Source organism: Lepidochelys kempii, chromosome 3 (genome assembly GCF_965140285.1).
Source record: "Lepidochelys kempii isolate rLepKem1 chromosome 3, rLepKem1.hap1, whole genome shotgun sequence".
Classification (NCBI taxonomy): domain Eukaryota; kingdom Metazoa; phylum Chordata; order Testudines; family Cheloniidae; genus Lepidochelys; species Lepidochelys kempii.
In genome coordinates, this window is record NC_136382.1 from 33,576,091 (window position 1) to 33,648,179 (window position 72,089).

Below are 72,089 nucleotides of genomic sequence, written 5' to 3' on the forward strand. Positions count from 1 at the left end.
AGATAGAGCAGTAAAACAGGAAACTTGATGGAATCTATTTGTAATTAAAATGTGTATAAAGCGGAAGTAAAATATCAGTGATAGAGCTTTGGGCAAAATATTGTAAACTCCAATGACAGGGTTTATCTCATAGGCAGTTCCGTTAGGAAAGAAAGGGGTTGTATTCATAGTCTTTCAGTTTGTGATATAGTGAAGAAGTAAGGCTGTTTGCAATCAAGCATACTTATGCTTTTGAGTTAGTGAAATCCACCTGTGCTGAAAGAGGCAGTCAATAAAAATAACTGAAACTAAACAGTGTGCTTATAAGGACACTTCACCACAGAGTGGAATTGGCAGAAAGATAACTGTTTGATTAAAAATGCACAGCCGTACATACCAAGTTCCTACCATTGTTGTTAAAACAAGGAGAACAGAAATGGAAGACTTATTCAACTGCCCTGGCCTGCTGCAGAACAGCAGTTCTTTAAATGGACTGTTAAAACAGGTTTAAAGAGCATCAAAGAGTATGGAGGGAATTTTCAGAAATTATATGAACTTCAAACCTGACTTTTCAGCAGCTAGCAGAGTGATGGAGAAACTGCAAATTGAACAAGTATCACTGCAAAGGTGGCCAAGGGGTGTGCTGCATGGGGCCCACAGAAAGACTTGAGGAGGTAAGTTACTGACTGGAGCAAACAAGTTGGCGTTCAAGGTATGTCCTATGATGGCTATACCAACGGTTATGGCATAACTTGACACTTCAAATCTTTGGAAGAGGTATGGGTCACCATCTGATTGGTCCATGCCAGCACCTCTAAGAAGAGGAACCAAACTGGACTAGCCAGCAGAAATAGGATAAAACAACCTGTATCCTTCAGCACATCACTTCCTGAAAGCCTAAGACACCTGGAAGGGAGAAGACAGAGGTCCTGGTCTGGCATCCTGAGTCCTCCTGGTGAAATAAAGGTGCCTGCCCAAGATAGGTACTGGAACTGTCTTTCTATTTTCCAGCAATTTGGATTCCCTGCTAAGGCACCAGGAATAAACTTTAGTCGTGTGTGTCCTTTGCTCCACCTGTGTTTTGTAGAATCAACTCCTACTGTGAACAATAACTGAGCTGAAAGGTGATGGCGAAGCAAAGTTCTGGTGATAAGTAGCACTTGGGTGACCACTCCAAATCAGTCAATTGACTCTTTCTGAAACTGGGTACTTAATTAGTAAGAGTCTACATGCTTTTGTATGTACTCTAAAGACTGTCACAGAGTTACTGTGTGTTACTGTTTTGTAACAGGTTCCAATAAAGATTGTTGGTCAGTTTCAAATCTACTTCAGTTACCATTGTTAACTAAGATTGTAGAACACTGTACATGGGCTTTCCATAGTTAGTGGCTTCATATTGCCTTGCAAGTTGTAGGTGTAAACAGATATAAATGAGTTTGCAAGCTTCTTGAATTGCACTCAATCTGTCGTCTGTCATAAATGTAGCAGTTTACCTTTATGTAGTTAGGAATGTTAATCAGATCCTAGGGATAATATAACTGATTGGAAAATAGGTAAAAAGGTTTGACTACTATGAAGACATTGGTGAATTGTCATTTAAATATTTGCCCAAATTGTCTTGTGTTAGCAACATGGAGCTGATAAGCAATTAACATGTGAGACCCTATTCTGAGGGACTCAGTCAAAAAATATAATCAAAATGATGTTCCCAGCACAGTGATTGAGTACAAGTGGTGTTTTCTATTGTAGTTGTGTGATGGTAAATATAAACCATTCAGGTGTTCAGAATACAAATTTTTCTAATTTATGTAGCCAAATCATAATTAATTAATACCATTTTGCCTTCTTCTATCCTATAGCCAGGGTATTGTTTAGCTATTGTTAAGGGTATTTAACTCTCTAAAACTAAATTCAACTCTCAAGTTCTTTTTCTTTAGTTCAGCCATCAAAATGAAAAGAACCCTAAGAAAAGTGGTTAGTTAAGCAACTGCTTAATTAAGGTTTGTTTTATATCCTATATTTCTTTCATAAGTCTTGTGGTGTTTCTGTTTCCCTGATAGGATAACTGAAATTTTAATTAACAGAAGGCAGGAAAGTCAACAGACATCAAAATGGCAGTGTGAAAATCACCAGTGTGAACCCTACCACGAACACATTTACACATGTACTTTCAGAAAGCAAAAGTTTTACAAGTGTTTTGGAGAAACACAGCTATGAATATTAGCAGCAAAGTCATTAATGCCCTTCATATACTGTCTTAACAAATGCAGCACTTTTGTAACTTTCATGTATAATCCAGAGTTTGATGAAAGTATTGTTGATTTTTATTACTGGCTTGATCATCATTCCAGATTCCTTTGAGTTACTTAGAAATAGATATATAGGGCAGTGTGGTATCCCTTATACCTTCATTCCTGTGGGGTCAGAGGCCTGTGGATGGCTGGCTGATAAGCCCTGCCCAGAGCATTTGAAAAGAGCTGGAATTTAATTAGGTGACTTATAACAGGGCAACAGGAAAGGGGAAGGAATAGACTGTAACACCCACTAGAAAGCTTGGGTCATGCTCCCAATGGACTGCTGCTGGAGCTACTGCAGACAGGAATTGCTCCAGAAACCAAATGGACAGAAGAGAGACTGTGTGAAGCCCTTTTATTGCAGAGGCTCTGAGGTAAGAGCCAGGAAGTTTCAGGTTGCTGAAGTTACTGCTGTGAGGGTCAGAGTTGGGGAAGGGACTACTTGGCCTGTACACTTTTGAAGGAAGAGTCTGCGAGGTTTTGATTTGTTAAGAAGGCTTAAAATAAAACAACTGACCCAGCTTGGACCTGCTTCCCTGGATTCCTTGAGAGACCTCGGACTGAATTGCCCCAGGGAGTGAGCTGGCTCATCAAGAGCAAAACCTCGTCCAGCAAGAGGTGAGTGCTATAAAATAAGCCCCAGTCCTTTACTAACAGAATTCTTCATTGCTGTGAGGCTGCTTTTCACTGCACTGTCAGCATGGACTAACCCTGAAGCTGGTTGAAAATATTTTTCTGGTGGTTAGAGCTGTCAGAGGGCTCTTTGTCTCCTCCCCCCTGTTGCCAGAACAACATGCGGGGTGGGGGGGGAGTGCGTCTGGGGGAGCAGGTGGTGTCTGGGACCCCACTACATTGCATTGATCAGTGGCTGTGATTTCAGTACACTGTGACTATCACAGCTCAAAATAAATTACAGCAGCCCTTAGACTTTTCTAAGCCAAAAAAGTGAGTGGCTCTGCATAGAGCTGCAGCAGGATCAAGGTGTGCCGCTATAGTGTCAGGGTCCGTCAATGAGATTTAGGCTCTTGCAAGTCAGATTTTAAAGAGATTGAAGCGCTTAAAGAGTTGGTGGGGGTATTTAAGCAGATAAGCATCTAGTGAAGATTTTCTAAAGCCTCTCTCTGCGTCTTCAAGTGCTTAAATACCTTTTAAAAATCTGGCCCCAAGTCACTTCTGAAAATGGGATTTAAAAGCCTAAGTCATTTAGGCACTTTTGAGGTCCCTTCTACCTCTATATTTCAATGACTTCTGTATATCTTCCCTAATTGTGGTCAGACTTATTTGTTGTATTTTGTATAGCCATTTAATCAGGGGTGAAAGTAATTTAAAAGACTTACCGGTACTCTGGCGTCCTTAGGAGGGGGCGGGGCCTCAACCGGAAGGGGCGTGGTCTCTACCAGAAGAGGCGGGGCCTTTACATCCCTGGGCTGGGACTGTGGTATCAGCAGCTGGGAGCCCTGGACCCTCAAAATCACCCCGGAGCTACCAGTTGCAGAGGCTTGGGGGTGATTTAAAGGGCCCAGGGCTCCAACTGCTACCACCACAGCAGAGCCCCAGGCCTTTTAAATAACCATCGGCGCCCCGGGGGCTCTGGCGGAGCTTTAAAGGGGCTCCACTGCAGTAGCGGCAGCCAGGAGTCCCTGGCCCTTTAAATCGCCACCTGAGCCCCGCTGCCGCTACCCCAGGGCTCCAGCAGCGGGGCTCAGGTGGCGATTTAAAGGGCTCCAGAGGGTAGCGGCAGTGGGAGCCCCGGGCCCTTTAAATCTCCACCTGAGACCTGCTGCCAGAGCCTCGGGGTAGCAGTGGCAGCCGGAGGCTCCGGGGGCCATTTAAAGGGCCAGGGGCTCCCAGCCGCCACTACCGTAGCGGAGCCCCGGGCCCTTTAAATTGCTGCCAGGGCTCCAGCAGCCAATCTTCCCCGGTACGGCACACGGGCTCTTGCCGGTATGCCATACCAGGCAAAGACATTGAGCTCTCAGTCTTAGGGTCTCACGAGCATTGCAGTGGTTTCTCACCTCCGGCATTAAAGTTGATTTTGGATCTAAGAAAACCAAAAATAAGAGAGATGTCTTTGTGGAGAAATGTCTTTATTACACTGTAAGTACAGAAGTGAGGAAATGGGGGAGAGAAAAAAAAATCTTTCTGCTGCTTTGGCCGTCTATGGCAATTCATTCATGATCTCTCATGGTTGGATGTCTTCAGTACTGTAAGCAGTAGTGGCTAAACAGCAGCATTTCCATGTCCCAAGTCGTCTTTTTCTTCTTTGATTCAAGTCTGTCAGTTTAACAGCAAAATGGAGTCAAATGAAGTCTTTCCACCACTTTGCCTTGTACTAGCTTCTTGACGTGTCAAGCTTCTTGTTCTGTGTCATTCTTCACCATATCTATCCAATGCATCCTTGATCTTTCTCTATTTCTAGTACCTTGCATGCTGGTATGTATCGCCATGTGTGGTGGTGTTTCCAGATCCATTCTTGACACTTGTCCAAATCATTGCAGTGGTCTTTCTTGAATCTTCTGTAGCAGCTATTTTCTTATCACTCCATTTTTTAAAAATGTTCTGCAGTCTTGAAACTCTCCGTATTCCCCCTCAACAGAAATGAACTATCTTGCTTTCCTCATCCTCCAACATTGCAACCCGTACACCAGTATTGACGTGACAATTATCTTGTATGCACTGACTTTCATTTTTTCATAATGTCTTTAGCCTTCCAGATCTTGCAGAGACAGTCTGAGTCTTCTTTTATATTACCTTCAGAATTCTTTTTTTTTGTTTTTTGCTTTTTTTGTTCTTTCTCTGACTTTCATCTTCCAATTGTCATTTTCTTTTGTCTTCTCTGTGCCAATCTCCAGTCCAAATGTGCTGATTTCCTGGTGTATCTTAGTTATTGTCTGTCTCTTTCTTCAGTGCTATGAAGTCAATATCATCTGCTGATGTAAGGTTATTCAATGTCCTTCCACAATACATGACTACTCTCATTTAATCTCTCAGTGCTATAGTCATTACTGCTTCCAGTACTAAACTGAACAAATCTGGCAATAACATAGATCCTTGTCTCACTCCTATTCTCACTTTGAACCATTCTGATATCTGATACTTTCTGATATCTGTCTTTGTCCTGGTCTAAATCTGGGTTGTTCCTCTGCAAGTGCTGCTTCCATCTACCTATTTGTTCCACTCTGCAGTGTCTTAGTGAATGGTTATCCTGGCACATTCAATAAGCTGATTCCTTTGTAGTTCTTGAACTCACTCTTATCTGCTTTTTACGGATTGATAGTATTACTGCTTCCCTCCCTCCCCGTTCAATTGCCATTTGCTCTTGCTTGTGGATTTTTGTTGAATAGCTTGTGCATTACCTTTACTGTGTGTTCCTCAGTTGCCAGCTACAGCTCTGCAGATATGTTGTCTCTTCCTTTTTCAAAATTTCTGTCAAGATCTTTACTTCTAGGAATTCTGGCATCTGCTTTCCTTTGTTTTGCTTCTTTACATTGTTCACTTACCCAGTTGTTCATTTTTTGCTTTGTTTGATCTCTCTGGTCAACCCATTATACTCAGCTCTTAGACTTGTCTCTTTCTTGTTGTTCTCCCTCAGCTTCCTGTGCTTGTCACTCAACTGTAGAACTTCATCCATTATCACCCTTGGTTTCTTTGTTTTGGCCTTGGTAGCCCAACACCCCTTCAGTGATGCTCATTGTTTCTCCCTTTTTTAAAATAAATACTATTATTATTGTAGTCAAACTTACTTTTTTCTTTAATCAAAACTAATCCAGTGTTTGGAATTGTTCAGTAACTCCAGTGAAAGTAGCAAACTGTTGCCCCTGGAACAGATCAATGTACCTAAAATATCTAGACTGTCCAAGAGAGGGCTGGACAGTGGGGAAAACACATGGCTTTTTTGGGGGGGAAACTTTGGGAGTGGGGTGGGGTCATTCTGCAAGTGGTAACCAAGGCTGGTGGAAACCAGAGTGTGACTGGAGGGTGGCTGGCAGGCTGCAGCTGTACACAGACACTCAAGGTGCTAACTGCATGCTGGAGGGCTGTTTGTGAGTGGCCCAGGTGGGAGCTACAGCACCACAGTATTGTGAGGTACCCAAGGTTGAAGGGCAGGTGGTGACACAATCCCTCGCTGGGTGGGATTGCACCATGGAATGTCAATGTCTATGGTTCTCTGTAGATGGTTACAACATTTTTAAACTTTATTTTTTGAGCACTGCTGAGGGTGGCACATATTTTTTTTGCTATTGTGACTGCACCTGATTTTGATGCTGAATATCTCCTTCAGCATACAATGATACCGGGTTAAATGCTGTAAAAACCTGGCTTTAGCACCAATATGACTCCATCCTGGTGTCTACCTCCTCTTTCCAGTGTTAATGTCCTGTATTCATCATGGTAGAATTCTCCTTTGCCTTCCCATCTCATTTGGCATAAACCCATTTCACACTTATATCTTCTCAACTCGTGCATCATCACCACAAGTGGTCCAACCTGCTATAATGTTCATCTATTCAATGCTCTGATAAATGTCTTTATCCTTTTGAGTTTATAATTGTCTCTTCTGCATGTGGTTTTGTGTTTATGAGCACATTGTTTTCATCCCTGACTCAGCTTTTGAGTGGTGAGTGCAGTTCTTATTTGTCTGGGCAATGACCTAGAAGGCATACTTCTGTCCCCTTTTTCCATTCTTCTTTCTGTTTCTATAGTCCAGTATTTGCAACGTGTTTGACCATGACTCCTTCGCTGTGTGTGTAATATACTATACTGTGTGTCTATATAAATAATATTAAAAACACAGAGATACAGCACATTAGACCAGGAGGCAAATCGTTCTGTACATTTCTCCAAGCCTCAGACACTAGAACTCAGCGGAGTTCTAAGCGTTTTCAGCTAGCAAGAGATTTAACAAACAAACAAAAAAGGCCATTTCCTTGGTTACCTTTAAAATACAATCACTCATCATTTGCTCCCTAAAATCGGTTCCTTCAGCACAGTCGTCAGCTTGAGCACTTAAGGTTACAGCTGGGGTAACACAAAGATGCAGATATGAGCTTGTTGAGTTGTTGCACTGACCTAAATGCTTTTTTTTTTTCTTACTCTTCTGTGTCCAGCCACCTGCAACATAAAAAGGTCCGACCATGATGGAAGTTAATTTACCCATTTCAGGTATGCCACTGTACCACACTCCTGATGATTTCTGAAAGGTCAATGTAAATACTGGTAAATCTAAACTAAGTCCTGGAACAAGAATAATGGGTCTTAATTTTTTTATAAATTAGGGAAATCTTTAAACAACCATGATGAAGTGGAAACAATGAGGCTAACACACAACGAAGGAACACAAATGTCTTGTTTCAAATTTAATAAATTATTAGCAACTGCTGTGGTTAATATTTACTCTGAATTGGGGCCTGCACAGCTGGGATTCTCCGTACTGTTTGATCTGCCCTTTCAAGCTCTGCTGATCCTACTAAATAGCATTTAATGCACATAGGGCTGTAGTGCAGAAAATGAAAAGAGCTTGTTATAAAACAATACAGACAATTTAACCCACATGTACACCTGTTCTTTGTAGTTTATGGAGGACATTGTCCTGAAAAGGGGGCGGGCGGTGTTTTATGAAGTACTCCACTGACCTTGTTTGCTTGAGGTTCAGAAACACTGCTGCCATTTTCAGAATCTGGTTAATACTAACTTCAGTAAATGCTGAGTGTTGTGGGTCATTTGTACTTGACTAGTCTCATTAGAACAGAACACTTCATTGATATGGAGCAAACTGGTTAGGGTTGTTATTAGTCAGATATATTTGAGTTACATTGATTTTTTTCTCCCCTCCCCACCCTCTCACATATACAGGCTATTGAGGGACTAATTAACTCCAATAACTTTACAGAAATATCCACTTTTTGTTTTCTGAGGCTTTTGAAATTTAGCCCCAGTTGAAAAATGGGGATTTTGTAATGATGACATTCTTTAGAGTTTTCTGGGAAGCTGGTCAGAAAATGGGCAGGGGATTGAAAGAACGTATCTTTGTTTCACTAGAAACTTTTGAAATCTAAAATTGTTTGTTTTTGCTCTAATTTCCTATTTTCATATGGGCATGAGGAAGGATTCCCCCTCTTCCTAATTTTCTGATATTCTTTACACGCTGTTGATCTGAGATCAATCAGTTTTACATACCTATTAATGTAATCCACTATAATCAGTCTGTTTCAGGAAGCTTGCTTAGAGCCACATGTAGGGCAGGATCCCCTTATGTCTTGTTAGCAAAAATGACTCCAGGCAGATCAGCATAGACCAAAGATCCACATACTGGTCTAGGGACCTGAAAATAGAAAATTAGTGCAAAAGAAAAGTTATCCCATACAATGGAGTCTGATGCTATCTGCCCAGGAAATGGGTGATATCCAAGAATCTTCTACTTTTTATACATATTTTGGGTAAACGTTTGTTAAAGTTGCTGTGTTGACATCTATTGCGGATGATACTAAACTGGGAGGTTGCGGATGATACTAAACTGGGAGGAGTGGTAGATACGCTGGAGGGGAGGGATAGGATACAGAAGGACCTAGACAAATTGGAGGATTGGGCCAAAAGAAATCTGATGAGGTTCAATAAGGATAAGTGCAGGGTCCTGCACTTAGGACGGAAGAACCCAATGCACCGCTACAGACTAGGGACCGAATGGCTAGGCAGCAGTTCTGTGGAAAAGGACCTAGGGGTGACAGTGGACGAGAAGCTGGATATGAGTCAGCAGTGTGCCCTTGTTGCCAAGAAGGCCAATGGCATTTTGGGATGTATAAGTAGGGGCATAGCGAGCAGATCGAGGGACGTGATCGTTCCCCTCTATTCGACATTGGTGAGGCCTCATCTGGAGTACTGTGTCCAGTTTTGGGCCCCACACTACAAGAAGGATGTGGATAAATTGGAGAGAGTCCAGCGAAGGGCAACAAAAATGATTAGGGGTCTGGAACACATGAGTTATGAGGAGAGGCTGAGGGAGCTGGGATTGTTTAGCCTGCAGAAGAGAAGAATGAGGGGGGATTTGATAGCTGCTTTCAACTACCTGAAAGGGGGTTCCAAAGAGGATGGCTCTAGACTGTTCTCAATGGTAGCAGATGACAGAACGAGGAGTAATAGTCTCAAGTTGCAGTGGGGGAGGTTTAGATTGGATATTAGGAAAAACTTTTTCACTAAGAGGGTGGTGAAACACTGGAATGAGTTACCTAGGGAGGTGGTAGAATCTCCTTCCTTAGAGGTTTTTAAGGTCAGGCTTGACAAAGCCCTGGCTGGGATGATTTAACTGGGAATTGGTCCTGCTTCGAGCAGGGGGTTGGACTAGATGACCTTCTGGGGTCCCTTCCAACCCTGATATTCTATGATTCTATGGAGACTGGTGTCCTCTAGTTACAGAAAACATACAAGTTGGGCAATAGCAGCAGAAGCTTCCTTTTACTGCTCTGCTAAACAGTCTCCACCCTGACCTTGGATAACCATCTCTAGGGGAAAGAATAATTCTGGGGATACTTTTTGTGAAGTTGTACTTGTCCACTGCACATCCACTTCATGATGGAAGAGTGAGTGTGTGTGTGTGTGTGTGTGTGTGTGTGTGAGAGAGAGAGGGTTAGGCTGAAAGAAATGGCTTCAAAGGACTTTTTTTTTCTTACCTTACTGTCATAGGGCTGAGAAGATGGCAAGTGTCCTGGGATTTGGAGGCACTGACAATTCTGCAAGAGTCAGTAGTGGGAGAAAGAGAGCATCTTCAATAACTATACTAGCAGCCTGGGTTATAGGGCAAGCTCTTATTGCTTAGCAAAAGGTTGAGCTCATTCTGGAAGGACCACAATAGCAGGACTGGTATAGAATCTCAGATTTTTAAGTCTGGAAGGTACCACTGGGGTAGTCTAGCCTGTCCTCCGACATAACATAAACCATAGGACTTACTGGAATTAATTTCTCCTGTAAGTTCAATTGCTATGTTTGAACTAAAACATAAAATAGCAGTTAAACAACCTCTCTTTTTGCCTCTGAAACATACTGTTCAGAATTTTGCATAGTGGGCTATAATCTATGAGACTTGCCCTTTTTGGCTAATCTTGAAATGGGTCTTCCAAATGTTTTTATCCTCCCAAACAAGGAGAAAATTAGGAAGAGAAAGTGAGAATAGTCCATTCCTTAAATAGAGCCCACTGAATAGATGGAAAGATGAAAAATAAGAAGTAATGCTATCAAGCTTTGATTCACGTACCCTTACAACTCACATGGGAGTAGCCACAAGGTCTTTTTGCCTGTCATGTAAGGAAACAGCACTTTGCCTGAAAAGGTAGAACATATCTTCTTGGGAAATTGATAGGCAACAGAGAAAATAGAAAAGTAGAATTGTTGAGAAAGGGCAATTAGCTCAGCTCCTGCAGGGAGGTAATTTAATTAGATCATTCAGGGAAAAGTAATTTAGCTTTAAAAAAAATCCATGAATTAACCTTGGACTAGCAAGGAAGAACAAGAGCTAAGATTGCCAAGGGGAGGTAAGTATGGAACTCTAAGGAAGGTGTGGCGTGTGTGAGTGAGGAACCTGTCTGACGCTGGTTTTGGAGCAGATTGAAATCAGCAAAGCTGTCCTCACTAGAATGAGGCAACTGGTTTAAAATAGAAATGGGCCTTAGCCTGATCTTGGACGTTCTGATCTGGATTGTGTTCTTGCCTGCCCATTCAGGTGCCAGGGGTTTATGGAGCTTGGCTTTTGGTATGGTATATTATAAAGGAGGTGCAGCTTTGAAATCTGGATCTAGACACAAGTTCCAATTCCAACCACTCCTGAATTGGAGTTGGATGTGAGGAAGTGGAGATAGAGCATTGATTTGGGTCCCACATTAGCTTAAAGAGTTCCCCCCCACCCATAGTGACAGCCTATCTAATTTGCTCAAATATTTGACTTTTAAGGACATTCAGGGTATGTCTACACTGCAATTAAACAACTGTGGCTGCTCCATGCCAGCTGACTGGGGCTCTGGCTGCAGGGCTGTGTAATTGCAGTGTAGATATTCTAGCTCCCACCTCACAGGGTCCTAGAGCCCAGGCTCCAGTCGAGCCTGGATGTCTACGCTGCCGTTAAACAGCCTGAGTCAGCTGGCATGGGCCAGCCATAGGTTTTTAACTGCAGTGTAGATATAACCGTGGTATCTGAGGGTAAGGGCACATTAAAATGCCCTAGATATTTACTTTCAGCCCATGGAGTGGTTTAACCTCCCCAGCTGAGATAGTTATAAAAAGGAGGGCTGAGATTTGCATACCACATATATTGTGGTTTTAGGAGCAAAAGGTGCTTCCAAGGGGAGGAGTGGCAGGGGGTAGGTACTGAGGAGAGCAGACAGGAGTGACACCTTCACGTTCTTTTTGGAGGTGCAGCATGTGCTGTCCTTAGTGCCGGCCTCTGAGCTCCAGCTGTCATGAGAGGGGGCTAGGGCGATATGTCTGTACCCCTGCCAGACTCCATTTGTGTTTTCTAGCACTGCCCCTGCACACTGTGTAAACATGAGGCTTCCGGCTCCTGCTGCTGGGCTCCATGTGAATACTTCACACTCTTGTATATCCAGTACTGCACGAACCAACTATAGATTTTTTTTCATGTGAAAAGACAAAGGAACTGAACACTTTTTGAGCTCTGCGAAGGTTCCTAGCCAGAGGTTCTGGTCTGCCATGCTGGAAAAGAGACTTGGTGAGAAACACGTCTTTGAACAAGAGTCTAGTTTTTTAAATCAGGTTTTAGTTTTAGAAGCATATTTTTACTTTTGTGTGTAACCCTTTCTATATTTATTCCTTTTATCTGGTATCATTTAATCCTATGTCCTTTTTTGTTAAACTTGTTTTATTTTTCATGTAAACCAACACAGCATTGTGATTGAAAGATGGGTGTTTGTCAAATCCCAGATAAATTAGTGAGCTATGTCTTAAAAGAAGAAGTGAACTTAGATGTTAAGTGTTCCAGGAGAGGGCTGGACACTGCAGGGCAGACATTATTTGGGAAATTCATGAGCGGGAGGATGTTTGCTCACCCTGTAAAGAGGAACTGGGGGTGGGGGGTGGAAGCTAAGTGTAACCTGCCTGTTTGTATGCGGTCTCTTGATGTCAGCATAGAACTGAAAGCAATCAGAGTTGCAGGGCAGGTGGTGACACAACCAGTTATTGGCTTGTGCTGAACCCCCAAGCATCACAAGAGGTAATACCACAGAGGTGAATTATATGAAATGGGCTTTTTGCTGTTTAGACCTGTTCTGCACTTCCTACCCAGCGGTTGCTTTCCTTGAGTGAGGAGTGCAGACATGAGCTCGGGGGGGGGGGGGGGGGGTTTGCGCACATGCGCCTGGGCAGTGTTCTGGCAGTGCTTACAGAGCAGCAGTACATTTGGAGGGCTGGCTTTGCAATGGATCGAGCTAGAAACATGTAACAAACACTTGGATTTTGCAGTAAATAGGTAAAACTGCAGAATCGCAGGATTTGCATTTCTTTCATTCTTGCAGAGTCACACTGAGCAGCTCATGTGATACTAGTTTGTTGTTCTAGGCTCTTTATATAATGTTAATAGTGCAGCTGTTAGCAAATGACTATTTTAATACTCTTTCCAATTCCTATAAAAGGAATAGGATTATACTATTGTAATAGGGATCAATACAAATACCTATAACCTTGCATAAACAAGTAGTCTGATTATAACTATTCAATGTTAACTACAGATATTAAAAAGAAAGAAAGCAACAGAATTAATCTGGATACACAAGGCCAGGTACTTTTAAATATCTTCCGTGAAAGAAGCGGTGTGGTCTGCTTGTTAAAGGACAGGACAATCTGGGTTCAGTTCACAGCTCTGCATAGATTTACTGTCTGACCTGAGCAAGTCACTTAGGTTAAAATTTTCAAACATGGAGGAAGCATGTTCATCCATATTTGTAAATGAAAGGTTTAATTTTCAGAAATTCTGAGCCCCTACTGACTTTGACTTTGATTCTTGCGGCTATATTTACCCTTACCAAGTGAACCCAAATGACTTCAGTGGAGTTGCTTGGGTTGAACAAGCAGAGCTTTGTTCTTGACCTCGGCCCTTGATCTTGGGATTTTTAGATGAGCCAATCCCAGTGAAATCAATAGGATTTTGGTGACTTGCTCCTTTGAAATTTTCAGAGTAAGGTTGCTTCTGCCCGCCCCCTTCCCCCACTTAAATTCACCAAAGACATTCTTGCTACCTTGGATGAATTTAGCTAGCTAGTTTCTTACTCAGAGCCCATAACTCTAGTGTCTAAATGTAGATCACAGTGTAAATAATAACACTGTAGTGGTGATACCATAGCTTTGATGTAACTTACTCTTAATTAAAACAAGCATAACAGTTCTTGAGCAGGGTGGAAAATGTGATCTAAAATACATTCCTCTTCAGAGCCTAAATACAGAAGCCCCTCTTATGCCAGTGCAGCTCCATTGAGTAATGGGAGGACAATCTTATGCTTCTTTTCTGAAGGAAGTAAATATGCATATTACTTTTTAAAAAAGTGTAACTAACGTTGCTATCTAATTTATCTGTAATAACTACAGTTAATCTAACTCTGGATCAAGAACTTAAAGCCTATCCAGTTCCTTGGTGGAAAGAGCTAATTTATATTTTCTTCAGATTATATTTTTAGCTTTCTTTGCAAAAGTTTTGTTTGCTGTGTTTGCATCTATCGCAGGCATTCTTACAGACCTGGAAGTACTTTAACAATACACCAGCAGTCATCTTCCTTTCAGCTCTGTCCATTTCTAGAGGAAAAGAAAGTAAGCTGGCATGCAGTGGGGCTTGAATGCAGTATGTTGCCTGTTGTCATACTGTTCCAGCACTCAGCCTCAAAGGATCACATGCTCTTCCCCCCCCCCCCATCAGAGGGCTGTTAAACGTTTTACATTTGAAGTTCTCAGGTAACTGTCTTGTCACCACGCTGCCGCACAAACAACTTGATTTATCACAGCAAACAGATCTGGCTCAGAAATGTCCATGAGTCAATGAACATTTAGGGCTTGAACTGAAGTAGCAGGCAACAAAGAGTGGAAAAATTTAATAGAAACTTCAGGCTTTAATTAGTCACTGTTTGCAAAAAGTGCTAGCCTATGGATCTGCACATGGCAGATGGAGTTGTGCACCCTTAATGAGTAAAGGGGCACATCTTTAAAACTGCTTTCTTTCAAGATGTTTACTTTCCATTCTAATGTATCTGCTGAATGGTTGTGTAAGCTGGCGGGAGGGGAAAGGGGCTAAAGCACTGTAAGAGGAGCGTTTTGGTGCAATTGAGGAGGCAGGACGTTCCGCCCATGCGGTGACACTTGAAGTTGAGAGCTGGAGCAGGCATGTGTGTGCACGCGTGCAAGCAATGGCAACAGGCGCACAGAGCAGCAATGTTTTAAGAAGCAACGACCCTTGTGCTCAGATGCTACTGGAGGGAGGCAAACTGGTAAATTTTACACACTAAAGACCCAAAATTTGGGAAAGCCCAAGCTGCTGCCTCCTAGCAATCCAGGATGCAAATCATCCTAGCAGGGCAGGTCCCTAGTGCTACCCACCTCTATAGTCAACCTGTGGAACTGGCTGGATGCACAGTGGGGTGCCATGCTATACCAGCTACAGGAGGGCTTCTGACTTTTTGTAGCATGATCCCCCTCAGAGTTCGTCCTGTGACAATACAGCTTTGAACCACCTCAGCATCGGGCAGTGAATGGCACAGCCTGGCCCAGTATGACTAGAAATACAGGCCCAATACTGCAGTCAGATCAGTACAGGTGGACACTGGCATAAAGGAGAGGGGGCAAGGCTTTGTCTGAATGGATCCAGTTAGAAGATTAGGGTTGGGGAGACCTCAGGAGGTCATCTAGTCCAATCCCCTGCTCAAAGCAGAACCAACCCCAATTAAATCATCCCAGCCAGGGGTTTGTCAAGCCAAGCCTTAAAAACCTCTAAGGGTGGAGATTCCACCACCTCCCTAGGTAACCCATTCCAGTGCTTCACCACCCTCCTAGTGAAATAGTGTTTTCCTAATATCCAACCAAGACCTCCCCCAATGCAACCTGAGACCATTGCTTCTTGTTCTGTCATCTGCCACCACTGAGAACAGCCGAGCTCCATCCTCTTTGGACCTCCAGGAAGGAATTTTCTGTAGTATCTGGCTGATGAATCTTGCCCATATGCTCAGGGTTTAGCTGATGGCCATATTTGGGGTCAGGAAGGAATTTTCCTCCAGGGCAGACTGGAAGAGGCCCTGGAGCTTTTTCGCCTTCCTCTGTAGCATGGGGCACGGGTCACTTGCTGGAGGATTCTCTGCTCCTTGAAGTCTTTAAACCACAATTTGAGGACTTCAATAGCTCAGACATAGGTGAGGTTTTTCGCAGGAGTGGGTGGGTGAGATTCTGTGGCCTGCATTGTGCAGGAGGTCAGACTAGATCATAGGTCAGACTAGACTAGATCATAATAGTCCCTTCTGACCTAAATATCTATGAATCTCCCCTTTTCGGTAGTTGAAGACTGCTATCAAATCCCCCCTCACTCTTCTGCAGACTAAACAAGCCCTCTCCTCGTAAGTCATGTGTCCATCCCCCTCATCATATTTGTTGCCCTCCACTGGACTCTCTCCAATTTTGTCTTCATCCTTTCTGTAGGGGGGAGCCCAAAACTGGACGCAATGCTCCAGATGTGGCCTTACCAGTGCCGAATAGAGGGGAATAATCACTTCCCTTGATCTGCTGTCAATGCTCCTACGAATGCAGCCCAATATGCCATTAGCCTTCTTGGCAACAAGGGCACACTTAGCCTCTTAGAGATGGTATGGCAACTTCTACCTTTTCATGTTCTCTGTATGTATATATATCTTCTTACTATAAGTTCCATTCTATGCATCTGATGAAGTGGGCTGTAGCCCGTGAAAGTTTATGCTCAAATAAATTAGTCTCTAAGGTGCCACAAGTACTCCTGTTCTTTTAAGGGCGCACTACTGACTCATATCCAGCATCTCATGCACTGTAATCCCCAGGTCCTTTTCTGCAGAACTGCTGCTTAGCCAGTCGGTCCCCAATCAGTGCATGGGATTCTTCCATCCTAAGTGCAGGACTATGCACTTGTCCTTGTTGCAGGATTGGGGCTCCTAGTCAAGATTTTTTTCATTTTTAAAGCAGTTTTGTGGTGTGGTGGTTTGGTTTCCCCCCCCCCCACTCACTTTAAATTTTAAAGTTTCCCTGGTTGAACTGGAAAAATTACTTCACTATTCTTCTAGCATCGTAGAAAATAAAACTTCTGGTTTCCAGTGGTCAAGTTAAAGAACAAACTAACCCCAGGCAATGTAAATGCTGAAAACATAGGGAAAGATAAATGACTCTTACACTGATGGTGGCTCTTTAAATGCAGTAGGTGAACTGCAAGGCCTAGTTTAAATCTAAAACTAGGACTGTTAAACTGAAGAATTAAAATCTTGTAATCAAACTCACAGTATAACATCCACTCTCCACACACATATGAAGGCAAAAATTAGTTAGCTATCCATAAATTGGATAGGAGGTATATTTAAACATGATAAGCACATGTACAATGGTTTGATAAGTGACAACTCCACTTGTCCACTCCAATTGCATGACAGCTGGCTGTAGTCAGAAACACACTTAGGTATAGATAGATACATTCTCACGGCTAGACCCTGCAGACAGCCGCATTCTTACAGTCTTGGGCTATAGTCAGCTCACTTTCAACAGCTTATATTGTAATCAACTACATTCTTATATTAATATGTTATAGTCTCTGTCCTCCCAGGATCATATGTTTCACTGCCACGGTCACTTGCTATAGTCAATCAGGCAGACATGTTCTGAGAGGTGTATGCAGCCGACAGAAATCTTTACTCCACGGTGTAATAAGCACACATGCTGCAATCCGCTGTAACATCATAACCCCATGCTATTGCTATTCACATCCTTAAAAGTATAATATGTAGTCAGATGCCATAACCATATGCTCTCCTCCATAGGCTTTCACTGAAGTCATTATACTATCAAGGGGTATGTTGTCAGACAATTCCCAGAGGCCTCCTCTACATCCAGTAGGCCAGAATGTCAGACTTGATTTGCTGCTTGTCCCTAAGGTACATCTCTCCAACTCACCTATGTACCGTTTGCAGTATAGATATTGCCTAATGAGCGGCTGAGGCCTCTTAAAGCGTCACAAAGCTTTTACATTAACCCCCTCCCCCCGCCGCCATCTCCACCCCATAACTCCCTCCAGCCAAATTTTAATTACAGGCATTGTCACTGAGAGGAGAAAATGGACAACTGCTTTTCCCCTGTAGAGGTGCACCATTCTGGCCAAACTTCACTCGCTTTAATAAACCTTATTAGTATGTGCAAGTGCCTGACCTCTAAATCTGCACCATGCTGACTAGTGAGTGTCATTAATTAGGCACCTCAGACATTATTGCTTTCCTGGCTTTGTGCAGCAAGACATTACTTATGAAAGCAACTATTCAATGGGTATTTTTAAAAATAACTTGGATGAGTTTCTTATAAGGTACGATAAACATATGGCAAATATTCTTTTAGACTGTAAGCACTTGAACAAGGGTTCTGGCTTCCTGAATGTTGGTCTGACCCTTTCAAGAAAAACCCTAAAAATTACTCAGTTACAGATCTAAAAGACTCAATTATTCAACAAAAAAATTCAAAAACAGACTCCAACAAGAAACTACAGAACTGGAATTAATTTGCAAACTGGACACCATTAAATTAGGCTTGAATAAAGACTTGGAGTGGATGACTCATTACACAAACTAAAAACTATTTCCCCATGTTAACTTTCCCCCTACTGTTACTCACACCTTCTTGTCAACTGTTGGAAATGGGCCATCCTGATTATCTCTACAAAAGGTTTTTTTTCTTCTGCTGATAATAGCCCACCTTAATTGATTACTCTTGTTAGAGTTGGTATGGCAACCTCAATTTTTTTCATGTTCTCTGTGTTTGTACGTATATATATCTTCCTACTGTATTTTCCACTGCATGCATCTGATGAAGTGGGCCTTAGCCCACAAAAGCTTATGCTCAGATAAATTTGTTAGTCTCTAAGGTGCCACAAATACTCCTCGTTCTTTTTCCTAAAAAGCCAGACATCTACCAGGGACTGTGACTGTGCTCTCAAGCCATCCCATGTGGTGGTGCTGCTGTCTTGCCAGCTGTCGCCAATTAAGAATATTTGGAGGGGATATCTGTTAGAGAGTCAAGAAGATGCTGAAGCAATAGTGGTTCATTTGTCTAGTTCTTCTAGACCTTTCATTCTACATGAACTGATCTAATTCTGGTGTATCAAGTCACCACCCCACTTCATTCACATCCTTCCTAGACTCTCAATTTCTTTCTTCCTACAAGAAGCCAGCAATAATAACTAATATCATGGCCACTTCCTCCTCTGGTCTTCACAGTCCATGTCTACTCTTACTCTGTCATTTCTTAGGCATACTGAGACTGTCTGTCTGGTTTTTATGCCTTGTTTAGCATAATGTTTAGGCACATTATCAGTGCTTAAGAAATAAATAATAATCACAACTAATCGGTGACTCAATAGGTGGGACTCTTCTCTTGGAGTCAGTAATGAACCAATGGCTCATGCTGGAGAAATTGTCTTGTGGATTAGGTAACAAGATGAGGCCCTGATCAATTAGAGTCCTACAATATTTTTCCACAAGAGTAAAGGTATAGCTCCTGTGTTCTGGCCAAATTCCAATGCAGGTAATTACTGTCATCTTCCCTAAATTCTTCCTGCAGTTTCAATTAGATATTTTATTCCTCACATCCTTTTTAGAAGCAATTCTAAAACTGCAGTTCAACAGTAAATGCATTTCAGAGGTGGATAAAGTGAAACACTGAATAGTATATTAAGATTGCAGAGCACTTTAAGATCCTTCGGAGTGAAGGGTATCTAGCCAAATAGAAGATACAAGGCTCCATGCTAGGTGACATTTAAGAGCCTGTGGTTCACAGGAGTTGAGATTCTATCTAATTGTCCCTTCTGAACTTAAACTCTGTGAATTAAATCAAATTTGACCTAATTTAAACACAATGCAGCACCGCTACATTTACTATAACTGCATGCGGTGCAAATCTGGGCAGAATTTGGTCCATTAATTCTAAATCTGTTCTGGCCGGACAAACAGCTGGTGTGCCCAGACACAATTGTCTTTAAAAAGTGCTTTACATATTTTCAGAGTGTCATTAAGACACTTACTTGGGCTGCAGTGTAGGAACAACTGAGAACACGGCCCCAGTTACATTGCAGCTGTTGCTCTTGAACATTAAAAGGATGGTCTTTCCTTTCATTGTAGTCCTTTAAAAAACAATAGTCATGTGGCTATACTAAAAGCCTGATGCAAAGTCTAAGGCAGTCTTTCTGTCGGTTGTCAGTTTACTTGGATCAGGCCCTGTAGGAGCTCACTGCTTAAATTTTGAGTGCTTCATTGATGCCATTCGCTATCCTGACTTATTTTGGTCGGAATCCTAATTAGTTAACATCTGTGTCAATATCACCTTCCTCAGCACCTGTGGTTTTTCTGGAGGTTTTCCATGCAAGTATTGATCAAACCCAATGCTGCTTAGCTGCTGAAATCTGATATAAGCATTATCCATGATGGGATGGCTCTGATTCCACCAAAATCCAGGAAAAGATACTTGATAGTGTGTCTTTACATTAACGTTATTGATTAAAGTATAGCATAGCCTGGCTGCATCCCTAAATGTTCAAGGATTTAGTCAGGATTTAGACCACACGTTTATTACTGAACTTACATACAGACATATATATGAATGAAGACTGTTGAACTGCATGGTAAAAGAAGGATATTCTAACACTAGGATTTAAGAATTGTACATAGAGCTAGATAACTTTTTTTGTGAAAAATGGAGATTTGGTGACCCCAAATTTTTCAAAATATCCTGTGTTTTAACAACTTGTTTGTCAAAAAACAAGGTTAATTTTAAAGGCACTGTGGTCCAAATGATAAAGTAATGAACTGTGAGCCAAGACACTTGGCTCTGCTCTGACCTTCTGTATAACCTTGGGCAACTCACTTCACCTCTTATGTTTTTCCAGCAGTATTTACCTTCTTTTACAAAAAAAAAAAAAATCCCCCCCAGCTTCTGTAGGCTGGTTTCTGAGTAAGTCCCCTGCCTCCACTGTCCATGAACCGCACTCCTCGAGGGCATATTAGAGGCAGATCCAGGATTCCACTCATCAGACTACTCTTTGGTCTTTATCATTCCCCGAGTTCTCCAGGTAGGGAATCTACCTTTAAGAATTCAGTCTCTGACTCCAGCCACTTGAGCACCCATTTCTCTCTAGCCCAGTACCTATGAGGCTGATGGTTGCTCAGATATCCAGGGCACTGTCAGACCTAACCACTGCAAAGTTTTGGGCTCAGAGATCATCAGTACTGTCAGTGGAGTAGGTGGAAAGAAGATCTCTACCTCTTCTCAGTACCGAAGAAGCCCTCTTTGGCTCTGTGTGGACTCTCCTCAAGATTCAAGGTACTATAACTTCCTCTGCTACTATCCCTTCAATGCAGGCCATTGATGCAGTACCAGTTTACACACTTGGTATCAAAGGAGTTTCACTTTCCCCAGGACCTTGCTGTGTCTGAGATGTCCCACTCACCATTGTTTGGCACTGATATACTCTTGGAACGGAGGACCTCCAGATCTCTGGGCATTCATCTGGTACTGTGGTTTCACCTCAGGGTTCTTCGTGTGCTCCAGTGTTTAGAAAGTGAATTGGGAAAGGAGGATTCTGATGAAGATATTGCCTCACTTTCCCAAATATCTGTGTGGGGCTCTCATCTCCATCCCTGCAGAGGTCTTTTTTTCCAGAAGTCTCTGAAGAGATTGATCTCACTTGTGAGAGATGACCTCAACTACCATCTCACTTGTATGAACACCCATAGATACCTCCATCCATGTCATATGCATCCCCTCCTTGGTCATACTAGGACCCTTGGGCAGCTTATCACCAGCAATTTTCTAGGGTCCTGAGAACCACCAGTCACAGAGATGGTCAGCCTTCATTACACTCTCTAGGAGACTGTAACCTTAGGAAGAAACTTATGAGGAACAGGAAGCTAGAGCTGATGAAGACATCTCTCCACTAGGCAACATTCTTCTTCATTCCCAGGTGAAACAGTTACACCACCTCCTTCATCCCAAACAGATGATTGCAAACAGTTGCAGGAACTGTTTAAAGAGAGTGGTGGATTCTTTGCAGATCCCTCTAGAGGAGGTTAAAGAACCACATCATAAGCTGTATCTGCCAACATTGCCTTGCTAGTTAACCATTGCAGGGTCCAGAAGGGCCTTGTTATCTGGCACACCCCGACCACTATTCATGCCAGAGTGCAGATAAGAAATATTTTATGTCCCATCTAAAGACTCAGAATTTTTATTCTCTCATCCCTCTCCTAATTCTTTGGTGGTTGATGCAATGAACATGGAAGGCAGCACCATGTTAAATCTTCACCCTATGACAAGAATCAGAAGTGTCTAGATCTGTTTGTTAGAAAATCATATATGTCAGCTACTTTGCAATTAAGAATTGCCAACTACCAGGTGTTAATGACAAAATACAATCATACAAATTATACCTTGCTGAACTCTTTTATTGAGCATTGTGCAAGGCCAGCTGTTTGCCAGAACATCACTGCAGGTCTTCCTCAATGCTGCTGACACTGCCATCCATTTGATCTGTACAGTGGTAGTTATGAGGAGGGTCTCCTGGCTACAGCTTTCAGGATTTCCAAAGAAGGTCCAAAAGTTGAGGACCTCCCCTTTGATAATATTGAACTGTTCCCTAGCATGGACGAATCTGTATGAGCGTTAAAGGACTCCTGGGTTACTTTTTGTTTTTTTCGGGATCTGTACAACTGCCCACAAGATTTTAGTAAGTCACAGATGGTGCAGAGATCCCATTCAACCCAATTCTAGAGCTTCCGGAGATCACACAACCCTTAACACAAGCATCAGAGGTTCCAGAGAAGAAAACCATTCACTTCTCAACCTTCAGCTTTGCAGCCTTTCCACTCCAAACACCAGTTTTGATGAGGGCCTGAGTTATCACCATTCTTACCAGCTGCATTGCTTCACCTGCCTTCCTCCCTTCAGTGACTACCTTTATCACGTCTAGTGGGCTTGGGAGTCCATCACTATGGACAAGTGGGTTTTGGAGATCATCTCCCCAGGGTATTCCATCCAGTTTACCTCTCTTCCACCTGCCAGCCTCCCTTCTCCACCCCACTTCAGGTACCCCTTTCACGAGAATCTGCTTTGACAAACAATAGACTCTCTTACTCTTGGGTGCTATAGAATTGGTTCCACTGAAGCAAAGGAGGAGGGAGTTTTATTCTAGGTATTTCCCAGTGCCAAGAAGAGCGATGGTTGAAGACCCATCCCAGATTTAAGGCTATTCAACATTTAATGTGAAGGTTCAAACATTCAAAATGGGGACACTTGCAGCAATAATTCTATTTCAGCCCTCAACCTTCGGGATACTTTTCCATATAGCCATCTATCCATCTCGCAAACAATTCCTACATTTTACTGTCAGTAAGGACCATTTTCAGTACAGAGTACTCTCTTTCAGCTTATCTACCCCCAGGGTCTTTTTGATAGTTGTCAGTAGTAGCAGACCACCTCCATAGAAAAGGAATTATAGTGTTCGCTTACCTAGATTATTGGCTTCTGAAAGGTCACTCCCTGGAAATAATCTAATGGGCAACTTGCAAAGCTATAGATCTCTTCCTCAAATTGGGCCTACAAGTGAACATTCAAATATCCACTTTTGACCCCTGTGCAAAAGTTAGAATTCATAGGAGCTCATCTCAGTTCAGCAGTGGCAAGAGCTTACCTCTCAATGCATAGATTCAGGGCCTTCTCCAACATAATCAACACAATCAGATCAGCCTTTAAACCCGGGTCAAGAACTGCCTTCAGCTGTTTGGGCACATGGCAGCAAGTACTTTTCTTTACAGACCATGCAAGATTCTGAATGCATTGCCTTTAAGGGTGGCTCAGGACTATTTATTCACTGAACAGACACAGTCCAACTACACTACTTTCCATACTCACCTTCATGAAGAAATCTCTCATTTGGTGGAAATACCCTCACAAGGTTTGTGCAGGAATCCCTTTTGCCTGCCCTTCCCCAATGGTTGTCATAACGGATGCATCCCTGGTTGGGTGGGATGCACATCTGGACACTCACACAACCCAGGGTGGGTAGACACCTCAAAAGACCCATACTGCACATCAACCTCCTGGAACTCAGGGCGGTCAGATACACCTGTCTCCAGTTCCCACCACTAATCAGGGGCAAACACATAAGTCATGATAGACAATGTCATGCATGTTCTATATCAATTAACCAGGTGGGGCAAGATCCCACTCTGTGCTGAGGCTGTCAAACTTTGGAATTGGTGCATGTGCAATCGGACTGTCTTCACAAAAAGAAAAGGAGTACTTGTGGCACCCTCGAGACTAACAAATTTATTTGAGCATAAGCTTTCGTGGGCTAAAACCCACTTCATTGGATGCATGCAGTGGAAAATACAGTAGGAAGATATATAAATACACAGAGAACATAGAAAAAAATTGAGGTTGCCATACCAACTCTAACGAGAGTACTCAATTAAGGTGGGCTATTATCAGTAGAAGAAGAAAAACCTTTTGTAGTGATAATCAGGATGGCCCATTTCCAACAGTTCACAAGAAGGTGTGAGTAACAGTAGGGGGAAAATTAACATGGGGAAATAGTTTTTAGTTTGTGTAATGACTCATCCATTCCCAGTCTTTATTCAAGCCTAACTTAACGGTGTCCAGTTTGCAAATTAATTCCAATTCAGCAGTTTCTCATTGGAATCTGTTTTTGAAGTTTTTTTGTTGTAGTATTGCGACTTTTAAATCCGTAATCGAGTGACCAGGGAGATGAAGTATTCTCTGACTTTGTTTTTTGAATGCTATAATTCTTGATGTCTGAATTGTGTCCACTTATTCTTTTACGTAGAGACTGTCAGGTTTGGCCAGTGTGCATGGCAGGGGGGCATTGCTGGCACATGATGGCATATATCACATTGGTAGATACAATCTCACTCCCTCTCTGACAACAAGAGGGGAAGGACACTGCAAACTCTGAGTGAAGCTAAACCCATCCTCAGGTGAGGGTATGCTGCCCACTAGGCCACCTGGCCCTTCAAGGACTATTGCACTCACTTTTGAGTGGTGTTCCACATAAGCCACCAATATTCCTCTTTTTTTTGTTTTCCTTCTTATGGATAATATTTTCTGTGCATAGTCAGAGATCTGGTGAGAGAGCATACAACTCATTTGTACTACATTTCAAGGGATGCCACTCACTTTAGTTGCATAATTTTCCCTGTGTTCCACAACTTTGATATTCTTTCACTTTCATTGTTAAATTGTTTCCATCAAAAATGAAGAAACATGAAACTGAGGTTATAAAAAGAGCTATTTACACCAAAGGAAGGAGACCAGCAGCAGTTTGTTTCTTACATGAATAACTGTCTCTCTCATTCTGGATCTCTATAATGTGCTGCCATTCACATTTGGGCCTTGGCAGGCTGAGAGGTAGGGGAGAGACAGCTGAATTGTAAGTGAATAATTGTTTCTCTTCAGTTACCCCTGTTTGGTTGCTACTTTGGAAGAAAAAGGTGGTTCGTGCTACATCTATGGGTCTATTTAATCTCCAACTGAGAATCAAAAAGAAAAGGAGTACTTGTGGCACCTTAGAGACTAACCAATTTATTTGACCATAAACTTTCGTGAGCTACAGCTCACTTCATCGAGCTGTAGCTCACGAAAGCTTATGCTCAAATAAATTGGTTAGTCTCTAAGGTGCCACTAGTACTCCTTTTCTTTTTGCGAATACAGACTAACACGGCTGTTACTCTGAAAACTGAGAATCAGTTGTTCTGTGGACAATAAAAGGCTTTCCTCCATTGCCGGAAATGATTTCAATGTACAAATACTAGCTTACTGAAACCACACCCAGATGGTGGTATGTATCTATGGATGCCTTTCAGTTTTCATCTTAATTTGAAACCAAATTCTGCTACCTTACATCAATGTAACCAGTGGTGAGCTGGAGCCAGTTCGCACCGGTTTGCTAGAACCAGTTGTTAAATTTAGAAGCCCTTTTAGAACCGGTTGTTCCGTGAGGGACAACTGGTTCTAAAAGGGCTTCTAAATTTAACCGGCCAAAAGCGGCGCCTTAGCGACTTCATGGGTGCTCCAGCCCTGAACGCGCCGCCTCGCTCTGCTTCTCTACCCCCACCCCCAGCTTCCTGCGAATCAGCTGTTTGCGCTGGAAGCTGGGGCAGGCTAAGAAGCAAGTGGCGGCTTCACACTCAGGTCCAGGGAGGTGGATGTGAGCTGGGGCGTGAGGAGGGCTGCCCGCGCCACAGCAGGTAACCCGGGGGGAGAGGCGGTGGCACAGGGGAACCGCTCCCCCCTCCCCCGCAGCTCACCTCCGCCACCCTCGGCCTGAGCGGGAAGCCACCGCCTGCTTCTCAGCCCTCCCCGGCTTCCCGCCTAACAGCTGATTCGCGGGAACGGGGGTGTGTGTGGAGAAGCGGGGCGGGGCGTTCAGGGGAGGAGGCGGAGGCAGAGCGGAGGTGAGCTGGGGCCGGGCATGGGGCGGGGAGCTGCCGGGGGGGTGCTCTGCACCCATCAAATTTTCCCCATGGGTGCTCCAGCCCTGGAGCACCCACGGAGTCGGTGCCTAAGGTGCCACTTTTGATGTGATCAGTGGGGGAAGCGACTGCTCCCCCCGCCCCACCCCTAGCTACGCTCCCCCACCCCTAGGAACCAGAGGGGCCTGCTGGATGCTTCCTGGGAGCTGCCCCAGGTAAGCACCGCCAGGACTCCCCACTTCGCCCCTCCAGCAGGCCTCTCTGGCTCTTAGGGGTGGGGTGGGCACCCACTACAATGGCCCATGAGACCCTCCTGGCCAGTTCTGGGGGCAGTCAGGGGACGGGGAGGGGGGTGGATGGGGCAGGGGTCCTGGGGGGGGCATCAAGGAACGTGGGGGGGTAGGATGGGGCAGGAGTCCCGGGGAGTGGGGGTGGGCAACGACCCCCTTGTGGGGTGAGCAGGGAACCATTTGTTAAGATTTTGGCAGCTTGTCACTGAATGTAACCCCACCGTCTGTCTCCAGTGGAGTTTCACTGGTGCAAATCACAGCAGAATTTGGCCCTTGCACAGGAAAGATCTACCCCCAAACCATGCAGTTTCTGGGTAAGTATGTTTTGTGACACATCCTTGCTCTCTTCTGAGTAGTGGTTTGTATATTTCCTATGGAGACACAGGAAAGGTTACCAGTGCTACAGATGAACTTTAATCTAAATTGCTGCCATGGTACATTTACAAACAACTGGATTTCTTCTACCCATTTCTCCACAGACAATGATTGTGTATAAATAACCCGAATCTTTCATAGAGGAAATGGGTGGCAGAATGAGTGAAAGCTCAGGAAGAGGCCGAGAGAGATGCATTGGTCAAATAGGATAAAGTTCATCCACCATAACACCTGTGTGTATGCACACATTGGCTGTAAATTATCCTACACTGACAAGATGTAGCTGCAATGGAACATCTGAGTTCGACGTGTAAGTTGTGGAACTCCCCGTAACCTCTCATCTCACGCTTGTGTTCCTTGCTTTGTTATTAGAAACTATTTTCTGAAATGTCATATTCTGTGCAGCTTTTTGGATCAAAAAGGTTGTGACCTAGATTCTAAGCTGCACTTTGTTTTCTGAACATCTGTACAATCTAGTCTGACTGGTGTCTTGTTCTGGTGATTTACATAAGTAGAGTTTATTTTGTGTATGAAGCTCAGAAGTGTGCCAGCACCTTTTATCCCCGGAGCAACCATTGCAGCGGATGAGGAATTCCTTAAAATTCCTATGTAGAAGATCCTCCTAATCAGGAAATGACTCTTCTTTTTTGGTGGTGGGGAGGGTGGGCAAGAGTTGTCCCTCTATTGTTTACTCTTACACTGTACACGTCATGCAAAATATGCAGAAACACTGCTAATTAGTGACTCATGTTTGTTAGGAAAAGTTCACAAATATACAAGTGGTTTGCCAATCAAGTTCCGCTGTCAGTTTCTTGCAGCTTCTTTTTTCAGAGACAAAATTGTCCTATTTGAAAGAGGAGCTGACTTGTAGTAGTAATCCCTATTCTTGCCAACCACACTTCCTGTGTGAATTTTAAATGTAAGGAAAGAGGGAGGATATTATTTTTTATATTACTGCTGATTTAAACTTAGGAAGCCTCATTAGAATACCTTACATGTTGCTTGCAGTAGAAAGTACAGTATGTGCAGTGCACTGAAGTGAGTGTATTACACACACACACTAGATAAGATATGGAAATAGTCCATTAAATACACATGAAGACTGAGCTCATTGTCTCCTTTATATTACTTGTTTTACTTTGTGAGCAGTTATTTGGAACATAGGAGGCAAAACAACTAATTAAGATTTTTGAGAAATACCTCCAAAAACAGTTCAGCATTTTATACAGTTGTATAAGGTAGGTAGGAGTGTGTGTGTGCATGTAAGTAAAATACTAAAACGATTCCATATATAAATTTCTATGTTTTTAGGTACATTATACATGTAGAATTCCATATGAGACACTGACCCCCCTACTCATGCTGCTTGGGCATTGCATCGCATTTGTTTTAAAGGGAGGTGTGAGGGCCGTCAGCACCTGGCACATGCTCTGCTCCTAGACAATCGGGTCTGCAGCACTGCCTCTGGAATGTTTACTTTGGGCCCTGGAGCAGCTGCCCCCTCATGAATCATTAATGTAGAAGGGTAGTGGTGGTGATGATGATGATGATGATGATTTATCAGCCGTGAATGGTGCATTACATTAGGAGAAAGTAAATGGTGTTTCACTGTTTTTATTTTCATGTTTTTCTGAGATTGGACAGTGTCTCAATGGTTGAATCACTGCTGTGAAGGGGAAGCCTAAGTCCCAGCCACCAATGCCTGATGAGCACATGAGAATTCTTGATCATCTTCCAAGAGCAGAAACTGAAATATTAGGAATGGTAACATTTTAAGACATTGGGTACATATTGTAGAAATAGAAATTTTAATTTTCCCTGTGCCAGATTTTGAGAAATCCATGAAAAATTAAATGAGTGAATATTTTCTGGGTATCTGGGCAGTGCCAGGTCAGATGGTTTGCTGACTGGATGCCCTATATAGCTCATCAACATATGGTTTTGAAATTAACATCTAGAGATTCTCTTTTTTTTTATGATAAATATGAACTCTTCACAAGGAATTACACTAGGAAAGTTCCAAAGGCTTGAATATTCATGGAAAGCAAATGAATACAGGGTGAGAACCTGATGATGATGGAATTTAATTTTACACTTGAATGAATGGTCAAGAATTTCACCCCAACCCCACTATCCACTAAGTTGTACTCAGCACTGTGCGTATGTGTTAGAAACGTGTGACCTTAAATGATAAATGCTCTGTAATACCCAGGTACTTTGGCACAGATTCAGAATGTAGTTAGTCTCCTGGTTCTTTCCTGTTTAAATGTCAGTTTATATATATCCAATAGTTTTCCAGTACACTGACCAGCTGTTCATCTTTAAAAGCACTTGTTGGCACCTCAAACACAATCCGCATGGGGATGTCTTATGTCTGGTATTGTCCTCAGATACTCTAGAGGCAGGCAGGATGTTAATGTGGTTAAGGCACTGAACTGGGATTTGGGAGGACTGAATTCATTTTCTAACTTTGCTGCAGATTTCCTATGGACCTTGGGAAGGATTCCCTATTGATATCAGTGGTATTTGGATTAAGCCCATCAGACCCAGAACAGTAAAGCAATATATGCTTAATTTTGAGCATGTGACTAATCCCATGGAGTTTACTGCATTGAGATTTTGATCTTTCTGCCTCAGCTCCCCATCTGTATTTCACTACTTCAGAGGCATGGCCAGTTGTTATGGTGATGGGGAGCTCTTTAAGTAGCTAGATACTGGGACTGCAAATTGTAATTTCTACTCTTAATTTCTAAAAATATTGGCAGTCCTTTGATTTTTATTACCATCCAGAACAGGCCTCCTTGCAACTTCACCATTGTTAGAGAGCCTTCTCCTCTGAACCTCCTGCCAACTAGAAAAATACCACAGGATTCATCCTTTATTGCTCTGTCCTATTGGCTCACCATAGTATTTCAACTCTTGTTGAAAGCATCTCTTCTATCTTGCTTGTACCACAATTCTTTCTGCTTTAGCTATGTAATTAACTCCACAAATCACTGTGGTGCAGTTCATATGCAAAAATGCTATAAGAATCAAGTTGTCATGTATTGTATGGTGAGGTCTGTTAAGTTGTATTCAATCCTAAAAGGACATTCCTGCAAAATTTCTCAATTCCAGTGAGAGTAATTAAAATTCCAGGCTGCCTCACATTCTCCAATGCTGTCCTTCACCCATCCTCCCTCCACCTTTTGAAAATGATAAATCAAGGTCCTTATTGATAAATAAGTACAAGTCAGATAATTATAAACTGATATAATGGATTAAATGTTGTTGTCTGGCTTTGATTGAATATAAGAGACTTGTGCCAATCAAGACTGCTCTTAAACCCAGTAGTGGAACACATACTGAAATTAAGTTGAATAACCTAATTTCTACCTTCTGGTAGATCTCTCCTTGCACACTGTGAAAAGGGCAAAACGGAGGCAAAAGGAAAAAAAAAAAAGATTAAAAGGAGCAGTGCCAGCTGTTTGGAGAAGTCCTTGTTTGCCTGAGTTTAGAAAGAAAGGGGCACCATTTGGCAGTATGGGGTGCCACTGTGTTGGTTCCAGCTAATGACCCTTGTGTGAATTGAGCTGTAAGGAGAGCTGTCCATTGACCAGCACTGATTGCTTCCACCGACAGGTGCTAATGTGCAGAGGGCAGGACACAGCTGCTTGAACAGGGTTCCCATTATCCTTTGCTGGGGATTGATTTGCCCTGTGGGATGTTTGCTTTCTAGCTGTGCTAATTTTCTGAGTGCACATTTGCATGGCTCTGTGCTGAGACCGATATACAGAGGTACTTTGGCTAAATATGTGGTTTGCTCCCTCCCCCCCCTCACTCTGGAAAAACTGTCTGTTAGGATGCAAGTTTTCTCTAATTATAGTGCATATTAAGGGACAGGTTCTGTGAGGAATCTCATTACCACTCATATAATGGCTTCAGGTGCAACCACAATTTAATCACATCACAAAATGGGTTTTTCAGAGGCCTTTCTTAGCCTATAAATATAGCTGTCTGCTTTTAGAACTCATACCATTGTGATGTAGAAGAATTAGAAAGGTAGTTGTCTGGGGCCAGGAACTGTGGTTCCCATTCACTGTTGCCTTGGGCAGTCAATTATACTAGTGCAAGGTGGGTGTAAAATGCGGTCAAATCAGAATGGTAGCTTTTTACTGTGCTGGTGTAATGGACTACAACAAGCTCAAGGTAAAGATAAATCTGGCTTTTTGTCTTAATGTGTGTTTGCACAGCACCTAGCACAATGGTTCCCACCTCAATAGAAGTATGAAAGGATAGGGTTCACTGGTCAATTTCAGTGATTCAAAGCACTGATTGGCTGTAGGGTTTACAGCAGTTTTATCTTGATAGAGCGACGCAAAGAAACCAGGTGAATCTGGGCCCATGTAATAAGAATATTCAACTGCTGCAGCTTTTATTTAGGGTCACCATTTATGAATAAAATAGTACATATGTTGCCTCCTCATAAGAGAAGACAGATCATTTATAAACTTTGCATGGATCTATTCATTTAGATTTATTTATCAAAATTTAACTTTACAGAAGCAATCTGTTTCCAGTATGTAACCTTCCCTGCAGGGAGCTGTATTTTGCAGAAGGGAGTCTGAGTGAGAAAATAGCCCTGCTAGCACCACCCCATCAAACCTAGCACTCAACCCTGAATCAATGGAACATGTGAGCATTTTTCCCCACCTCCATTTCCCCCTTCTGGCTGGCATTTGCACATGTTCCTTGCTCTGTACTCACATCCAGCTCCTACGTGGAGCTGCAGCTCCCATTGGCTGTGGGAGTGGTGCTTGGGGTGGAGGCAGTGTGTGGAGACTCCTGGCTGCCCCTACGCATAGGAGCCGGAGGGAGGACATGCAGCTGCTTGTGGGAGCCATGTGGAATAGGGTAAGGCCCCAACCCCACTCCCTGGTTGGAGCTCGAGGGCAGGATTAGAACATCTGGGGGGCTGGATGCGGCTCCCGGGCCACAGTTTGCTCACCCATGAGCCGCTTATTAAGACAAACAAGTTTGTTTACATTTACAGGAGATGATGCTGCCTGTTTCTTATTTACGTCACCTGAAACTGAGAACAGGTGTTCACATGGCACTGTTGTAGCCAGCATTGCAAGGTATTTACATATCAGATATGCTAAACATTTATATGCCCCTTCATGCTTTGACCACCATTCCAGAGGACATGCTACCATGCTGATGATGGAGTCTGCTTGATAATGACCCAAAGCAGTGTGGACCGATGCACATTCATTTTCATCATCTGAGTCAGATGCCACTAAGAGAAGATTGATTTTCTTTTTTTGATGGTTTGGGCTCTGTATTGGAGTGTTGCTCTTTTAAGACTTATGACAGCGTGTTCCACACCTCGTCCCTCTCAGATTTTGGAAGGCGCTTTAGATTCTTAAACCTGGGGTTGAGTGCTGAAGTTATCTTTTTGAAATCTCATTTTGGTACCTTTTTTTGAGTTTTGTCAAATCTGCAGTGAAAGTGTTCTTAAATTGAACAACATATGCTGGCTCATCATCCGAGACTGCCATAACACGAAATATATGGCAGAATGAGAGTAAAACCATTGACTAGGAAACCTACAATTCCCACCCAAGGAGTTGAGCCACAAACGTGCAGGGCTGAAGTAGAGTTTCTAGCTTTTGCAGTTTTTCAAAATCTTGACTTGTCAGCACTGATAGATTTGTGTTTTTGAAGACCTAATGTGGCTGTGATAGTGGCTCTATTGCCAAGCAGGTGTAACTCATACACCTCCTGGGTGTGGTGTTCTGTCCCATTTAGTGGCACCGAGACCACTTAAAAAGAGAGAGATAAAATGAGTCTGCTCTACAGCCTTAGCTAAGAGCCAGCTGGCTTTTAGCTCATGCGGTAGAGGCTCATGTACTAAGCTCTAGAGGTCTCCGGTTCAGTCCCGCTTGCCAATGAACGGGGTCTGTCGGCGTTAACAGGCACTGAACCATACCCAATGTGGAGTTCCATCTGGTTGAAATATCTTGTACAAGAGGTTCTTGTTTCTGTCAATTTGCAGCTTGTTGTATTCCTACCTCTTGACTGTGAGCCGGACTGTGTTTGAAATGGCCCACAAGTTTTCTACATTTTGCCAGCACATTTTCAAAACCACCAGCACTGAATGCTACTGTAATGGATTGCTGCAGACTGTGAGCAACGTACATCATGTGGTCAAGAGGCCAATGGCTGTCTGCTGCCATCCTACTACATGCACTGTCAATACTAATTGTTACTTTTTTCTTGAATATTTCATTCTTTTGCAACATCCAAGAATGCTCTGTCCATGCTTCAGCATAATGTCTCTTCAGTATGTGTTACTGTTAAAGCAAATGACTGACGTGTCCATGCAGCATCAATCAGGTATGCCTTGACTCCAAAATAGCTGTGATTGCTCAAGGATGTCCAGTGATCACCAGTCTAAAGCAGCAGCTTGTGCATTTTTCAGAAGCTCCACCTTGGTAGCCTTCTCAGTGTGACATAGGTCATGTATTCATGATGCAATAGTTCTTCAGGAGGGCAAGGTGTATGACTGAATGGAAGGTGCAATTTGAATAACATCTCTCAGCTCTCTCTATCATTTACAAGGTTGAGTGGTCTGCAGTTCATAGCTATCCACTTTGCCATAGGATTAGTTAAGCTGTTGTACTTTGACCCATGGGCTTGTCACAATCCTGAAAGTTTGTAAGCATAGTCTTTCATGGCTGGTGGGATTCATTTGCACAGGGAGGATGGTGTACCGCCCCAGTGCATCCAGACCCCCCAAGCATGGGGCAGGCGGCGTGTGGGGCCCCCCCACCCCTAACACCCGGGAGGACTAGTGGCACACGGCACATCTGGCCCCCAAGCGCTGAGCCGCGTGGCCCCAGCCACCCCAAATCCCAGTCCCCTAGCCCCAGCAGCACTGAAGAGGAGCAGCCTGCCTGGGCTGGGACCCAGGGGGAAGGGCAAGCAGGAGTGGGCTTCGGGGAGGAGCATGGGTGGTGCCATGCCAGGCTCTTTGTGGAGGCACAGCCCAAGGTCGGTGGGTTATCTGTAGCAGAAGAACTGGAAGTGAAAGCATGTTTAGTGCATAGGTGGTATTGCATAGTACTTAGATGGTATTGGAACTCAGCCTTCCAATAGTTACAGAGAGCCATCAGGAAGTTTTTTTTTTTTAAAATAAACAACCCATTCAAAAGACCTGAACTTTTGCTGCTTTGCTTCATTAACTTTTTCTGATATTTAATCACTCCAGATCATGAGAACACAGTAGAACTGTGCCAAAGTATAGTAAGTGAAAAGAATCAAAACAGCGGTGTGCTATTAACGCTCTTTTAAAAAAAAGTGTTAATTTGTTTTACATTAATCGCTTGTGTTAACTATGATTAATTTACAGCCCTAAAAATATAATAATAATTCTATATTTGTAAATTGCACTTTCATGACAGAGATTGCACTACAGTACTTGTAGGAGGTGAATTGAAAAATATTGATTTTTTTACAGTGCAAATATTTGTAATCAGAATAATATAAACACTGTACATTTTGTGCTCTGTGTTGTAATTGAAACCAATAAATTTGAAAATGTAGAAAAACATGCACAAATGTTTATAATAAATTTGAATTGGTGTTCTATTGTTTAACAGAGCTATTAAAACACTGATTAATTCCTATTTTAAAAATCTAATTTTTTATTAATTTGAATTAACTGCAATTCATTGACAGCCCTAACGAAAATATGAATAATTTACATTTAACAAAGTCAGGGAAGGAATTTTGTCAGAAGCATGGGAATAGCCAGTGGCGAGTTGTATTCCTCTTTTTTTTAATTTTTACATAGCTGGAGTTGCCTTACTCTTAGAACACAGGGGACTTCCATTCATATCTTTTTTTGCACTACTGTAATGGCCATTGTGGCTACTTGAATGAGTTACTTGTGCTGCAGCACATCAGCTCATTTAAGTAGCCTTTCTGATGTAAGTGTGGACAACACTAGGAAGTGTCTCATTAAATGATAACTGCAGCATACTGCTGTAGAGTACAGTCTTTAGGTACCATGGGCGGGGGGGGGGGGGGGGGGAGGCTAGCTGTAGTACTTCAGATAATTTAAAAAGTGAAAAACCAAGACTATGTACTTAAGGTGACCAGATGTCCCGATTTTATAGGGACAGTCCAGATGTTTGGGTCTTTTTCTTATATAGACTCCTATTACCCCCACCTCCTGTCCCGATTTTTCTCATTTGCTGTCTGGTCACCCTAAATGTACTAAAAGAGGGCCTGGTTGTGCTCTCATTTTCACCGGTGTAGGTCAGCAGCAGCTGCACAGAAGTCAATAGACTGATATCCGTGTAAATGAGTTCAGAATAAGGCCCAGAAGGAATGGGGGAAAGGAAGAGATGACAAACAGTGGGAGTAAAGGGAGAGAATGTTTATTGACCACTTCCTGTATTGCACTTCTGCGTGTCTGGGACTATGATGTTAAGGATCTTACAAAGGGCAATAAACAGCAGTCCTCTATCAGGCCATTTCCGTTCCCTTTGGGGTCTAATTCTTCTCTCACTTGCACTGGCACAAATCAAGTGTGACTTTCTTGAAATCAGTGCACTTACACCACTGAAAAAACAGTGTACATGAGTGAATCAAGCCCTATATATGCCAACGCACCTAATGTGTTAAAAAAAGAATGTTTAGAAATGGGGGAAAAATACAGACATTTAAAAGAAGCAGGTGAAGCTAATAGAGCTTTACTGAAAGGGGTGGTGAGATAGCTAAAAAAGAAAATAATTAAATTCAAATAGAATGATAATTAAAATATAAGAGCAGAGAAAAGAATATATTAAAAAAGGCAATAGGAGTGAAATAGGAAATAAGAATGTAAGAACTAGAAGGTAGGAGATGAAAAAAAAATCTTTGTATCTAAAGCAATAGTACAAAAAAGCAGCATTTTTTATAAGATACCTTTTTGGATTGACAGCCACCCTGAAAGATCTCTAAGGAAACCAATTCAATTCAACTATGACTCTAGTTAATTAAGATACCAAAGTACGTTACTGATTTAGACAGCAATTCAATGCAGTTGTAGTGAAGGTGTCAATCAGTATAACTACAATCCAAATTAGATTTTTTTTTTTTAAAGGCTTGATCCTGCTCCCTTTGACGTTAATGGCAAAATCCCATTGATTTCAATGGAGCAGGAAAAAGCTCTAGTACAGAAAAGGGAGTTGTGACCTGGCTGAACAGCTGTTAGAGGCAGGGAAGAACATAGACAGGGGTTAAGATCAGAGATATTATCTGGGGTAGGATGTGACTTGGACTACGCACCTACATTGAGGAATGAAAGGGAGTAAGAACTTCCCTTACATGTCTGCATAGGAGTATGCTGGAGTAGATGAGTAGAGGGTGGCAGGGAACGGGTAGAGCCTTAGTTCTTCCCCTCTGGTGTGTGGCAACCAGCAGGGCTGGTATAGGTAGCAGCAACTTACTCTTCCCCAGAGCAAGGGGAAAGCAGGAAGGGATTGTGCCTCATAAGAATGGCCATACTGGTCAGACCACAGGTCCATCCAGTATCCTGTCGGTCGACAGTGGCCAATGCCAGGTGCCCCAGAGGGAGTGAACCTAAAGGTAATGATCAAGTGCTCTCTCTCCTGCCATCCATCTTCACACTCTGACAAACAGAGGCTAGGGACACCATTTCTTACCCATCTTGGTGAGTAGCCGTTACTGGACTTAATCTCCATGAATTTATCCAGTTCTCTTTTAAACCCTGTTATAGTTGTAGGCTTCACAACCTCCTCAGGCAAGAAGTTTCACAGGTTGACTGTGCGCTGAGTGAAGAAGAACTTCCTTTTGTTTGTTTTAAACGTGCTGCCCATTAATTTCATTTGGTGGCCCCTAGTTCTTATATTATGGGAACAAGTAAATAACTTTTCCTTATTCACTTTCTCCACACCACTCATGATTTTATATACCTCTATCATATCCCCCCTTAGTCTTCTCTTTTCCAAGCTGAAAAGTCCTAGCCTCTTTAATCTCTCCTCATATGAGACCTGTTTCTAACCTCAAATCATTTTAGTTGCCCTTTTCTGAACCTTTTCTAATACCAGTATATCTTTTTTGAGATGAGGGGACCACATCTGTATGCAGTATTCAAGATGTGGGTGTACCATGGATTTATATAAGGGCAATAAGATATTCTCCGTCTTATTTTCTCTTTTTTTAATGATTCCTAACATCCCGTTTGCTTTTTTGAGTGCTGCTGCACACTGCGTGGACGTCTTCAGAGAACTGTCCACAATGACAAGATCTTTCTCCTGATTAGTTGTAGCTAAATTAGCCCTCATCATATTGTATGTATAATTGGGGTTATTTTTTCCACTGTGCATTACGTTACATTTAGCCATGTTAAATTTCATTTGCCATTTTGTTGCCCAATCACTTAGTTTTGTGAGATCTTTTTGAAGTTCTTTACAGTCTGCTTTGGTCTTAACTATCTTGAGCAGTTTAGTATCATCTGCAAACTTTGCCATCTCACTGTTTACCCCTTTCTCCAGATCATTTAATTGGTCCTAGGACTGACCCTTGGGGAACACCACTAGTTACCCCTCTCCATTCTGAACATTTACCACTTATTCCTACCCTTTGTTCCCTGTCTTTTAACCAGTTCTCAATCCATGAAAGGATCTTCCCTCTTGTCCTATGACAACTTAATTTACATAAGAGCCTTTGGTGAGGGACCTTGTCAAAGGCTTTCTGGAAATCTAAGTACACTATGTCCACTGGATCCCCCTTGTCCACATGTTTGTTGACCCCCTCCAAGAACTCTAATAGATTAGCAAGATATGATCTCCCTTTACAGAAACCATGCTGACTTTTGCGCAACAATTTATGTTCTTCTAGGTGTCTGACAATTTTATTCTTTACTATTGTTTCAACTAATTTGCCTAGTACTGACATTAGACTTATCAGTCTGTAGGTGCTAGGATCACCTCTAGAGCCCTTCTTAAATATTGTCATTACATTAGCTATCTAATGAGTTAAGTACAATACTTCCCAGAGCTACTCCAAGGATTGAGCAGTTTATGCACCATTCTTTACTCAGGTCTATGCCCAAAGGCACAATTTAGCCCTTACTGGGTAGCTTTACAAAGTAAGGACACAGTCCTACAAAGAATTGAACATGTGAGTTACTTTGCCTCCCGTGAGTAGCCCCATTGTCTTCAATAGCACTACTCACCTACATAAACCATGGCCCATGTTTGTCTTTGTTGCTTTGAGTGATGTTAGAGATTGGAAGGAGTCCTGTTTTGGTTAAGGCAATGGACTGGAAGTTCTGGAACTGAGAAGATCTGGGTTTAGTTCCTAGCTTTTCCACAGACTTTGTTTCGGAGTAGCAGCTGTGTTAGTCTGTCTTCGCAAAAAGAAAAGGAGTACTTGTGGCACCTTAGAGACTAACCAATTTATTTGAGCATAAGCTTTTGTGAGCTACAGCTCACTTCATCAGATGCATTACTTTGTGTGACCTTTCACAAATCATTTAACCTTTCTGTGAAATTCCATCTGTGAAATAGGGTTGATAATTTCCAACTCAGTGATATTATGTAGATAAACCTGATGATGTTTGTGCAGTGCTAAGGTACAGTGGTAGAGGCTATGGACACATACCAGGACACATTGATGGAAATAAACAAGGTAATTCCAATCCCTAGCATAAACATAGCACTAAATTCCTGTAAAGGAAACGTAGGTTTGTAAGTAACCATGGGGCAAATCTCTCTTCTATAGGTGCAATACAGGATGTATGAAAGTACAGTTTAACCATTAGTCACATGTGGAGCAGTACTGTGGTCCTGGCCTTTCCCTAGTGACACGTGTGGAAGAGGGCATGGAAGCTGACTTGTAGAGGTCCGTGTGGGTGTAATTCAGGGCACTATATAATCTGGTGAGTTAAACAATCCTGGTAAATGACATCATTACCATAGCACACAAACTCCCACTGAAATTAATGACAGGTTTCAGAGTCGCAGCCATGTTAGTCTGTATTCGCAAAAAGAAAAGGAGGACTTGTGGCACCTTAGAGACTAACCAATTTATTTGAGCATAAGCTTTCGTGAGCTACAGCTCACTTTATCGGATGCATTCCGCTGAAGTGAGCTGTAGCTCACGAAAGCTTATGCTCAAATAAATTGGTTAGTCTCTAAGGTGCCACAAGTACTCCTTTTCTTTTTGCTGAAATTAATGGTATTTCACGTAACTGACTACAGACACCATATTTTTATGTAGAACATTAATATGCATGTAAAATGTCATAAAAACAAAAAAATCTGCTCCTTCTCAGGACTCCTTTTTGAAACAGAGCTCATAACAGAAGTGCCAGTGGACCTCTTGATGGACACCAGCCACTATTTGTTTTTACTTGGCTATTTACTCTCATTCTTTATAATGCCTTGCTAGAAACTTGAAAACAAGATTTTTTTTTTCCTTCTCTGATGATTTCCTTTTCCGTTTGTCAAGTACAGTTTTCTCCTGGAGTTTTTCTACTGATGTTTGCAGGGATATGCAAAGTCCTATGTTTGCTAATTTGTTGCTGCTTAGTTCTTATCTTTGATTTTTCATGTGAACTGATGGATTATTTATGCTAAATAAGGCAAGGGGGGCTCTTAAATTTCAGAGAATTCCTCCACTAAATAACTAGGAAAAGCTTGGTGTATAGAGGAGGAGAGTGTGAGAAACACAAGGGCCAGCTGGATCCTACACTCAGGAAAGTAAAGGTACTGACATACCATGATCCTCTTTCCCCTCCATATCACCAAACAGCCATGCATTGCACCCTTTGAATGTGTGTTGTTGTGGACACGTTCCCTAGACAGTGTGGAGCTCTGGGCGGCACAACGAATTAGATCCTCAACTGGTGTAAATTGCCATAGCTCCATTAAAGCCAGTGGTGCAATGTTCATAGAATCATAGAATATCAGGGTTGGAAGGGACCTCAGGAGGTCATCTAGTCCAACCCCCTGCTCAAAGCAGGACCAATCCCCAACTAAATCATCCCAGCCAGGGCTTTGTTGATTTACACCAGTTGATTTACACCAAGCTCAATGTCTTCCACTCATCTCCCTAAGGCACAATGCTTTTCATAGCTCCTGCTGGTGTGATGCAGCTTTGCATTACTACCTGCTTAGGGCATAGGACCACAGTCACACCAGAGCTCGCTCCCATTGACAGCAATGGTAAAACTCCCTTTTTCCATTAAGAAAGTTTAGCTTCTAAATTAACCTATCAATGTATCTGAAGGACATAAATCCACACAATGTAGAAGTCAAGCACAGGGTTTATTATGTACAACGCTGACGGAGTGTCACCTTGCTTATTGGGCTCAGAGACCCTGTCAATCAATTGATTACAATGGAATATATGGATTTTCCATGGGCAGGGGAAAGTGATTGGGCAGGTTAGGCAGTTCCACACCCCCGGATAGGTCTAGCTGCAATACATGATAGCACAGTAGCCAATGGTCAAAGGTTACATAATGTCTCTGCCCATGGTCTTAAGTTGACAAATAAAGTACTAATTAAATGTATTAGTATAAAATATATATATATTGAATTCTGCTTTGGGGTCCATAGGAATGAAGTAACTCTTTTGATTGTCCAACAAATACATAACTAGAGGTAAAAACAAAGAAACAGTGAAAGTATATAGCAATAAAGATTCTTTCAAGTTGTTCATTTGTGTTTTAAGGCAGGCATTGGTCTCTTGGAAAGGGAGGTGGGAGGAGGCCATATCTTATACTGACATGCTTGAACCTTTCATAAACTCAAGGTTGGATGTGTGGGAAGAACATCTCCCTACAGAAGAAACCAACACAACAGAAACAGGGCTTCTTTGTTTTGTTTGCAACTTTGAATAAGACACAATTATTGCCCCCGACATCTGGCATTTTGCTAACCTTGCTTTTGCGAAGATATGCCTGGTCATCTTTGATTATTCTGCTTTCTCTTAGCTAATCACTATTTACTAGGCCTCTGACCTCTTGACCAAACTCTGGACTTTGGGCCTTTATGCAAATCCGTATACCAGGTTATTACATCAGCAATGGATTTTAACCCTTCAGTCTCTTTAGCAATAATGGTGCTACCAGTACAGACTACCAGCAATGTCTAAATTAGGAGTCATCCCAATCTACAGAGGCCTTTGAACTTATTTAAGACAGGATCTGCTGATGTTTGGAGCTAGGGTTTTGGCCAATCTCTGATACATAGTAGCAATATGTAATTTTAAAAATATTTTGATTAATAGGGTTGACTGCCTCCCTAAAAGTATTTAGTAAATTAGTGCTCTGATTTATTCTAGTACTGTACCATAGGAAATAATTGTGAATTAAATTGCTACATTTCTTGGCTTCCAGCTATTCCTTGTATTTCATTAAAAGCTATGAAGAATAGCAGAAGCACTAGTTTATAAGAGGGAAGAAGTGTGGATAAAGCTCACGCTTAAGATTACAAAATATGTAAGGAACTCTTAGACCCTCAAAAACCAAGCTGCAATTGCAATAATAATGAGCATAATAATTCCCTCTGCATAAAACAGCCCTCTTAAAACAACAACCTCTCACTCCATACATTTAATTGAGATTTATTACTGTCTGTGTTGGGTTCCCCCTCTCCGTCCCTCCCCAGGATGCTACCCTCATGGAAATCAACACAAAGAAATTGTTAACTAACCACACATTTCAGATTGGTTTCCATGTGGAAGACGTTTCCAAGGTGTCAATGCCTGGAAAGCCTGATGGTGTCACTGAATACTGGAGTGAAACTTGAAGGCAAAACTCAAGGACAGATTAACACTTGGAAGTATAAAATTCAGGTAGTAATGAGAAGCCAGGTGTGTACTGTCAAGGATTCCAAGTTTCCCTAATTATGGGTGAGTCTCTGGCTTTAACTGCCTCTCACGGGTGAGCCAGTAATCTACTGCTGAGAGAGTAATAAAGGAAAAGAGAACAATAGGAAAAGAGGAAATATGCCCAGCTTTATGATAGGTAGAAGATATTATACAGACGCTCCTATTTCTATATAAATTAAGAGGAGAAACCGAGTTGGAAGTCATGTACCCACATCAAACATTCTTTAACTTGCACTGTGGATCTGGAATTTCATGTTCATTGCCTTTTACTTGGAAAATTTGCACTTTGCAGTATTGGCCACAGCAGTAGAGGCTTGATTCTGATCTCACTCACATGGGTGTAAATCAGGAGTATCTCCAATGAAGCTGGTGAAGTTATGTCACTGTAAAACCAGAATAAGGGAGAATACAATCAGTCGCTAGAGCTTGCACTATTGCTACGATGGTTACCTGTTTTTATTGGAGAATGCTGTCGCATTTTTTATGCAAGTAGAAATGCACCAAGGTGCAAAACCTTGGCAGTACTATATATGAATCAAATCATCAAAATTCTGACTTAATCATGCCTACAAAAGTTGTGTACACACCTATTGTATTATCAGACCGGTAACTGTGCATATACAGGGGCATATGTACAAATATCCCTATACATTGTGGGTTTTGCACATAAAACAACAGAATTTAGCATATATTTGTGAAACTGTGCCTACCATTTCATTAATACTGTAGCCTGTTCAACTGTTCGTTGTCTTTCCACTTGAGTAACTGGAGTCATAGACTTTAAGGTCATTAGGGACCATTATGATCATCTAGTCTGGCCTCCTGCACAACACAGGCCACAGAATCTCACCCACCCACTCCTGTAATAAACCGCTAACCTATGTCTGAGCTATTGCAGTCCTCAAATCATGGTTTAAAGAAATGGCAGGGTGGCATAGCTCAGTGGTTTGAGCATTGGCCTGCTAAACCCAAGGTTGTGAGTTCAATCCTTGAGGGGGCCATTTAGGGATCTGGGGATTGGTCCTGCTTTGAGCAGGGGGTTGGACTAGATGACCTCCTGAGGTCCCTTCCAACTCTGATATTCTATGTTGCCTCTGCTGCCCACCCATCGGCCCTTTATGTGCTTCACCCTCTCTCTGTCCTCACCCTGCTTTACCTCTTCCCCCTGCAGTCCTGCTGTTCCTCCACATTCCCTCTGGCGGGAACACATCCCGCTCACAGCCCTGTGTGGAGAACTAGCCCCTGGTCGGAGTGCTCAGTTCACCAATGGCCTGGCTGGCAGGCTCCTTCCTTTCCCCACTACCTCTGACTGGGCCAGCACCCTGGGAAAGCCCAAGGCCCGGGGTACTGGCTAGGAGGAGCCAAGCCCTGCGTGTGCCAAAGCTCCACAAAGTGCTGGCACGGGGAAGCCCCTCAGCTAAGCTCTGGAGTGGGGCGGGGGAGTGATTTCCAGCCTGTTCATGCCCCAACCCTGCAGACACCCTCTTTACCACCCTGTCCCCCCACCCTGGGTCCTGCCCCCAGGGAGCGTGGGGCTGCTCTGTCCCCTAGGCAGCCTTCCCTGCTGAGCCACCTCTCTGGCTGGGTTCCCTGAAGCTCCTGCAGTCAGGTTCCCTGGGCCCTGGTGCACAATGCATCTTTAGGGCTTAACCCCTTCCTGCCCGCACTGTAGCCAGGGGACCGGAGGCGGCTTGGTTATGTCAGTGGCCAGCAGCAGCCTGGAGGTGTTAGCTGTCTTTTGACACTACGCAGGCAGGAAAGGACAGGAGCTGCTTCCAGCCATGAGGGAGGGGGAGAGATGAACTCTGCAAAGACACAGGTCAGGCCATCCCTTCTCCACCTCCTCCTCCCCACCTCTGGCTGGAAGCAGCTCTTGTCCCTTCCCTCCCGCACAGTGCCAAAAGGCTGCTGCTGGCCATATTCTGGTGTGAACCTTGGCTGAAATCTGGGGAGGGCAGGCGTGTGTGTGCGCCCCCCCCCTACGTGTTGCCTTTGGAAGACATGGCACCAGGTAGGAGGAGAGACGGGTCTGTTCTTGGGGCCCAGCCAGGCATGGAGGGCAGAGAGCGCTGGGCAAAGAGGGTCGGGTCAGTCGGTAACCCACCCCCTTCCCGAGCGAGAGGTGTAAGGGAGTGTGTGTGTGTACCACCTCTCCCTGTGTGAACCCTAAAGCCTTAAAGATAAGAAGGTAAATAAAAAGACTCCAGCTATGCAGTATTTCTTTTTAACAGGGGCTCAGTCAACTTGATGTTAATTTGGACGTTTGTACTGCATAGTTCTGATATGATTGCTGTTGAATTCGCTTGAATGTGAGTAATTTTACCAGGTGCCCTATATTCAGCATAGGGAAATATGGTCACCCTATGCATCCGGTTTTGTCCTAACTAACACAATAGCAATTTTCATGTCAGATTTGTAGTTGTCGAGAACTACCTATAAGTGTGAAGTTCAAATGGGTGTGAATTATTGGGTCTTAGAATTGTATTTTAAATTCTTTTTTATTTACATGATGTCCTTTCTGAAGCACATCTGGTCTCTGACCTAGAAAGCTGAGCTGAGAATATTTGCAGTTAGTTTAATATGTCAAACAGAGGAACAGAATTTAGCTCTACTCTTAAACCACAATTATTTATGTAACGGCAAGTTGGCCAACAAAAAGAATGAAAGCTGAAGGGCATGAAAATAGCCAGGCTGCTAGTGTTTGAGTTTTGCTTGCAGCGATCCAAGCTGGAGCATGTAAAGGACTGCATAGACTGTGAAACAAAGGATAGGGTTAGCACCTATCGGGGATGACCAGTTAGGAGATTGCTAAACGCATCAAATCCCACCTGGTGGTACAATATTGAAATGGCAAATTCTGAGCTTCATGAAGCTCTACATACATGTGTGGGGGTCTATCTATATCAGGGGTTGGCAACCTTCGGCACGCAGCCCATCAGGGTAATCCTCTGGCGGGCTGCGAGACATTTTGTTTCCATTGACTGTCCACAGACATGTCCCCCTGCAGCTTCCAGTGGCCGCGGTTCTCTGGTCCCAGCCAATGGGAGCTGTGGGGGGCTGTGCCTGTAGACAGTCACTGTAAACAAAGTGTCTCGCGACCCACCAGCTGATTACCCTGATGGGCTGCGTGCCGAAAGTTGTCGATCCCTGGTCTACATATAGATGAGAGAGAGAGAGATGTGCACACGTACTTCCATATAACTATTTATATTTAGTTATTGAAGTTAAAAATCACGTGAGGTTGTAAAATGAAGCATTTTAAAGTCCATTAAGGCAGCCATATATTCTTAATGTGGCCCCCTTATGTGTATGTATTATGATGGTCTTAATTACATGATCACATTGTATTTTTTTCTATGGGACCCCTGCCTAATTCAACACACTGCATGTATGGTGCTCACGGAATGAGTAGCTGTTCAGTATTTCATTTTTTTCCCCTTCATCATTCATGCTGTGAATCCAGGCATTGTTTATTACACAAAACCTGCCCTGAATTCAAACTCATCATTGCCTCATGGGCTTTTCCTATGGTGCTCATCGCTGTAGTAACTAGGCACTTCACAAACATTAATGAATTTTATCCTCACAACACCCCTGTGAGACAGCAAGTATCATTATCTCCATTTTACTGATGGGAAACTGAGACACCGGGAGAATCAGCCATAATTTTCAAGTGTCCACCAATTTTGGGTGCCTCTATAATGGGATGCCTGACATGAGACGTACCTCGACAAGTTCCTCAGATGCACTGAGCAACAGCAGCTGCTGTTGACCTCCGTTGGAGTTGTGAGCACTCAGCATTTCTGAAAATTAGGGTCTCACCCTGGGAACTCGTACAATGAGGAACACACAGTTGCCACCTCTGAAAACTGTGGATCAAGTGCCTTGCCCACCCTGACATAGAACGTTTGTGGCAGAGTCCAGCATAGAACCAAGCTGTTCTGAGTCCTCAACTAATGCCTTAATCACAGACCATCCTTTCTCTTTCTTCAGCCTCCTTCCTCATTCACTATATGCTTTCCAACTTTTGCACAGATTGGGGCAGACATTCGTTATTCTACAACACTGCTTCATTCCCATGCATTCTATTAGGAGTGTATTTTACAATGAGGCTTTGTGCTGCAGTGTTGCATGGGGGTCCGACTATTACATAGCATCGCTTGTGTTGTGTGACATTGTCTCATACCTGGTAAGACCATGTGACCAGATATAATGCAATGAGAGTGGGATCAGGCTGAAGAACGAAGAAATAGGGGATATATTGTTGTATTTCTGAGAGAGAGAGGAAATTGTGGGAAAGTGAGAATCTTGGCACTGCACCTGCACCGAGAGGATGCAGAATAGATTAATAGCAAGCTACAATGAGAAATATTTTGTGGCTTGTCAGTATCTTGTAATGTGTCTCTCATTTCCACATGCTAATACAATTTTGCATTTTTTCACTTTACTTCCATTATTTTTTTCCTGTGGGAAAGAATCCTGGGGTAATATTTCTCTGGCTACTATAGTGGAGTAATTTAAGAAAGAGAAAAGGATGAATATGAGGGAGGGGGGCAACAAAATGAAACAATTCCCCCCACTTGAAATTATTTGTAAAGATGGAGTCATGAGGATTTTTTTGTTTTAAAGCAGAAACTTAAGAGGACAAAGCAAAGGTCCAATTCTGCAATACTAATATGGGGCATCCTGCTGAAGTCAAGGACTACTTTCCCTGGGTGTAAGCTTTACAGGAGCAAGCCTGAAACATTTCATACATCACTGCAACATTTCATAAACTCATCAGCTTGAAATTACTAAAGTTCAGAGAGGATTTTCTAATTACTTTGATGTGTTTGTAATATGAATAGACCCAACAGAGAAAAAGACAAAGATGATTGTTAGAATCTTGCCAGTATGATAAACAAATGAGCAACTGTCTTTATAACACAAATCCTGGGTCTCTTCCAGTTTTCAGCTATACATAATATTCAGCTGAGTGACTATGGCATTAAAATGAGGCTTGCTCACTCTATCTTGCATTATTCTTGATGGGATAACACGCCTGTGCAGTATTATTATATTTAATAAATCATTCTAGGAGCAAAACTGCAAGATCTTGTGTGGCAACATAACTTTGTATTCATGGCTGCTTTTTTTGTCTTGTCTTGTCTTTTCTCCTCCCCTTTCCTCCCCCCCAACAGAAAAATAATGCGTTGATGCTGTGGTCTAACACAATAGGGGCTAATGAATAGAGCTTGCTGTACTCAAGAGACTGCAGTTCAATTACTGGTGGTGCCAATCAAGTCAGAAATATTAACCATGGTAACAACAGATTTCTACTTCTGTTGGGCAAGGCAGTCGCTCTTTAGAGTAGCTGGTGTCCGATGAGGGAAAGGCATTCTAAGAGACAGATGCATTGAGTCAGAAAAAGCTACTAGATAACAAAGGTTTCAGAGTAGCAGCCGTGTTAGTCTGTATCTGCAAAAAGAAAAGGAGGACTTGGGGCACCTTAGAGACTAACACATTTATTTGAGCATAAGCTTTCGTGTAGCTCACGAAAGCTTATGCTCAAATAAATGTGTTAGTCTCTAAGGTGCCACAAGTCCTCCTTTTCTTTTTGTAGATAACAAAGGTGGGCAGTGGCTGGTTACGGCTTCAGATAATCCTGTAGAAGGGTGTCCGCCTTGTTCTAGGAGCACTTTCTCTGGTTGATGAGGTCATACTAGACAGAATATATGTACGTATGAACTGACTCTTCAGAGGGGGCGAGCACACACAGCTTCCACTGACTTACAAGAGCTCCAGGTAACTCAGCACTTCCAATATCATGCCAATATTGTATACAAACACTACAATACTGTTTATGCAGCATGTATACGTATGTGCTATCCTTTTGTCCAATATAATAGTAAATTTAGCTGTGCTAAGAAGAAATTCTAATACAGGGATGTTGGGCCAGATCCTCAGCTGGTGTAAATCAGCATAGTTCTGTTGATGTCAATTAAGAGATGTCAGTTTACACCAGCTGAGAATCTGGCCGCCTCTGTATTTTGCATTGTGTTATATATTTGCTCTAATTTTATTCACTTAGTCAGTGTTCCTGTGGTGCAGCGGTAGCACACTCAAAACACAAGAAACAGCTAATGGCCAAAAAGCATCTCTTCCCTTTTTTTATTTTCTGTTCATTTTTATTGCAGAAATATAATATTAACAGTTTGAATTTGAAAACCATAGGGTAACCAAAGGAGGGAATTTAGACCCTTCTCTATGAGAATATTTGTGACTGCCTAGTCACTACTGGAACCTCTCTGCAGATTCATCTTCTTTCCCAGAACGCTTTTCTAGTAGTTGCCCCTTTTAAATATGGGAATGACAAGCAGCTACAGCCCTGAAGTAGCTATTTTGTACCTGCTTGCTGAATCTTGCAGTTGGTGAGTATTCTTAGTTCCTGTTGTGCTGTTTCCTTTCTCTTTTTCATGAAGAGACAGCTCATCTTAATGGCTTATGTCACTGACACATTCCTTATTGCTTACATCGGTTGCCATTAAAAAGCCAGCTGTTACCAATGGTTACTATGTAGTGTTATCTCGGACATGACCTCATTTCCCTAAATTTAGATTAGGAAAGGTTGGTAACCTACGGGAACTGAGTTAAGGGAGGTTAAATGACTGAGGGGCCACTAGTGTGCATTTTGGGACTAACTACAATAATTTTCACTATCAGCTGGGGACGCATCAGTTGGAAGTGACAGAGGCGGAGAAAGACCTGGGTGTATTGATGGATTGCTGCACGAGTATGAGCCACCAATGTGATGTGGCTGTGAAAAAGGCTAATGCAAGCCTAGGATGCATCAGGTGAGGTATTTCCATTAGAGACAGGCAAGTGTTAGAACCATTATACAAGGCACTGGTGAGACCTGGTCTGGAATACTGGGTGCAGATCTGGTCTCCCATGTTTAAGAAACAGGAATTCAAAGTGGAACAGGTGCAGAGAAGGGCTACTAGGATGATCTGAGGAATGGAAAACCTACTTTGAGAGGAGACTCAAAGAGCTTGGCTTGTTTAGCCTAACCAAAAGAAGGCTGAGGGGAGATATGAGTGCTCTCTATTAATACATCAGAGGGATAAATACCAGGGATGGAGAGGAGTTATTTACATTAAGCACCAGTGTGGACACAAGAACAAATAGATACAAACTGGCCATCAACAAGGTTAGGTTTGAAATGAGACAAAGGTTTCTAACCATCAGAGGAGTGAAGTTCTGAAACAGCCTTCCTAGGGAAGGAATGGGGGCAAAAAAAATCCAATGGCCTCAAGACTGAGTTTGGTAAATTCATGGAGGGGATGGTATGATAAGACTGCCTACCATGGCATGTAGCCGGTCTGTGAGTGTTAGCAGCAAATATCTCCAATGGGTAGTGGTGGGACACTGTATGGGGAGGGCTCTAATTTACTCCCAGGTGTTCTGGCTGGTGGGTCTTGCACACATGCTCAGGTCTAATTGATCACCATATTTGGGTTGGGAAGGAATTTTCCCCAGGTCAGATTGGCAGAGACCCTGGGCCTTTTCACTTTCCTCTGCAGCATGGGACATGGGTCACTTGGAGGTTTAAACTAATGTAACTGGACATTTTCAAATCATGATTTGAGGACTTCAGTAACTCAGCCAGAGGTTAGGGGTCTATTACAGGAGTGGGTGGATGAGGTAGTCTGTGCAGGGGGTCAGATTAGATCAGTGGTTCTCGATTTATCTGCTATAGTGGGCCGCACACATATGCAGCTCTCTGTTATGTGGGCCGCAACCACACAATATATACACTAAGTGTATGGCCCTGAGGATGTCACCTGGGCTGCATTCGTGCACTGATTGGGCTGCAAATTGGCTGCGTGTTGAGAACCACTGGAATAGATGATCATGATGGCTCCTTCTGACTTTAAAGTCTGTGTCTATGAGCCACACTATGAAATTGGAAAGACACTACAAGAGGGGAGCTAGGGGAGGCAGTGTCATCTAGTGTCTATAGGGCACTGTCCTGGCACTCAGGAATTTGGGTTCTAATTCCAGCTCCACCACTGACCTGCTGTTTGACTTTTGCCCTTCTTTATGCCTTTGTTTCTCCTTCCACCCTTTTTGTCTATTGATTTGTAAGCTTTTCAGGGCAGGGAGCATTTCTTAATCTGTGGCTACTTCTACACTTAGAGCTGGGGTGGGGAGGGTGATTCCAAGTGTAACTCTTCTGCCAGGTGGAGCCAGCAGAGCCCGGACCAGGTTCAATAGCTAGGGGTTCCTTTCCATCGGTACAACACAGAACCGGCTCAAGCCCCCACCTAGTAACCTGGGGAAATTACACACCACACCACCTCTGGGTGCCAATACTTCCCCACTTGCAAGCAGAGAGTCTGAGTGTAGAAATGAAACTTTTAATAAAAGGAGAGAAGTAACTTGGCATTAATTTGGCAAAACATCGTAAACGGGGCTCATAAACATAAACCATGAGTAGAAGACCCACCCTCAAGTAGGTTGGCCAGTGCCCTTTTCCCCTCAGGTTCTTAAGTCCATAAACCCCAAAGTCCCTTTCACATGCCCAACCCTTCTCTTCACCCCACTCACAGTTGCTGTTCTTGGTCAGTGCAGACCCAGAGTTCAGAGGTGCATCTGCAAAGTTGACCTCCCACTCTGAGTGGAGAGGGGCATGGTAAAGAGGCACCTTACTCGCTCCACTGCTCGGGCCCCCGTTTGCCACCCCTCTCTGCGGGGCCCTGTTCTGGCCCTCTCCACTAGCTACCCTGCTGGCCGCTCACTGCACCTCTCTGCCAGCTGCCCTGCTGGCCGCTCACCTCACCACTCCACCAGCCACCCTGCGGGCTGCTCGGTGCACCTCTCCACCTCACCAGCCACTCATTCGCCAGCTGACTGTCAGTCACCTTCTGCTGCCACCTCCCTCTCTGCTGTGACTTGTGCACATCAGTCTCTAGTAATTTTCAGTTCTTTGCAGGCTGGGCAGAAACACTGCTCCACCTCAAGTTATTTCAGCTCTCAGTGATTTTTAGCTCTTAGCAGGCAGGGCAGAAACACAGTCCTACCACAATTGATTTCAGCTCTGATTGAGCATTTAAAATAACAAAGAGGCTCTTAATGAAGCCTATTCAGCTCTTTCTTTGAACAGTGCGGGGAGTCCAGGGAGGGTCCACACCTCCTGTCTAGGACACCTGTCCCCACCCCTCTTACTTTCATAGGCTCTGGCATTCGCGTTCCTAGCTTAATGATGTCCTTTCAGCTGAGGGTGGTCCCCTCATTTGGCACAGGTCAAGCACAGCCATGTCTCCCTGCACCCACACAACAATGCCAACAACATCACCAACAGCACCCCACCATCCCTGCACTCAACACCAACGTGACCTGTAACCCAACACCAGCCAAAGTTGATTATTTTGAGCAGCCCCGCTCTATGTGCTGGATATCTAAGCAGAGTAGGTGTGGTCATATAAATCAGTTTGCTGCAGAAGTCTCTCTCCCCTCCCAGCTAGCTGTCAGGGAAGAATTCATTCAGACCCTGCTTACACATGCTTGAGTAGATATACTCATGCTTGTTCTCATTTAACCAGGCAGAAAATAATAGCACGGGCAATGGTGATTGGTGGCAGAGGTTGGCCATCCTGTGTAAACATCTGCCTGGACTCTGTGGGTATATACTTAGGGTGGCTAGGCCATGCCACTGCCTGCCACTGCCTGTGGTACTGCAGCTACATTACTGTTTTTGGCACGCTAGCTTGAGAGTTATCATATGCCTACTCAAGTTGGGAATTAGGCACCCAGATCCACGTGTAGGCATAGCCTGTGTGAATGCAGTGCCTACCTCAATGGGTCCCTTATTTCTGCACTGTAATACAATTCATAAATAACAACAGGAGTCCTACCTAGTCCCCTGATCTAACCAAAGCACCTGTCCCATGTCTGGTAATGCTATTTAAAGTTTCAGCAGACAATGTATGAAAATAATGCAAACAAAAAATAGAAGATAAATGCTCTCTGGGAAGAGATCCTTAAATGCTGTAAATTGGCATTGCTCCACTGACTTTGCATCAGCTGAAGATCTGGGCCAGCATTTTTATTCCTTTAGCCTCTGTTTTCCCATCTCGTCTTATAAAATTTTGCCAGATGATCATCCTTTCCAGTTGGAAAAACCATCACTGCACCATTTTCCATGCACATGCCACAGTTTTACACTGAAGTGTAATAATCTGAAGGCTCAGGGTCATTCAGAAACTCCCTCCAGATTTTCATTCTTCCTTTCAAAGAAGAATAGAGATTCTCAAACAGCTGTTTTAAGGACTGTCTCTCCTTCACCTGAGTGAAAATGTAGGAAAGGAAATCTATTTTCTGTTCATTCTCATTGCTTCTGAACTCATCTAGTTGCTCTTGGGAATTTAAATGAACACAGTTCAATACTGTAACAAAGAATTACAGCATTATCTTATCAGTGGGCTCCCATTTATCCTGACTATCTCCCTTCGTCATTGCCTCTCTTCAGCTCTTGTCTGCTGTATGAAGAAAACTCACTCTCTTACTGACAAAGTATTTATGGTTGAATATGGATTTAATCACAGAGTGTGCTTTGTTTCCAACCTAATAACTGGAGTTAGCTGAATGATATTCAGACCAGTTCTACTAACAACGAGTCCCTTGTTTTTAACCCTACTTGTGCAAGTAAGCAAGCAAAAATAAAATAAAATAAAAAATCTAAGAGGCTTAAGTCAGTGCAAGACCACACATGGAAATGGTACAGCTTGATGCCATTCCTTTCTTTCTCCTTTCTAGTGTAAGTCTTGTAAATTGTTGTTCATGCTTTTACTTCTTTAGAAAGGTTACTGTGGATCTTGGCATAGTGGTCTCCATTCAAAAGTCAATGTTTGCCAACATGCAGCTACCACAGTTATTTTCTGTTCTAAGTATAGGGAAAAGCTGTGGTATCTCAGTTACCAGTTTGTTGTGACTGTTGGTAAATGGTGACCTTCCAATAATTGCAGGAGGCAAACTATCATTAGGAACAGAAGACTGGGTGGGACCTCCTGGGTTATCAAATCTAGTCCCTTGCTGGTGCAGGTAGCCCCATAATCCCATTCATAAATTTTTTAACACAAGTATCTCTACAAAAGGCCAGATTCTTTTACCTCATATCTAGTTTAGCTTCTTCTCTTGAACATCAGAACAGCCATACTGGGTGAGACCAAAGGTCCATCTAGCCCAGTATCCTGTCTTCTGACAGTGACCAATGCCAGGTGCCCCAGAGAGAATGAACAGAACAGATAATCATGAAGTGAACCATTCCCTGTCACTCATTCCCAGCTTCTGGCAAACAGAGGCTAGGGACACCATCCCTGCCTATCCTGGCCAATAGCCATTGATGGACCTATCCTCCATGAATTTAGTTCTTTTTTGAACTTATAGCACCAGATTCTCCAGTACCTTGTATCTTGTGTAGTCATTTACACTGGTGGCAAATAGTGCCAGATTAGAATGGCAGAATTTTATACGCACTCTGTGCTGATGTCAATAACTACACAAGGTGTGACGCAGTGGAGAATAAGGTCCACAGGACCTCACTGATTCGTCTGTCAGTTGCTGTGCAGGTGGGGAAAATAGTATTACTTACAACAAATGATCATAAGGAAAGGAAAAATTGCATTCAATCTGAGGACCTGCAATGCCAATTGCCATGGGATGGGTCACTACATACTAGCAATATCTCTGTTAGTTTTTTATGGTGTTTTTGCTCTCTCCTCACATAGCAACTAGCCATGTGCAGCATGGACTCAGGTTTATGTAGTGTACTGGTTGTTCTTTGTGCAGACCAGTGTTGTATAATTTAGCTACAGTCTGTCCCTCTCTCTTACCCACGTCTATCTGTGCTTTGCCTGGTTGGACTAGGATGATTGCTTTGATGCATTCTACTTCTCCGTAGTTGCCACCTTAGCTGTTTCACATTCCTTAGATACTTGATATATCCCCATTAGGTAGGGATAGGGTACAGAGGGCCCTAGACAAATTAAGAGGATTGGGCCAAAAGAAATCTGATGAGGTTCAACAAGGACAAGTGCAGAGTCCTGCACTTAGGACGGAAGAATCCCATGCACCACTACAGACCAGGGACCGAATGGCTCGGCAGCAGTTCTGCAGAAAAGGACCTAGGGGTTACAGTGGACGAGAAGCTGGATATGAGTCAACAATGTGCCCTTGTTGCCAAGAATGCAATGGCATTTTGGGCTGTATAAGTAGGGGCATTGCCAGCAGATTGAGGGACGTGATCGGTCCCCTCTATCTGACATTGGTGAGGCCTCATCTGGAGTACTGTGTCCAGTTTTGGGCCCCACACTACAAGAAGGATGTGGAAAAATTGGAAAACATCCAGCAGAGAGCAACAAAAATGATTAGGGGACTGGAACACATGACTTATGAGGAGAGGCTGAGGGAACTGGGATTGTTTAATCTGCAGAAGAGAAGAATGAGGGGGGATTTGATAGCTGCTTTCAACTACCTGAAAGGGGGTTCCAAAGAGGATGGATCTAGACTGTTCTCAGAGATAGCTGATGATAGAACAAGGAGTAATGGTCTCAAGTTGTAGTGGGGGAGGTTTAGGTTGGAGATTAGGAAAAACTTTTTCACTAGGAGGGTGGTGAAACACTGGAATGCGTTACCTAGGGAGGTGGTGGAATCTCCTTCCCTTGAAGTTTTAAGGTCAGGCTTGACAAAGCCCTGGCTGGGATGATTTATTTGGGGATTGGTCCTGCTTTGAGGAGGGGGTTGGACTAGATGACCTCCTGAGGTCCCTTCCAACCCTGATATTCTATGATTAAAAATTAACTGCATGGTGCCTTGGCATTTTGGTGTGGAGAAGGGGGATTACTACCTGCTGTTATATGTAGCGCTGCTTTTATGACACTTCTGGCAGAAGCTCTGTCATCCTATGTAGACGTGGTGCACTCTACTTACCTTTCCGTCTCCATTTCAGAGAGATTCTTGCATGCAAGTTGTACTCACCTTTTTGGGCCAGGCATCCTTTTAACTGCATCATTTGCAAACCAGTGAAAAAGTGCATTATGTAGACAAAAAGGAAGGGTGACCTGCATGCAATTCACTTGCCTAGTAACCCCCATGCTGGGCTCAAAACCCATTTAGCCCGCCCCCTCACCTATAGGAGACGGTGCATGAAGATCAGTGTACGAACTGAAACAAACCTAGAACGTGTGTTGTTCAGGCAGTAGGAGTGTGGAAGCAGGGAGTTTGCTGATGATGATAGGCTAGACTGTTTTACCCTAAATCAGATGCAGTTCAAGTAACTTTAGATACTTGAGTGTGTAACTGCAGTACCACCTGGGGAACTCTGGGAGACACTGCACCTCAGAGAGGGTGCAACAGGCTGTCTGTCTGAAGTGGAGATGGAGCAGGACCAATGCCCTGACTTCTTCGTGCCCCCTTCTGCCCACTCTGAGGTAGATTAAACCCTAGGCAGTGGGAGCTGTCCCTGTGTAGGAGATGTAACAGAGTGTAGGGAATGTAATTGTGCTTGAACACTGTTGCCTCACAATTTGAATGTGCATGTTAAGCTTTAACCCTTTGTCCTGTAAGAATTTCTGGAATGTGGGTAATTTCCTGTGAAATCCATGAGTATGGAGGTAAGTGGTGTGTGATGAAGGGAAAGGAAAGAGTTACTTTAAAAGGAAGTGCTGTATCTGACTTCTATATATTAAAATAAAACATAAGACACCGTAAATTAGGTGTCTTTCCAGTTGCTGCTTCATGTTATGTTGAAGAATCACAGCCCAAACAAAATTTAACATGTACAATGGCTGTAATTTATGAAGTTAGAAGCAGACACCCATACATCAGAAGTGTCAGCATCATAAAAACAAAATAAATTAAATCTCCAGCAGCATATCTGCTCCACATTGAATTACTCTAGAAGAGTGTAAAAAGAAAAGGAGTACTTGTGGAACCTTAGAGACTAACCAATTTATTTGAGCATAAGCTTTCGTGAGCTACAGCTCACTTCATAGGATGCATTCAGTGGAAAATACAGTGGGGAGATTTATATACATAGAGAACATGAAACAATGGGTGTTACCATACACACTGTAAGGAGAGTGATCACTTAAGGTGAGCTATTACCAGCAGGAGAGCGGGGGGCGGGGAACCTTTTGTAGTGATAATCAAGGTGGGCCATTTCCAGCAGTTGACAAGAACATCTGAGGAACGGTGGGGGGTGGGGGTGGGGAATAAACATAGGGAAATAGTTTTACTTTGTGTAATGACCCATCCACTTCCAGTCTTTATTCAAGTTAATTGTATCCAGTTTGCAAATTAATTCCAATTCAGCAGTCTCTTGTTAGAGTCTGTTTTTGAAGTTTTTTTATTGAAGAATTGCAACTTTTAGGTCTGTAATTGAGTGACCAAAGAGATTGAAGTGTTCTCTAACTGGTTTTTGAATGTTATAATTCTTGATGTCTGATTTGTGTCCATTTATTCTTTTACATGTATGGTATCTCTTTCTGAGCAGTGGGTTAGTGTCAGAAGGATCTTTTTTGAAAACAGAACCTGAAATTTGTACTCCATAAAGATGAGATCAGTGATGTTGGAACATTTAACCTATTCCATATGTTTACTTGTTAGTGGTTGAGTTTAAAGTAGTAATTATTGGGCTGTTCTATAATGTACTCAGGAGTGGGGATAACTGGCAAAGAGGCACGGTACTTTTTAATTAATCTGGGCTCATGCAGTCAGTGAGGCCTAGGTTGTGACAGGGAGCATGGAAAAAGTGGGTATAAGAACCCCACCTTTATAACCTTATGTAGTCTACAAGGACCTTGGGTCTGGGCGTGTGGTGTAAATGGACACCTATTTACTCTCTCCCCAGAGTAGGAGGACAGGGAGTGAGTAGGCTCTGGTTCCAGTCTCCTCCTCCCTCCCCTCCCGCCCACCAAAATTCACTGGCCAGTGTAGATGAGTTCACAGCAAATTTCCTCCCAAAAATGGTTCCTTGTAGCAAGGAGGACGAGGGGAAGAATGGTGGCTCAGTCATAATGCTTCCTGGGGAGGAGTTCTTGCTCAGTGTTGTGCTTAAAGTTACAGTCTAGCCCTAAAACTCCAGAGGTGAATTAGTAAAATAGTGCTGTGTATATAGCATGAAACTTGTGTGCCTTTATTTTCTGTGTACTGTTCCTTGATATTTCTAAGTATTTTTCCTTTCTGCAGTGACAGGAGCAGAGTTACCCAGCATGTCAGTTCTGTGTGCTTTCCCTCTCAAGGAGACTTTACTTTTCTTTACGTTTCTTTTCTTGTGAGGTTTTCCCCAGTCTGAAATCATTGTCGATTGAAAGTACTTGTATTGCTCTTTCTGTAGGAGAAAGCAAAGAACAAATAACTTTTTTAGAAGATGAACCACTTCTTGCTTCTCTCAAATTGAGCTAATTCAAGTTCAAGTTGAAACACCAGGTCAACAGGATATTGAGTGATAATTGTGAGTGACTGTGATTAGAATAATCCTCATTTGTTATCCTGAAGGCAGAAACTGTTACCTAACAACGTCTAAGAGCCCTTTCTGATATCTCAAATTAATATTGAATAAAGATGATAATAGAGCTAATATTAGTATTTTTACAACTAAAGAGTAAACAGAAGAACCAGGGTCTCATTAAACAACCCACCTCTTTGAACCCCCTTGATTTTCATTTTAAGTCCCTATACTGTTACACAATACAGGGCTATATAGTTTGATACAGGTTGTTATGTGTACAGCATAACATTGGCAGAGAGTTCGTGTCAATTGTAAACTAAAGATGATGCTGTATTTCAAAGTTGTGTTTAAAAGAGAGAGAGTGATTCTGTACCTCTGGAGGAAGGAAAAGAGTCCTGGAAGATAGCGGCCACTAAGTGTGGGGATCTGCAAGAAAACGACAGAGAACAAGAAGCCAAGATCTAGGGATAGAGGAATCAGTGAGCTGTGGGGATTAGGGCCCAGAAGAAGAGGTGGATCAAGTTCATCAAGAATTTTGAAGATTGAAACAGCAATTAAATTGTATACAGAGATGGACAGGAATCCAGTGAAAGTGGTAGAGGGTGGGGTAATGTGGCACAACTTCTTTGGGCAAAAAGGTAGTATAGATGCAGCGTGCTGGACGCTGAATGTTATTCACATTAAAGGGTCTGATTCACCCTTTGACGTCCTCCTTGATATGAGAATGCTTCTGGGGAAGCTGGCCAGAATTTCCGTACCTCCAGGAGGCCTGGAAGCAGCCAGCACAGCTCATAAAGTGGGTGGGACCAGCCCTGGAGTAAAGGGGCAGGACAGCTGATGCCTCCACTCTTGACAAGGATTAAAGCTGCTTCTCCTCGGATGAACTCTGCAGGAGAGTGAGGCAGTGCTATCAATATCTCCCCTCTCTTACTCTGAGGTCATAGCCTCCTCTGCCATAGTTAATCCCTGATTGCAAGGGGTGGGGTACAAATTGTACTTTTGTTCCTGAACCCACTTGGATTAATCCAGCCCATGGGATTGAGGTGGATGAGTTGTAGTCCAGACAGAAAAATCGTGTATGAATAAGAATTTCTTAGTAATTCTGGCTATGTTTTGAGTTTGGTTGGAGGTGAGGCAGTCTTACAGATGAAGGTGATGTCACAGGAAGGAGAAAGCTCATGCTCATGAATTTTTGGACTTGACAGTGAAGCTAAGCAGAGTGAAGGCAAAGCCAGCAAAATGTGACCAAAAAGAGAAGTTTTATCTTGACTCAAGACTCCATGTATGAAGGAAGCTATGTCATCTTGGAAATAACATAAAAAATGTTTTATCATTTCTGGAATCAAGGCAATCAGTTGACTTTTCTGGTATTGTAATGTTATTCCTAGTGGCACCATGTTGCATGAACAAGGAGAAATTATGGCAAGGGCCTTCATTTTCCAGAACAGGCACATATACCAGAAGGTCACTGCCCTTTCCCTAGGCCCTTTTTTGGAAATACCAAAATTTTTCTTGAAGAGGTTTGGGCTTCCATAGTGGAATATGTATCGTGTAGTGTGGCAGAACATATTTTTTCCCTTTTCACAAAGTCCATTTATTAAATATATGTGGGAAACATTCATTATTACTACTGGACTTCATAAAATAGAACCTATTGGAATGAACTGATCATGACTGTGCAGACAAAGAACTCATATTCCCCATTACCCTTTAAGGTGAGATGATGGAACATTTACTCATGTTGGTGGGCAGTTACTCAAATGAGTAGTCTCTTCAATGGGACTGTTCATGTGAGTATGTGCACGTCACCATGAGTAAAGATTAAAGAGCCTAGCCTTTGGTGATTGTGGTTTTCACTATGGCAGTGAATGGAGAATCAATAGCTTTTCCTTCAGCCTGTTATAGTTATCAATAACTCTGCCGATAAGGAGGAAAATTAAATCAAATGTGTGAACCGTTTGGCAAGGTTAGGTTTTAAAATGAGTCATTCCATGCAATTAGAGACAATAAAAAGGTTCACGAAGTGGTAAAACTGCCATGCGCACCACTTCAGTCTGATTGCACGGGAGACATATTGCCTCGCTAAACACTTCAGTATATTGGTGGTGAAGCTGAGATGTCCTTGGGATCGGGCATTAATTGAATAGGCAACACTCCCAGTACTGTACATTGCTAGAGAGTTGCTTTAAATACAATAAATTAAAAGTAAAACCTTATGCAAGGCAGCATCGCTTGGTAATTGCTGTTTTGGCGCTCACGTCGCTGCAGTTATTTAGCTCAGCATTTCATCTCCAGCTGCAGCACAATTTTTGCCAAATATAGATAAATGAAGTTAAAGTTATTGGCAACCACTAGTTCTGTAGCCCTGTTTTGAGTTTTTCGATTTCATAGGAAAGGCATTACTTTATTTCTGCAGCAGGCAATTGTTCTGCAGTCAGAGCTTGTCAGCATTACAGCACATGCAACATTTTCAACTCAGCTTTATCAGACAGTCACTGGTAAATAGACAGAATTAACAGTGTTTTCCATGAGAACTGTATCACATTAAGTATGAGGGAGAAGCAGGGACAGAATGTGAACCCAATTCAACATATTTTAGGGGTTCAATGAAATCTCAAGGCATACTCTGCGGACAGTGCTTTGAGCACTGGATGTCTAACTACTCCACTGAGTGCTAATTTCATTGCATTCTGCTTGGTATTATACAGACAAGTAACATGGTCTGCTGCAGCCAGACCATCCCACTAAAGACTCACAAAAAATTACTAGTCTGTTTCCTTATATCTTCTCTAGAGAACCATTCTATATGACTGCACTAACAAACAATAGGCTTTAATGCAGAAGGGCAGCACATAATTCTTTTCTTTATATTTTCTAAATCACTTTCCAAATGCTAAATAATTATTAAAAAACTGAAGACATAGGATTTCAGATATGTCACATGCCTTTTCCTCTAGCTTTCACTCTTTTTTTTTTTAAATCTTCCAGCTATTTAGTAGTTTTCCAATCAGTAAACAAGTGAAATTTAATACTTAAAGAAAACAGATAATAAGGAAATGCATTCTTCTTCTTATTCCAAAATGACACAACACTGTTGTCAGATCACTAGCCATTGCTTGAAGCCTACAGACCTTGGGATGGGTTTAGACCAAAAATGTATTAACTTCTTTGGGCAATATGGTCTGGTGTTTTCTATTAACCCACCTGGTTGCTTGCCTTTTGATCTATGAACTATGACATTTAAATGCCATCCAGAAAGCTTCTTATGATCAAACTGATCATTAGATGTATATGCACAATAGTGTGAAAATATGTACTAAGGAGCAGTGTGAAGCAGTCTGGAAAATTATATCTCAGAATGAGGAAATGCTTGCTTTTTTTTTATGTCTATTTGGAAATTGAACCCATATTTATTTCCACAGAACTTTTGCACATTTTTATTAATAAAAACTTCTGGATGGTGCTGTTTTGTCATATCTGTAGGTGAATGAAACTGCGCTGTGATCACAGTGAAATTTCACTTGGGTCAATATTGTGAAATCATGATGTTTTAGAATTAAATTGAGCATAGACATAAAATTTGCCAATAAGCAGTACAATTTCAAAATATAAGAGAGACTGTTTTTTCCTGATTTTGAGTCAAACCCCAAAAGTGAAAAATCTACTCTGTTTTTTGTGTGTGTGGTTTTTCATCAGGTTCACTGACATCGTGAATTTCTTTTCACAGATTCACTAGCACTTTCTCGAAAAACAGAAATTCTCCCCTTTAGAGGTTTAATGAAGTCATAACTTTTTAAATGAAAGAACAAAAAACTTAGAAGGCTGCAGTAAGTAACAGCAGGTGCTTTTATTTAACAGCGTATTATGAAACAAGGCAAATATGCCTCTTTGTTTAGGTAACACAGAATGATTTCAATACACATGATGAAACAGACAGTGTTTAGACTGAAGCTAGCCTTATAGAATTACAGAAATTTTAGGACTTGAATGGATCTTGAGAGGTCATCTAGTCCAGCCCTCTCCGCTGAGGCAGGACCAAGTATACCGAGACCATCCCTGACAGGTGTAGTATCTTGTCATAACAAATTTCAGGTAAGAACATATTCTGAGCCAAAATCTGTTTCTTGAAATCAATTGAGTTCCACAACTGAGTGCAGAATATCTCCCTCAGTCGATATTATAATTATATGCAATTATAATATCATACCTAATTATAATATTTTCACTTACCCTGGGATTTTCATTGAAGAAACTCAATGCATGTTACAAGTAGACCTTGTTGAGGAATGTCTCCTTTTTCTTTTTTTTTTCTGTGAAAAATGTTGGTGAAAATAATATGGTGTTTTTTGGCAACCTGAATTTTTTTTAAAGAACGTTTTCTCCAAAACAACCCCTGAAAACCTGATCACTTTTTAATTTTGGGTTTTTGCTTTGCTGGAAAAAAAAAGAAGGAAATTTTCAAATAAAAAATGTCAGTTGAAAAGACCAATAAAACTGTTCAACAGAAAAATATTTGACCAGCTCTAATTACAAAGTATTGTTAAAGTCTCACAGCTTCTCTCCGATGTAGGTATTATGCCTAGTTTACAGTTTAATAAACTGAAGTAGATCGGTTGTTACTTGCCTACAGCTATCGAATCAAACAGTGGTAGCCAGGGACAGAACCCAGAAGTACTGATTCTAGGTCCCCAGCTCTAGCTACACCAAATTTCACCTCCAGTTCCTTGTACTGGGTATCACTCGGACAGTTGACAATTGTACTTGGTTATATGAGGAAGAGAAAGGCAGGGGAACCCTTTCTAGTATGTGAAACACAATGCCGATTATCTCTTCTCCTGGTGACAATAAGCAAACAAAATAATAATATTTTTTCTAAATGCAGCTAATACATTCAACATTATTGTTCCTGTTTATATGTTGTGGTATGAGCTCTTCAGGACAGGACACTAAGCATGTTATTCTGGTCTCACTGACCCCAGCATAATTTAGTTGACTTTGTATAATTATCCCTTATTTACACCAGTATAGGTGAGATAAAAATCCATTTCATAGCTCCTTATTTAAGGATGGATGTTTTCTTAGGGTCAGATTGTGAATCCTTTACTTCCACTAGTGGACAACATAGTCACATGACCAATCCCACTTTTCATGGCCACTTATATGAGTAATTGATCGCCAGGGTAAATGGGTCATAATCTGGCCTTTAATATTTTTTGTCTAGATGAGCCCAGCTTACTTTTGTCAGAGCATGCCTTGTCAGTTTCACAATGCCCTGTACCTCTTGCCTTTGTAGACCGTTGAATATATGTCAGGCCCATTTTGATGCCTTATCTCTGGTGTGAAAGTGAATTTGCCAGCTATACAGCAAAATGAAACCAGTTCTCATTCTAGTGATTTTTTCCCCATAATTAATCAACCTGACTAGAAATCTTATCTGGACCTATTAGCTTTACAGTTAAAACACAGAAAAAACAGATTGTTTCTGATCTGGTTGGTGGCTGCATTCCTTCTGTGTATCACTTGGTCCTAGAGAGTGGCTCACCACACAATCTCCTGTTTGAACAGAGTACTGCTCTCCCCGCCTCAAAAGATGTAACAGCAACATGATGTGAAAACAAAATTATTTCAAAAGAATTTCTCTCGTTCTCAAAAACACACGTGCATATGTGCACATAGACCAACACACGTGTGTGCACTTTTACCAGTTGCTCACCTGGTTAATAACACCAATAACTGAAAATCTTCCCTTGGCTGCAAAATATTCACTGTTCCTTTAAAACTGTGAATAAAAGAGGTCAGTCTGTTTGCTGAACAAGAAGTAAAAAAAAATCCATTTTTATTAGAAAACACTTGAAACTTATCATGTGCAGCAGATGGGAGTAGAAAATGCAGCTTGAAGACAGTTATATAAATATATCCTTGATGTCTGTTTTGCTTTTCAATTTGCAGTGAAAAGTACAAAGGTAGAGTGGAGCGCCAGTCAGGGCTGCACTGTGTCTCTTGATATCCATTCCAGATGTTGGCTAGACTTTGTGGAGCCAGTCTTATGGCACTGGGGCTGGAGCTAGTTGTCTTTTCCTCCAGGTGTGATGCTTCATGCTGATCCCCCCACATGCTAGTCTGTCTTATCCAAACACACTAAGCTCTGTGACAGGCATCCACCACCTTTTTGACCAAAATTCACCTCCCCCTCAGCCCAACTCCTCTCAGCCTGATGGGTCCTGCAGACAAGTCCACTTGTCCCTGCCTATCACTCTGTCACTTCAAAAGCAAGCCCCCCTAAAACAAATTGAGCCCTGACGTTGATCTGAAATAACGTTAGTCAGTTAGTAGCTCCTTTGAATATTCCTCTTTGTGTTTTGAGAGTGTCTGGAGGTACTATTTGACATCAAGTACATCGGCCAAGCCTCTAATGGTAGTTCTCTGTTTGTGCATGCTTGTAAAGGATTTTACACTGTAATATTTTAACTCCCTGATTAAACATTGCTAAGCACAGAAGTGTATCATAAATCTTGCAGGCGCCAGCTCCATTTATCTGAATGTTAGTTACTGTCTCTGGGGGGTAAACAAATTACAGCACAGTTTGTTACAATATATGGGGCCACAATGTTGCTCTATTAATATCTTGTACCCCCTGGAAATATATAGTTGGCTCACAGTTTGAATTTTCTCTCCTGAACAATTAAAAACAAATTCTGAGTGGAGGGTGGGAGAGTGAGGGTGGAAGAAAGCATCAGGCAGTTTCAAGGGGAAATTTGCTGGGAGTAACAATAATGAGCTGGTAGATCAAGTTACTACTATCCGGGGTTTGAGGTCAGTACATATTGAGCTAGTCATACTACATTAAAGTAGAAACGTTTTCTAGTTTGGAATGTATTAGTGCTGTTAAAGCTGCCAGCAGAACAACCAGAAAGCAGTTGGGTTGGATAGGGTAAAAAACAAGAGAGCTTTAACAAATAGGGGGATCAGCATCTCTCTTTTTTCCATCAATGCACGGAGTATTTGCAAAAATCATTCTCATTGATATCAGTGGGTCCTATGCACACGTATTGGTGGTAGACGAGCACTGGAGGAATTGGAATATTTCTTAGGCCATCTATAAAAATAAGCACTCCTGTTTTTTGTACGTTTGCTGGGCCTACATAAATAAGCCCAGTTTTCTGGATTTACTGTGGGCAGTGGAAGTTTGCTTTTCACAGAAACTTCTGGGATGGAAGAACAAATGATTGATTAAAGTAGGAAATTAAACCTAAAGAAATCTTAATATGGACTCTTAGTAGGACTAAATTAGCACTTTATAGATGGGCTTCAGTATTTTTCAATGGAGGACTAGCAACAAAGAAGGAAGTGCTAGCTAGTTTTAAGAAGATTCAGAGACTATTCAGAATAATTACGCTTAAAAAAAACTGGAACAAGATCAAGATAATAAAATCAAGCGTATAGAATTAACAAATGTCTGAATGATTCCTATTTAATTTTAATCATAAAAGAATGGTTGCTGTTTGGCCCTATACATGGAGTAGTAGCTAACAGATCAACTGCAGCTGGAGCTGTACCAGCTGGACATTATTTACTGTGGTGCAATTAATGTTTTAATCTTACAGCTTGGTGGTTAAAAACTAAAAAAAACCCCCCAAAAAACAAAGAAAAAAAACACCACAAAGAAATTCTTGCTCTCGTAATTCCAAGCAAATGCCTGCAAAGGAGCTGGTATTGAAAACTTTGACAGAGTCGGTTCTGACATCTTGTACAGCGGGTTCAGGCACCATTAGCTAGACTATCTCGCTTCCAGGAAACAACAACAGAAAAAGAAAAACCACGGGCATTTTACAGACTGGAAAGAAGTTCATTACTTTCAAGTGTTCTGATGTTCATAGCCCAGCTCCAGTAGCCAGAAGCACAAACACCATTCCTCACAGAGGCAATTTGCTAAGCAAAAATAGAAATCCAACTATTTTGAAAGTTTTTTGCATATTGTCTGTCATAAATCCTCATGTAGGCTCTTATAGCAACTGGTAAGACTGTGTCATTGGCTAATAAAATTAGATCAGTGGAATTTTACCAAAGCAATTGAGTTTTGCAGAAAAAAACACAGAGGTCTAAATTCAACACTGGCCTAACTTTACTGGAGTAATTGGATTTATGTCAGGGATGAACTTAGCCCTGAGTTTGACTTGGCTGTAAACAAATGACTGTAAGTAGCACTTTTGTGTCACTTCTTAAAGACGTCCTTTTAAATATCCTTTTTGAGGGCTTGATCTAGCTGAGCGTTTGGGGCTTGACCTAGCAAAGCACTTAACTATGTGTTTAACTTCAAGCACGTAAGTGGTCTCAGTTCAATTAAACTATTCATATGCTTAAAGTTAAGCATGTGGTTATGTGCTTTGGTGATTTAGAACCAGCATGCTCCGCATTTTTTGCAGGAGCGAGCTCTGAATTGGGACTCTTGATTTTTTTTTTTTTTTTTTAAGGCCATTCAGGAAAAAACCCACAGTTCATATATGTAATGTCAGAGCACATCCATACTCCTAATTACTGCATGGAATGCCTGAAGGTGCTGAGCTCCATCAGTTCCTGTTCCAACTGACCTGAATGCAGGCTGAGAGCTCTAAACGTTTCCTATGAGGTGTTCAGCAACTTGCAGGATCAATCTTAGTAGTCAACTGAAAGAGTCAAATATTGTGCCTAGGTTATTAAAAGGTCAGGGACATTTTATGAATAAAATATTTGACTCTACACCTTAGCATAATAAGGTCATCAAATCTTATGTTTCAGGGCATAAATTGATCACAGCAGGGATCAGGAAGGAATTCTAAACTGTCATCTTTTCATCTGACTGTCTAGATACTTTTATTACCACAATCACTGGTATCCAGTGGTGAGCTGGAGCCGGTTCGCACCAGTTCACGCGAACCGGTTGTTAAATTTTGAAGCCAGTTTAGAACCAGTTGTTAAAGGGGTAGGCAAACTCCGGCCCATGGGCCGCATCTGGCCTGTGGGACCGTCCTGTCTGGCCTGCCTGAGCTCTCGGCTGTGTAGGCTTCCCTGAGAATCCCTTTTTAATTTTTACTCACCTGGCGGCGCTCCAGGTCTTCGGCGGCACTTCGGCGGCCGGTCCTTCAGTGCCGCCGAAGACCCGGAGAGAGTGAAGGAACCGATTCTTCAGCTTTTGGCAGCTCATCACTGCTGGTTTCTGAGCATCTCACAAACACTAATGAATTAGAGTGAAGTCCAGAGAGATTAAGGGCTTGATCCAAAGCCAAAGTCAATAAAAAGAGCTTCATTGATTTCAGATCATTCCCTAAATAGTTTGTCCAACCAAAATTATTGTATTATTTTGAGCACCCAGAAACATTCTAACTACCTTTCAAAACAAAGTAAAGACAGTCCTTATTTCAAAGAGTAACTGATCTCAATACGTCAAGGCACAACAAGTGAGAATCATAAGCAGATATACAGAGGGACAGGAAGGGCAATGGAGACAATAAAATCAAATGGTTGCTCAGTAAAGAGCTGATGCAAAGCTCACAGAAGCCAATGGGAGTCTTTCATTTGATTGCAATGGGCTTTAGATCAGGCACTACGGTGGGCACACGACTAGAGCTGAGTGAATAGCGGACTTTTCAGTTTGTTGGTGATTTCAAAAAGTCAAAAAAATAGTTTCAAGAGGTTGGACTGAAAACAATTTTTTTTGGAATGTTTTGTTAATCAAATAGTAAAAATATTCATGTTGGATGGAATTCTGTTTGGCAAAATAGTCATGTTTCATTTCAGTTTTTGATTTTTAATAATACAGTTCAAGGAAATTTTGAAACAAGTCATTTCAAACTGAAAAATGAAAATATTTTGTTTCAAAAAAAGGTCAAAACAAAATCTGAATTTTGTTTTAAATGAATGATTGGGTGAGACTGACATGAGTTCACAAAATGTTTCAATGTCACCATATCTGCATTTTTTTTTTTACTGAAAAAAGATTTTTGTTGAAAAAAATTAATCCAGTTCTATACATAACTTGAAAGATACATTCATTTAGAAAATAAACCCTTTCCTTTCCCTTTTTTCCTCACAGTCTTCAAGGGAAAGCCATGAGTTTTTAGGGGGAGTCAGAATGAAACGAGGGAGATGGGTTGAGGAACACTTTTTTGGAGGTTTCTCCAGGCATAAAGCCTGGAAACTCCTAAGAGTGAAGGAGATGAACAGCTTGGGTTCTGAACTACAGACAGTGAACACTCACAGCAGTGCAGTGAAGAATCACTAGGAAATGTAGACCAAAATATGTTCATGTAAAACTTTCGATGAAGAGTTACCAGTGGCAAACAAATTTGTGAAAATTCTGGTCTTCCCATGGACAGCTTTTGAAACCTTCCAACCTTCTTAAAAATAATAAATAAACAAAAAAGCTAAATTCAGTAGATAAATTGTTTACTAAGAACACTTTCCAAGCTTTAGATCTTACTGTGTGCTGCAGTAGATTTCTTTCACAAGTTCACACTTTCCTGCATCCTCTCATGCACTCCAGTATCAGACACTTGTCTGTCATACCTCAGTATTGGAAATATGCACATTCACTTTCAGTTATTTATTTTGATGTCATAAGCAATTGGGGTCAAGTTGTGGACTTGCTCCTCCATGGGGAGGGCATGTGGATCTGCCATGACCAAGTGGAGGTGCTCGGAGGCCATCAGCCTATGCAGGGAAGACGTGGACAGAATACTTCAGGCAGTGCTGACTGGAGAATGATGTAAAACCCTTGTTACGTTGATGCTAAAAGGTACAGTGTGAGCTGTCTCTATTGTCCAAAGCCAGAGAGCAGAGTGAGGGGCAGGATGGGCACTGTCTACATCCCTAATTTGGTTGAGGCCTTTTGTAGCTGTGGAGCACCACAAGGTATTCTAGTCAGTATCCGCACTAGCACATAGGGATTTCACATTCTGCTTGGGTCTCATCTGGGAGCTTTAGTGGCAGAAAAGACTCCTGCACCCTTCTCATCCCTACAGACATACCCAGAAGTAGTCAGAATTTAGAGCTAAGTGAGGATTTGCCCATTGCAAAAGTCTTATTTTATACACTGGATCTCTAATATTACCAAAATAAAGGGTACTATCTTGCTAAGAAAGGAGCATGTGGCTCCAGGATTAGAATGGTGAATGCAGTTTGTTTATGTGACTGTATATGAAATGCTAGCTAACCAAATGTCTCATTTGTAGTTTACATGAGTGAGATGCAAATATTCCAGGTTTGAGTCCTTTTTGATGGGAAGGGTTTTTTTTAATGGAAATCTGAAGTAAAATTTTCTACCTAAATTTGGAATATGACTATCCCTGCCAATGATCTGTAGACATTCCCTCTCTTTAACCTCTTTCATGCAACCATGCCCTAGGAGGTCATGCTAACTGAACATGATGGTCTCCTGAGGCTCTGCAAAAACATGGTCCAGGTCAGCAGTTTACAGAATTCTATCTATCTCAATATCTGTTAGCCAAGAATGGGTCTAGTTGTCTTACACCACCAATATCAGAATTCCTGCCTGTTTCAAATCTGGTATTGGGAGTCATATGTTGTCAGTGCCTTTCAGATTTTCACAGATGAGGTATTCCACACAAACATCTTTGCCCTGTTCTTCATATTCTACCTGTGATGGGTGTCAACAGCTCATTAAGCTTGCTGAAACTGGAAAATCTCTTGCTTTAGAGAAGTATTGCTGTTCTTCTCTACTAGCTACTGGTCTTATGGATGCATGCATAAAGTCAGACATAATGTTAGGGAGATAGGAATGCCTTCTAGATACTCCAGTGAAGCCACAAAAAATCACATACCCCTTGGTCATTATAAGCCTTGTTTGAACACTTGGAAAACTGAGACACAAGGTTCAAATTAAACTGTTAAAATTTAAATTTGAGTCCAGATTTTCTTCGATTTTCCATGAGATTTGAAAAGAGAATGAAATTTAGAAATTCTGTTGGAACAGGTCTCCATCCTGTATTTCACTGAGATCCTAGCCCAAACACATCAAGTGAATAAAATGGTCACTGTCATTGTTAAATAAGAGGTGTCTTCAGCTGATTATGCATATGGAATTAGAACATAAATACCTGACAACTTTAACACGTTACGTGAATACCCATCTGTTGAGAAGAAAAATGGGGGATTCATTAATATATTGCTGAATAAATTAGCCTCTCTGCTGAATGTGGTAAAATGTGTTACAATACTCAGTACTAATTCTTTATTTTTTAAAAACTGTATCTTAAAAGGCCTGCTGTATTTTTTCAAACAACAAATTGGATCTGCATCTAACAAAAGAAATTTATTTTTTTTTGAAGTCATAGAGTGGTGGCTGACCACTCATACGCATGAGCTGCCTAGAAATGTTGCTTAGAAACACCGCTTTATCAAAGAGAACCCAACATCAGGTTGGAGTGGTTCCCAGACAGCCGGTTAGTGATGATAATTTGCAATGGAAAACTCCAGTATCTGTTCCAACACTTCTTTCTTTTCTAGATCTTCTTACTTTTCACTCTTCAGATTATTTTTCATTTTACTTCCCACTTTTGTCTCAACTCCTTTCCCTCCTTCTCTGAGTTGAAAGATGGTATGGAGGTGTATGTACCTCTTCTTTGACAGGTGAGTCAGTGGCTTCAGCATCTAGTGATCAATCGTTGCTCAGCATCATGTGTTGGCATAGCAAAATGTATGGAAAATTCATAATATCAAGACACGCCAGTATGATTAATATAATTGGTATGGGTACCCAGTTAGCTAGCTTTAAATTAACTATTTTCTCTCTGTACATAAATAATGATCACTTACAATGGCATAGGGATTTTTAATTTCAAAGGATCCTAAAGAACTTGACAAACTCTATATACAAATATAGGAATTGTTTTAACTATCTATGAAATGCACTCACCTCTTGGGTGGAACAAGGGAACTGTTTCACATTTTAAGACAGGAAGTGAAGTATTTGGTCATCCAAGCACGGAGACTAAAGAAATGAATTGTGCACTGTGCCCTAAAAGTGGTGAGGCATGACAAACTTCCAGCCCACCACATTCCAGAGCCACTTCCCATTGGGAATGTCCTGCTGTCAGAGCCTCTGAACCTCAGCACATTGGGCCATAGGGGTAGAGGCAGTCTCTCAGACAGCTGAGTCCTGGAGCATTTAAGGCTTATGGATAACAAATTCTATTTCCTAGAGGAGATGGTACAGCACAGTGACTTTTAACATAAGCCTAAGGCAATTCCGTTGGTTCCAAAGGAGGAATGTTATCTACTGAGTCCCCTGCATCACTTCGCACATCACCTGGGTTTTGCTTGTAGGTCTTCAGACCAAGTGCCAGGCATGAGTACGTCTGATCTTTTTGTTTTCTTTTCTTAAGAATAATTATTTTTATTAAACTTACCTATTTTAAGAAATAGTGTAGGAAATGCAAATAACAACGTGTACAATATAATTGTATGCAGCGAGAAATTTCCTTCATGTAGAGAGGTGAGAATGAATTGTACAGACAAAGCCCCAGTAAAAGACATGAAGGTGAAAAAAAGAGGGTGAAGGACATTGATACCATAGAAGGATACTGCAATCTATATGGTGTGCAGATCCACAACTATATTTGAATTTTGAGGAATTCTGCATTGCTAAGATATGCCTGGCTGGCATATGCTGTACCATGGGGCAAATGAATGCTCTGACAAGATGTGGGAGAAGGCATATTGCCTAAATGAGGGCAACTAGAAGCATTACATCTAATAGGACAGGAACTTACACATCCCTCCTCACTCTTTGTATGGAGCTTGCCAGCTGGAAGGCCCTGGCTCTGATACATGTTGATACCAGTGTCAAAATGGGTGCATTCTTTAGGAGATCTCTCATTTTCCTTTCCCTGTGATCTTTTGCCCATTAAAGATTTGCTATTACTATACGGTATTTTCTTTAGGTGCTTGGTGTCGTCGCTGTGGATGACATGTCCATGCCAATGCAGTTGCAATTTATAAGCTGTGGGATCCTTTTGGAGAACCTTATTATATGTGATTTTTATCTCGCCACCTGATAAGCACTCAAAGGTGCTGCTGCTGAATTTTTTCCAGCTCTTTGATGGTCCGGGGGTAACATGCCTGTGTTCCATAGCTGTAGAATCAGATGAAAATAATTTCTATGGCATGGTAAACAGCATCACAGATCTCTTCCTGCCCACCATATGGCCCTGGAACCTGAGCAGTCACGATCACACTAGAATGTCAGTCTGTCTTTGGTGGGCTGTAGCTCTTTGTGGCTGCAGCTTTGGCAGCAATGTCTCAGCTGGCCCCGGATGGCAGTGGTGTTATTAATGACGGGGAAACATAAATATTTCAGTGGTGGGAGTGTTCATTATATAACCAAACATATGGTTACTTTAATGTTTTTGAAGGCAGGCACTTGGATCATATCTAAATAAATTGTTACATTAAAGCTAGGTCATCCAATTAGGGGAGAGAAACCATAAGGTGTGGCTGAGATGATACAGCTTGAATAGTGGGTTCTGGATATTGATGGAGCATGCTCTACAAAAAGCTCCCAAATAACTAACAGGCTCAAATATTTAATCACAATTATTCAAACAATTATGAAAAATGAACAAATTGGGGGGAGGGGGAGAATTGAATGAGACCTGTTCACAGGTGACTGGTGAACAAAGAGCCAAACTGATGAATAAATTGTTCATAACAAATAGTTTAACCAACTCTGTTCCTGATCACTGGAATGCAGTGCTATGGGATGCCAAAATAATAATAATAATAAAAATCTTAACATTACTCTGGCCACATGCCCTGGACTTAAATAGCTGCCACAGCTGCTGCAAATTGATTTATCCCTTGATGATGATTGGAACTGCTGTCTGTAATGTCAGTGAGAAGCAGTTTTTAGTTTATTTTTTTTTAAGATCACTGTAATCTGTTTTTATCCTTTTTAACCCTTTATGACATGTGCGTATGTTTGGAAGACACAGAAGTCAGTTGAACAGTGAGTGACATAAAAGGCTTAATACAAATTTGCAAA

At 42.2% G+C, this 72,089-nt stretch overlaps 1 pseudogene; it reads right to left on the reverse strand.

Moving 5' to 3' along the window:
* Positions 1-31,604: 31,604 nt before the first annotated feature.
* Positions 31,605-33,890, reverse strand: LOC140908193 (E3 SUMO-protein ligase ZBED1-like; annotated as a pseudogene).
* Between the last annotated feature and the right edge of the window lie 38,199 nt (positions 33,891-72,089).